At 33.6% G+C, this 72,089-nt stretch overlaps 11 protein-coding genes across 11 annotated transcripts; 7 read left to right on the top strand and 4 right to left on the bottom strand.

Annotated features, from left to right (window-relative positions):
* Positions 1 to 22,302: 22,302 nt before the first annotated feature.
* Positions 22,303 to 23,383, top strand: CLUP02_08033 (uncharacterized protein; the record flags this gene model as incomplete). Its single annotated transcript, XM_049287025.1, has 4 exons — positions 22,303 to 22,515; positions 22,561 to 23,036; positions 23,086 to 23,213; positions 23,274 to 23,383. The coding sequence occupies 4 exons, from the start codon at positions 22,303 to 22,305 to the stop codon at positions 23,381 to 23,383; spliced, it is 927 nt and encodes a 308-aa protein (XP_049144168.1).
* A 295-nt stretch (positions 23,384 to 23,678) lies between these two features.
* On the bottom strand, positions 23,679 to 24,402 carry CLUP02_08032 (uncharacterized protein; the record flags this gene model as incomplete). Its single annotated transcript, XM_049287024.1, has 2 exons — positions 23,679 to 23,707; positions 24,201 to 24,402. The coding sequence occupies 2 exons, from the start codon at positions 24,400 to 24,402 to the stop codon at positions 23,679 to 23,681; spliced, it is 231 nt and encodes a 76-aa protein (XP_049144167.1).
* Positions 24,403 to 25,156: 754 nt separating this feature from the next.
* CLUP02_08031 (uncharacterized protein) lies at positions 25,157 to 25,854 on the top strand (the record flags this gene model as incomplete). The annotated part of the gene is made up of 3 exons (XM_049287023.1): positions 25,157 to 25,232; positions 25,279 to 25,316; positions 25,549 to 25,854. The coding sequence occupies 3 exons, from the start codon at positions 25,157 to 25,159 to the stop codon at positions 25,852 to 25,854; spliced, it is 420 nt and encodes a 139-aa protein (XP_049144166.1).
* Positions 25,855 to 26,284: 430 nt separating this feature from the next.
* Positions 26,285 to 29,223, bottom strand: CLUP02_08030 (uncharacterized protein; the record flags this gene model as incomplete). The annotated part of the gene is made up of 14 exons (XM_049287022.1): positions 26,285 to 26,396; positions 26,451 to 26,632; positions 26,702 to 26,876; positions 26,941 to 27,147; positions 27,215 to 27,269; positions 27,333 to 27,467; positions 27,522 to 27,588; positions 27,672 to 27,901; positions 27,994 to 28,116; positions 28,175 to 28,606; positions 28,660 to 28,698; positions 28,749 to 28,788; positions 28,863 to 28,937; positions 28,999 to 29,223. 14 exons carry the CDS (start codon positions 29,221 to 29,223, stop codon positions 26,285 to 26,287), a joined length of 2,097 nt encoding a protein of 698 aa, XP_049144165.1.
* A 163-nt stretch (positions 29,224 to 29,386) lies between these two features.
* On the top strand, positions 29,387 to 31,205 carry CLUP02_08029 (cytochrome P450; the record flags this gene model as incomplete). Its single annotated transcript, XM_049287021.1, has 4 exons — positions 29,387 to 29,412; positions 29,642 to 30,152; positions 30,206 to 30,552; positions 30,848 to 31,205. The coding sequence occupies 4 exons, from the start codon at positions 29,387 to 29,389 to the stop codon at positions 31,203 to 31,205; spliced, it is 1,242 nt and encodes a 413-aa protein (XP_049144164.1).
* Positions 31,206 to 31,235: 30 nt separating this feature from the next.
* On the top strand, positions 31,236 to 31,535 carry CLUP02_08028 (pisatin demethylase; the record flags this gene model as incomplete). Its single annotated transcript, XM_049287020.1, has 2 exons — positions 31,236 to 31,331; positions 31,401 to 31,535. 2 exons carry the CDS (start codon positions 31,236 to 31,238, stop codon positions 31,533 to 31,535), a joined length of 231 nt encoding a protein of 76 aa, XP_049144163.1.
* A 973-nt stretch (positions 31,536 to 32,508) lies between these two features.
* Positions 32,509 to 33,891, bottom strand: CLUP02_08027 (cyclopentanone 1,2-monooxygenase; the record flags this gene model as incomplete). Its single annotated transcript, XM_049287019.1, has 1 exon — positions 32,509 to 33,891. One exon carries the CDS (start codon positions 33,889 to 33,891, stop codon positions 32,509 to 32,511), a length of 1,383 nt encoding a protein of 460 aa, XP_049144162.1.
* Positions 33,892 to 51,501: 17,610 nt separating this feature from the next.
* CLUP02_08026 (necrosis inducing protein) lies at positions 51,502 to 52,492 on the bottom strand (the record flags this gene model as incomplete). The annotated part of the gene is made up of 2 exons (XM_049287018.1): positions 51,502 to 52,180; positions 52,239 to 52,492. The coding sequence occupies 2 exons, from the start codon at positions 52,490 to 52,492 to the stop codon at positions 51,502 to 51,504; spliced, it is 933 nt and encodes a 310-aa protein (XP_049144161.1).
* Positions 52,493 to 54,263: 1,771 nt separating this feature from the next.
* On the top strand, positions 54,264 to 56,078 carry CLUP02_08025 (uncharacterized protein; the record flags this gene model as incomplete). Its single annotated transcript, XM_049287017.1, has 3 exons — positions 54,264 to 54,857; positions 55,328 to 55,706; positions 55,762 to 56,078. The coding sequence occupies 3 exons, from the start codon at positions 54,264 to 54,266 to the stop codon at positions 56,076 to 56,078; spliced, it is 1,290 nt and encodes a 429-aa protein (XP_049144160.1).
* Positions 56,079 to 56,342: 264 nt separating this feature from the next.
* CLUP02_08024 (NUDIX domain-containing protein) lies at positions 56,343 to 57,443 on the top strand (the record flags this gene model as incomplete). Its single annotated transcript, XM_049287016.1, has 4 exons — positions 56,343 to 56,361; positions 56,431 to 56,493; positions 56,559 to 56,607; positions 56,771 to 57,443. 4 exons carry the CDS (start codon positions 56,343 to 56,345, stop codon positions 57,441 to 57,443), a joined length of 804 nt encoding a protein of 267 aa, XP_049144159.1.
* A 36-nt stretch (positions 57,444 to 57,479) lies between these two features.
* Positions 57,480 to 65,399, top strand: CLUP02_08023 (uncharacterized protein; the record flags this gene model as incomplete). Its single annotated transcript, XM_049287015.1, has 6 exons — positions 57,480 to 57,544; positions 57,625 to 57,661; positions 57,716 to 57,813; positions 57,851 to 57,921; positions 57,975 to 58,036; positions 65,388 to 65,399. 6 exons carry the CDS (start codon positions 57,480 to 57,482, stop codon positions 65,397 to 65,399), a joined length of 345 nt encoding a protein of 114 aa, XP_049144158.1.
* Between the last annotated feature and the right edge of the window lie 6,690 nt (positions 65,400 to 72,089).

Raw genomic sequence — 72,089 nt, 5'->3', positions numbered from 1 at the left:
CTAACTAGTAGTACTAATACTAATTAAATATAAAACGACTAACCCTCTAAAAAATAAGCTATAGCCTATCTCGGCTAACGATTTAGAGCCCCTTAACGTTATCTCTATATAAGTCCTATTTATATTTCTATTTATAAAAAAAAAGTCTCTAAATAACGTCGAGAATAACGCCTAGTTATATAATAAATATCTCTTATTAAAAACTAAGTTAAATATCCGCTACTAAATAGTTTATAGAGGAGTAATACGGGAGTAATAGCTAGTAATATATAAAATTTAGCGTAGGTAATACGTTATTAAATATTATAGAACTATTTAGAACCTATCTTAGTAAACCTAGCTTAGTGCTTTCGTAACTACTCCCTAATACTATACTTACGTATTATTTACTCTTTATTACTATATTTTAATATAAAAAGCTTATAACTCGTACTAAGATACTTAGTTTTTTTTATTTATTTAAAAAGGGAAGCTGCGCTAAATTAACCTCTTGAAGTTTAGTTAAACTAATTTATATATATATTTTATTATTTAGCTAGAGACCTATTTATAAAAAGTTAAAAAATAAGAGCGCGTCCTTTAACTATTGCGTTATATTAGAACTAAGTCGATTTATAACCCATTATAAAAAGGGTATTACTATTTTATAAAATAACGCTAAGGCCGTCCCCGAAATAATATAAAGTATTAAGATCGTTACGAAGTTAGGTACTTAATAATTAGTTAAACTAAGAATAGATCAAATACTATTTAAGTAAGTCTACTTACCGGCTTTAATAATACTAAAAATAGAAATATAAATACTACGGATACCGAGTTACTTAAAAAGCGATTAGAAATATTTGATATTAGAGAGGACCTATAAAACTAAGTATTACTACTTTAACTAACTAATAAGTAAAACTACGTATTTAAAAAAGAATAATAGTAATCTCTCGCTCGCTAATAAAATCTAGTTCGAAAACGTTTAAGTTTATAACCTCGTATATAATATACGTCCTATTACTTAGGAAAAGGCTAAAAAGCTATATTATATTCGGGTAGGTCGATTTAGCTAAGGTTTTAAACTACGTAATAATAAGGTCCGGCGCTTTTTAAACCGTAATAAATTAAGGCCTTACGGCGCCCTCGAGTTAGTAAAAAACTATTCCGATCTAGTTATTTATAATATTTCTAATTTATTAATATTTATTGACTAGGTACGTTCCGATATCAACTATTAAGAAGGCTATTATATATATAATATCCTCGTTACGGTGCGTAATAAGCTATTATAACGATATCGGGGGTATTAGGTAATGAGTAGTAGCTTATAGGATTCTCGTAATAGTTATTAATTATATAGAGCTAGAAGCGGGAGTAATTATAATATCTATTTATATAACGTGTTTTATAGGGGTAGGTTCGGGACCCGGAAGAAAATAAGGCGTATTATTTGAGTATAAAACCGGCTCTATTATAATAGCCGTATAGAAGATATTATTAAAAGGAGACGGTAAGTAGAATATTATTTTCATTATTATATAAAAGCGGTTTTTTAAGACGCGATTCTTTATTTTATTACCCTAAGTTAAATAAAATAAAACTATTAACTAAGTTCTATATAAGCTGATTAATTTAAAAATATAATAAACGATTGCTTAGTTATTATACTCTATCCGAGGCTAATTATATTAGTGTTAATAGCCCGTTAGCCGCGTTTATTATATTTCTAAAAGCCTCTTTTTTAAAGTAGTTCGGGGTAGATAGAAGACTTTTATATATAAACTATTTATATAATAAATAGACCGTTAGTATTATATATATTCTAATTATTAACGTTAAGCTACGGCTTTATAAACGCCGGGGGTTAAGCTACCGCGGCCGTTTAAATAATAACTTTATAAAAACGTTTAATAATATCTAAAGCCCGATCGATCCTAAGGGTAGTATTAATAGTTATTAGGATTATTAAAATAACCTAAGTAGACCTTTCTTTTATCTTACTATTCTAAGCCGTATTTTATATAATAAAAATTATAAAATCCTCTTACGCTATTAAGTACGGGTTATTATTAGCTCTATATTAAATCGAGGGTTCTTAATAAACGACTACTACGATAAGATATTTAGGTTACTAAGTTAGTAACGTAGAATACTAGAATTAAGGAGCTATTAACTATTTAAATTACGTTAATAATTAGTATACGAAAGGCTATTCTCGTCTTACGCTATTAAATCCTCTGCTTTTTAGAACTCGTACGAAGCCTTATTAAAACTAGCCGAATCGTATACTATTTATATTAAAAATAAAAATAAGTTATTTATTTACTTATTATAGCGTACCGTAGCTAATTACTAATATTACTTACGTAGTTAAGCCGCTACTATATTTTAATACGAATATAAATCCGGCTACCGGTTCTAGGGCTAGCTGGAATTATTATAATACGAGCCTAGGCCGCGCGGTTAAGGTCTATATATAATTAAAAATAGGTAAGTAACGTTTACGAAGTTAAGTAAAAAACGAAGTAAAAGGCTTTATTAGTTTTTATATTATTTAAGTCTCTTATTCGAAATTACGAGTTTAGGCCGGGTAGCTTTTTATAGCCGTAATACCGGAATATATTTTAACGCCCTTTTAAGTATTAAGAGAGGTAGAACCGTTAGAAGCTTACTAATTAAGTATCGTATTAATAGTTTAGAACCGATATTACCTCTTATGTTAAAAAAGAAATAATATCTAAAACTTATATTAACGGCTATTAGTTTAAAATTGCTTATCTTAGCTTTATTTATTATAATTATATTATAATATATATCTAACTAGGGATACGGTACTCTTATAATAAGACTTATTATAGTTATTATAAAAAAGATATTTATTTATTTCTTATAGTAATAAATACTCGTCGTTACTAAGGATAAAGAAATCTACGCCCTAAGGGCCTAATTTAATAGTATTTAAAGTACGAACGAGTAGTAGAGCTAAATACTTAATTATTAAACGGTTTATATACAAGGCTTAGAATACGATTTAATATAGTCCTACGTAGTACTATAACCGTTTTTAATAATTAGTTTTAATTCGTACTTATTACTAGCCTCGGACCCGCTCGGCTTTATCAATAAGCATCGCTCGTTTTTATTAAGGTAAATATTTAAATAGGGGTCTTATAATTATATTTTTTAATATTTTAAAAGAGCGATAATTATATTATATTTATTAAAAAGTCTTAAGCTAATCCCGTTCGAGGGCCTTATTCTGCTCTTAGTACTAATAGAGACCGTAATAAGTAGTATAATTAGTAATTTAATAGTAGTAAGGATTAGTACGGCGCTAGAAAGTACTAAAGCTATTTAAAAATAGAAAGTAATTAACGTTACTGGGGTTGTTAAAAAAGCGTAGTTATTATAATAATTATAATAGGATATAGTTAATAAGTTCTAACGTAGGGGTTATATACGTAGCGTAGTACGTAGTATAAATTAAAAATTAAAAATAATAACTAACTGCGACGTTTATTATTAGTATGTATATTATAATATTCTTTAGGAATGCTCGTTTAGTTTTTTTTTAGAAGGATGTCCCGGCCGGTAATTATTAGTAAGCCGAAATTAGTCCTTATTAAATAGGTAGAGAGCCCTAAATAATAAATTTAGGATATTTAGGGTCCGTAATATCTTTTTTTTATATATCGTACTAAGCGTAGTTTACTATTTATAAACTATATAAAAGCCTTTTTAAAAACGGTAAGTTAAATAGAAAATTAGTATTAAGGGGTAGGGGATTAGGATTTTTTATAACTAACCCCCGCCTCCCCTAAATAAAAAGCCGACCCGTAGCTATAGGGTATATTAAATAGAAAGGCTATAGTACTTATAAAACCTATTAAAATAATAGTTAATTTATTCGGGCTTATATATAAGGGTCGGTTCGTAGGTAAATAGTATTAATAAAGCCGCCTCGGGCTCCTAGTAATTAAGCGTAAAGACGTTCTGCTATTAAGAGCTAGGGGCGGCTTCTAAGCTATTTAAAAAGATTAATTTTAAGTATTATAAGCTAGGTATATAATTATAATAAGGAACTTAATAGAGTATTCTAAATTTAATACTCCGATATACTATGCTTAATATTTATTTCTAGCTATGCTTTATTATAATAAAGACTATAATAGTTTTTTCCTTTTTTAATAGTAAGTATAATTAAAATAAAAAGGCTAAAGCTAAGGTTTGAAAGAGCGGTCGTAGTACTATTAATAAAATACTTAAACTAAGATACGAGGTAAGAGTATTTACGGCTATTATATATTATAACTTAACTTATTAATAGCTTAATAGAGTAATTTACGTTTTAAAAGGCTAGAGCATTCCTGACGTTAACCGATTTATAAACTAACTAAGTAATAAACTTAATAATATTTAAAACCTAAGACGTAGATTAGTTACTAAATTTATACTATAGCTAATATTATATCGACCGTTAACGTCGTAGTTAGGCTATTTAGTCCGTTACTAATCCTTAGAAAGGGGAGACTATACCGATTATAAACGGAGTTATTATTAAAATAAGCGAGAGCGAGAGCTAGGAGTTATTATTAAGTACTATTATTATAGGGCTTATAGAGTACGGGGCGAACGTAGGGAAAGACGACGCTACGGATTTATTATTAGCCTTAAGGGGATATTAATATAAAGCGCGCCGCCTTAGCTATTTTAGAACTAAATTTATTATTATAAATACTATAAGCTTATAAAGAGGCTTCGAAAATACTACTTTTAACCTAGCTAACCGCGTCGATACCTTTAATAATTAAAATACTAATTTCGATATTTATAGCGAACTAATAAACTATAAAACGGATAGGTTTAATTTAACTAGGAATTAACTTCGAGATAAAAGGTTATATATTATAAGTAGTAAAATTAATTTAGGCTAGCTCGAGCTCTTACTTAAAATAATTAAAAACGGGCCGTCGTTATTTAATTAGTTAGAAATAAGTCTAGTTTAAACTTTAAATAGCGGGGGGCTAAGCGAAGAGATATAAAATATAATAAAAGGTATTAAATAATATTAATTTTTTAAACTAATATTAAGTTATATTTAATACGCAGAGTAAGGTTACTTAGGGGCCGAGATTATAATAAAATCCTACTTAGCTAATCCTAACGGTGCGTATAAGAAGTTAAGGAATAGCTATACTAAAGGCTTACGATAGACCCTAAGTATATATAGTATTATAGGGTAAGTAGCTAGCTTAAATACTATAAAGCTATTAATAATAGTTAGATCCAGCGTCAGCCTTTTAATATAGTAATAGGTCCGATTTTTTTATATTATTATCTTACTATTCTATTATTAATTTAGAGCTAGGACTACCCTAGATTAACTAAGTATTAAAGGGACGGTAAGTAGCGCGGCGTTTAAGTTATTAATTATAGACCTGTTTCCTAACTATACTAAATTCCGAACGTAATCTTTTATTACGAAAAACGGCGAGTAGTAATAGGCTTATAAAATAGGTTAAGTAACTTTAATTAACTTATTTAGAACGAAAAAAAAACAGTAGTCTCTAAGCTAAATAAATATAAGATCTATATAAAATAGTATATAAAATAGTACGTAATAAAGTGCTCGACGAGTACTAATACTATTTATATTTCGTAATATTATTACTTATTTTACGCAATCGGCTAGTAGTTTAAGATAGATAGTAAAATAATTAAATAGCCTAGCTTAGTAAAACTATCTAAGCTAAATAGGTATATTCCGTAACGCGCATATTATAATTAATAACTTATATTAGCTACGGCGGGATATAACTAAAGTAAAAATAAAAACTTAGAAGTATAAGTAGAAAGTAGTACCTAAGGGCTTTAGTAAGGATTAGTAATTACTAAAAAAGGCTACGATAGATTAGAAGCCTTAGCGAACTCCGGAAGTATCCCTAGGTCGTAAGTCTTTAGTTAGGATTATAATAATACTTAGTAACTTAGAGGCTAGAGGCTAAAGATAAATTTATTAACGAGTACTTAAAAAAGTTATATATAGAGCTATTTAATACGTTCGCTTTATAATAATATAAAAAGCGGGTTTTATTTTTTAGTTACTAAAATAGAGAGCCCCTAATTACTTACTAAGACTTTATAATTGCGTACGGTATAAGTATAATATAGTTATAAGTCGACCGGCCCTAGTTAAAAAGAATATTAGCCTCTTAGGGCGGTTGAAAGTATTCTCTATTATTACTAAAAAGTATATTAGTTAATAAGCTTTCTAAAGATTACTATAAGGAGCTTTATATAAACTGCGTAATATCCTATACTTTCTTATTAAATAACTAATAAAAACGAGTACCGGATATAGCTTCCCCCTATTTCTACTTAATATATATAGTTTTTAAAGGTATATAGCTATATATAAAAAGTATATCCTATTAGATTAAACTCTTTTAATTTTTAAGTATATAGACGCCTTTTTATAGTATAAGTCCTAATTACCTCGTATATAGTATTAATAAGGGATCTAGATTAATTACTTTAAAAATAGCTTATACTAAGAACGGATAAATACCGTAGTATTTCTGTTAACTTATTATTATTATAATAGCTAGAATTAATATTCTTAACTTACTATTATTAGACTTAGTAAAGGTTAGTAAAGTTAGTAACGGGCTTTGTTATTATAGCGCCTTATTTTACTTATTCTTTACGTAATCTTTTTTAAAATATTCTTTATAATAAGTTATTAAGTAAGATAACCGCTATTAATAATAATATAGCCGATTTAGTTAGTTATTATTTACGGACGGTATACTAAATCCGCTTAAAACTGCGCACGTTTAGAACTATAAAAACTCTAATAAATAGTCCTAGCTATCTTAAGTCGATTATACTTTTTATATTAAGCGCCTTGCGTAGTAACCTCGTTATTAACTTATATTTAACTTTAAATTAGTTACTTTTTTTTTAAAAATACTACGAAGCTAACGTATTACGCTTTATTATTAATAAGACTTTAAAAAAAAGATAAATAGTTTTAGAAAGCTCTATAGAATATTACTTAAGAGCGTAATTTAGACCTACGAGATAAATATATTAGATCTCGTAATACTAATTCAAGTAGTTAGTATTTATAAACGAGTTTAGTATAAATAAAAGTATTAGTATATGCCGTCGAGGCTAGGCTCTTTAAGGAAAGCGGCTACGTTAAATTAAGTAATTTTATTACGGTTAGAGGTACTAAATCTTACCGGTATATACTTAGGATAAGGTAATATATTTTTAAGTATATAAAAGACCGACGGATATAAAAGTCTTTAAGAGTTTTATTAAAATACTCTTATTATACTATAATTACTAGCCCGAGCCTCGGTCTATTTTAATTATAAATAATATTTCTTCTTATTATTTAGACTATATATAAGAGATATATATAGTAATAAGAGTAGTATTACTTTACTTAGTACCCTATTTATTAAATATTATTCTTATTAAGTATTATTTCAGTAAGTTAAAAAACTTTATTTAATAGGTTTAGAACGAATATTAAGGATTTATATAGGCTAACTTTTAATCGTTTTTAAAAGAATATATAACGATCGTTAGTTAGTAAAAAAAAAGTACTAAGGGCTATTTTTATAACTATTCGATCTTTATTAACGAGCTATTAAACTAAAGTAATTAATTAGATAAGAATATTATACTATTACTATACTATATTTATACTCGAAATAGACTTTAATATCCCGTACTTATTAGCGAGCTATACTTTTCAGTACGCCTCATTTAATAAAAAGCTAAGTATTATTATCCTTATAAACTAGCTCGAGATCTAGCCCCCTCTTAAGTATTAGGTTATATATAAGCTCGAAGTATCGTTTCTAAATAAAGCTTTTTATTTTAAAATAATATTATTTATAATATATTTCGATAGCGTCGTTCCTTAGCCTAGTTACGTAAAGGGGAAGTAAATAAAAAGGCGGGCTAACTAAGTTACTAAGATTTAATAACGCTCTATTTAATATTATTATATAATTTAAAATATAGTTATAGATAATTACGGGGATATAGCTAGTAGAGTCCGATCCCGAGTCCTATTACTTATATTTATAACCTTATTATTCTTAAGTATATAGTTACGCCCTAATTTCCTCTAGAATATTATTATAAGTATTTAAGTTATAGCCTTATTATACTTATTAAATAAGATCTTTTATATAATAACTAAGTAGTTTATAGTATATTTTTTAAGTACGATCTTATTAGTATTATTATTCGTTATTATACGGGGTACCTAGGTATTTTATAAGCTAATAGACCCGCTTCTACGCGTTAACTTTATTAATAACCTCTTACTCAGTATTTATTTATATACTCCGCTCTATAAGGCCTATTATAATAGTGCCTCGTTTAGCGGGCCGGCCCGTAGATAAACTCTTTATATAGTCTAGCTATATATAAACTTTTAAATACTTATTAGCGCGGAGAAGCTAGCTTTATTTTTATAATTACCTCTTTACGACGGGCTAATTAATCTATTACCCTTAAAAATACTTTATAATCTTATTTTTAGGTTAATTATTAGTAACTAATATAATAATTATCGTCGCGCTAGTCTCGTAAAATTTCTTTTTCGAGGTAATAATCCCGTCGACTTTAAATAAGAGTACCTCTTTTTAAAAGTCGCTCGGGGCTATAACGAGGTTCTACTCGGTTTATTTTACTACCTTCTTACTATTTAAAATTAACTTTTATTATATTATATAAAGTAACTAACGCGGGGGCTATTTATTATAAAACTAGCCTAAGGCCTATTTATAGTAATTTAAAAATAGTAACGCCCTAAGAACGGGTAGAAGCTAACTTTGTGGGGAAGTATTATAATCTAATTACCTATTAAAGTCGGAAATATCTAAGCCTCCCTAATAATTATTATGATTATCGCTACTAATCTTATATAACTAGTTATTACCGGTTATAATCGTAGTTATTAGCTCGGGGGCAAGGTATAGAAGGGAAATATAATATAGTAAGCGCCCGGTAGCGGGCTATAGCTATTTTAAATAAAAATAGCTAGTTATTATGTTCTTTAGGTATAATATGGGGTTTAGAGTACTAATAAAAGTTTCTAAATAGTTCTTTTATTCTATCCCGTAAGGTATAAGACTATCCGAAATAAGCCCACTTCTTAGAGCTAGCTAAATAAGTAAAAAAGGGGTTACTAAGGGCGAACTATAGCCTAGTATAACCCGGCCGACCGGGTCCTTATTAATACGAGACTAAAACTTATAATTTATTTACTATATTATTACTCTTCCGTAGCTAATTAAAATACTTTATCGTCGCTATATCTAGTTAATTTTTATTTTTATATAATTTATTAAAAATGCCCTTTAAAAAGAGAAGAAGTTATATAGTTACCTCCTCTAGTTCCCGTCGTGCTTTACTTATTTCTCTCCTTTTTTACTTAGTAAGTAGGGCTAAAATATAACTAATATTCGTTATAAATTAAAGTTATAGGAGATATATCTAGCGGCGTGTTGCTATATAAGGTGTTAAAATTAAGTTATATATCTAGAGCTTAATTTTATATATATAAGAGGGGGTAGAATAGCTTATTTTAATATCTCGCTTTCTAACTTATTACGTATTTATTAGAACTAACTTTTATCTTTATTAAAATTTATATTAGTATCCTTTTTTTTATAATTATTAATACGCTAATAATAGATGGAGCTTTACTCTCGTTTATATATTAATTAACCGTTATAATAGACGCTACGAAGTATATAGTTAGCTAGATATGCGCGCTTTTTACTAAATTCGATATAGTATAGGCCTTTTTTAATAATAAAGACAAAGAACAGCCCCCGGTTATATAAAATAATAATAATAACTATACTCTAGGTCGAGTTAGTAATTATAACGTAATAATTATTATATTACCTAATAGAGAATACGGTATAAGTACGGCTATAGCTATAGTACGTAATATACTATATAGCTTTTTTAATATACGTATTAAACTTATAATTAGTATTAGCGGCGGCGCGCCTAGTCCGAAGTATAATATCCGGCTCGGAGATATTATTATTAGTAATTAGAATAGGGGAAAAGGTAGCGTCCTTTAGTACGATTTCGAAAAGACTATTTAGAACTAAGATATTTGTTTTTAGTAAACCGGCTTTTTAAACTAACTACTAACTATATTACGAACGGCCATTAGTATACTTAAGAGTTACTATAAAAAAAAGGATATTAACTAAATACTACTATTAAAAAAGTATTAGAACGATAGCCTAGACTAAGGCGGGAGTACTCTAGGCCCCCTATAAAGAGTAATAGGCTCTATTAGTCTAATATTATTTACCTAGACTCGTTAAAAAGATGCGGTAGTATTTATAATTCTAACTTAACGTATTTTATAAATCGATTAAAGCGAGGTAAATACGACGACGACCCCGGCGTTTATTATAAATTAATTACGAGCGCGAACTAGCTTATAAAAAATACGGATATTTAGGATAAATTATTTAAAAAATATAGTATTCTCTATTTCGAGATAGAGGCGGCTAGTTTAATAAACTATTTTCTATACTTAGTAATTTATAAGATTTATAATTACGCTAATTCGTATAAAAATAAAAAATAGTTAGGGTTCGTAGCGATAACGGCGGCCGTTTACGTAACGGACCTCTTATACCTTATTTTATTAAATAAGGTCGAGGCCGAGATACTAATTAGGGCAGTATTAGGCTAAAGTTAGTATAGTAATCCGAGTTTAATAAGTATTATTTAATTTAACGTAGTTTAAAAAGATCTTAGCTCTATATACGAAGATATAATTAGAACGAGGACCGCTATAATAACTTTTAGAAACGACTAATATATTAAAAAGCTTTATTATTAGCTTTTATTTATAAATTTATTAACTAACGTAACGAGAGCTAAAAAACGCTAGTACGCTAGTATTAAAAGTTAGTTATTAAAAAGTGCTATATTTTATAAATAAGAGATTAGGGAATATTAGAACTTATAGCTCTTTAGTCTTATAGGATATAATAAGATAGTTTTAAGTATTATAATTCTTAACTACCTTAAGGAATTAAGCGCGCACCTTATACTAAGATTTTTTTTTAATTTTAATAATATAAGGAAGTAAACGCTAGAGGACTTATTATACTTATTAGCGTTTTAGTTATATTGCTTAGAAATAGAGGCTACGAAACTATTTAATAAACTATTTACCTCTAACGATAATAGCCGCTAATAGCCAGATCTTAGCGCTCTTTTGGCCTATATTAAGTTAATATTATAAAGTTCCTAAAGTATTACTATTCTTATAAACGCGCTAGATAAATATATGACGAGAGAAAAGCTTTTTTTTTAAGTTAGGCAACTTTTTAATAGCCTAAATATAAAGTATACTAAGCTCGTTATAATAAGTAGGCCTAAAGTAGAATTTCGATATAAGATTCCTCGGCTTTTTAGTAAAGATAATTATAAGCTACTTAGTAAGGAGGCTATTAATGCTAATATACGCTCCTATATCGACTACGAGCTATATTAGCGGCCTAACTTTAAAGAGAAGATAATACCCTACGACTTTCTAAATTAAATAAGTAGCTAAATTAAAGACGGAGCGGATAGTATATAAGTATAGAATAAGATTATAATATACTTCTAGGCTCTGTTATTTAGTTTAGGTTTCGATAAGTAGCGTATTAAGTAAATAGCCTTACTAAATACCTCTATCCTTAAGCTATTAAAATAGCTCTACGTAACTTATTTTGAGATTTTAATAAAATATATTAGCGCATATTTTAGAGTATACTATTAGAACTTAAAGACGATATATTCCGTTTATTATAGTTTCTTATTTATATTAAACGACTTTTAATAATATTAGAAGTTATAGACGTGATTATTATATTAATAAAAAAAGGCTAATGGGGGTTTAATACCGAACGTAGACTACTTCGGGATAACGATATATTATATTACTATTTTAGTTTAATTTCGATTACCGAGGTTATATAAAATAGAGCGATTATAAGAGAAGTATAGCTTACCTACTTTTTAGTTAAGGAATACTTAGTAAAACGAAGCTAGTTTAACTTTAAAATTACTAATAGCGTAATAGTAAGGACTTACTTTACTTATATTAAAAGCATTAATTATATATCTAAGATTATAAGAACGACCTTCCTTCTAGTACGGTATGCTACGGAAGTTATATTAGTATATACCTAATTAGTAAAATCGTACTATAAGGCTTTTAACGATATAGTAACCTTTTTTCAAAAAGAGACCGCTTTTTAAAAATAGCGCTATTTCTATTAATATAGCGGACCTTAGAACAATAAGTTTATATTTTTTAATATAGCATATTTATATTATACTTATCTCAGTAGACTATTAAGGATATTTAAGTTTTTTATTAATAAAGGCGTAGACGTTAACGCATAGGGCGGCTATTATAATAACGCTCCTTACGCTACCTATTTAAAAAGTTATTAAGAAATTATATAATTTCTCTTTTATAAAAGTATAAAAATAAATTCATAGGGCGGTAGGCGTAGTAACGCTCTCCGCTTTGCCTCTTTATAAAGCTATTAAAATACTATATAACTTCTTTTTAATAATAGCGTAGACGTTAACGTATAGGGCAGCTATTACGATAACGCTCTTTATAATACCTCTTATAAAAGCTATTAAAAAATCGTATAGCTTCTTATTAAAAAAGGCGTAAATATTAACGTATAAAGTAGTTATTATAATAACGCTCTCTAAGCTACTTTTTATAAAAACTATTAAGAAATTATATAGTTTCTTATTAAAAAAAGCGTAAATATTAACGCGCAGGGCGGCTATTATAGTAACGCTCTCTAGGCTACTTTTTATAAAAGCTATTAAGAAATTATACGGCTTTTTTTTAATAATAGTATAAACGTTAACGTATAGAGTAGCTACTACGGTAACGCTCTCTAGGCTACTTCTTACAAAAGCTATTAAAAAATCGTACGGCTTTTTATTAAAAAAGGTATAGACGTTAATATATAGAGCGGCTACTATAATAACGCTCTTTATACTATTTCTAAAAGAGGTTATAAAAATATTATATAGCTTCTCTTTAATAATAGCGTAGATATTAATATATAGGGCGGTTATTATAGTAATACTCTCTAGGCTACTTTTTATAAAAGCTATTAAAAAATCGTACGGCTTTTTTTTAATAATAACGTAAATATTAATACGTCGGGCGGCTATTATAATAATACTCTTTAAGCTACTTCTTTAAGAGGTTACTAAGAAATCGTATAGCTTCTCTTTAATAATAGTATAAACGTTAATACATAGGGCGGTTATTATAATAACGCTCTCTAGGCTACTTTATATAGAGGTCGTTAAGAGATTATATAGCTTTTACTTAAGAAAAGCGTAAGTAAATAAGATAACTTTTATTAAAAATTAGATCCTAAGGGAGGCGCTATTATTTTAAAAGATAGTAATTATAAATATACTCTAAAACTAGCTTAGTAAGGAACTTAAGCTTACTACGCGGCCTTAAAAATATTATTTTTATTACTAATTCTTATTTAACGCGGTATATAAATATAATCCCCCGTACTTTTTAAACTACTTCGATAATTAAATATAGCGTAATTAGAATTTATAACGGAACGTACGGACTTAAGTATAAATATAGAAGTTAAAAACAGAACTAAGGTTCCTTAAATATTTTTCGGATAGAGAGCTATAAAAAATACTATAGTTAAATAGCTAATAAGTACCGGATGCCTATTTAAAAATAAGTAGAAGTATACCTTATCGAGGGCCGTACTATAAAAATGCCCTACTTAATTATTACTAGGCCTACTACTTAGCGAGACTTATATTAACGTATTGTTATTATATTATTAACTAGAATTTGCGCAAAGCTACGGATAGTTCTAGCTTATACTTATATATAAAAGTTCTTTTAAGTACCCCTGGCCTGTGTACCCAAACTATAATAAATATAAAGAGGATATTAAAAGTGTACATAGCTATATATATAATATTTACGAAGATGTACTATATCGTCCTTATTTAAATACGATACTATCCTCGTCCGTAAGGCGGCCTGTTTTACTAAATACTAAAAAAGGCTAATAACTACGATATAGGCTCCGGCTCTCGGTTTAATATATCGCTATACCGACCTAGGAGCTAGTATGCCCCTATGTCTTACGCAGACGAGCCGAGTATAATAGTTTTTTTTAAAGACCTCGAACTTAAGAAATAAAGGCGCTACGTTAAAAAGGGAGATAAGATTATTTTAAAACTTATTGTATAGGCTTAACGCTAAAAGATACTATCGCTAATAACAAGGAGCTTCGGCTAGCTAGCCTAGGAGAACTGTTTTTTAGAGGATTATAGAGTACTCGAGATATAAAAAGGAAGTCCTAAAGTAGCCTCGAATTCGCTATAGAAAGACACCGGGTTTTTAGAAAACGGCTAGTAAAAACAAACTATAGTTTTAGTGTTACTACTATTATATTACGTAATAAGGATAGTAATTATACCTTACGAAGTACCCGTTACGTACTAAATCACGTATCTATTTTAGATATTATATATATAAACCTTTTCTTTTTATCTATTTCTATTTTGATAGTTAAGCTATTTTTACTATACTCCGTATACCTATTACTACGTACTATAACTTATAATAGTTATAAACCTAGCCCTTAGTTAAGACCCTATACTACGATAACGTACTTATTAATACGATTTTTATAATCTCTTTAAAATAACCGACTTACTCGTACTTACTTTAGCCTAAGCTAAATTAACTAGTTATAATAGTTAAATTAAATAGTTTAATATACTTCGTACTATAAGTAAGGGCGTCGGGGTCTAAAAGTACGTTAACCTAAATGCTCTAGATTCCGACGCATTCCTCGACCCCTTTATAAAGCTTACTTCGCCTTTTAAATTTAAATAATTAGTTATAACCCATAATAAAAAAGAACTACGAGCCTATTAAGCCCGTTATAAGGCGTTTAAGAACGATTAAAAAAACTAAGAAATCCTCTATTAGTAACTTTTAAATATAACTCCTAATACGAACTTTTTAACTTCCTTAAGCACGAGTAACCTATAGGACTAAGCCGGGTTTCTTTTTATAAAGCTAGTTATACTACCTACTTTATATAAATAAATTTATCCTTATACCGTGCTTATAAAGAGGATCTATATACTTAAGAGTATTTAAAAATAATAAGACCTCGATACTAAATATAAGTAATTTATAGCTTATAAACGTAATATTATTAATATATATATTAAAGTCCTCGCTTAGTAGTTAGTAAAATTAGTTAATATTATACTATATAAATACGTATTTTAAAAAGCTACTAAGAACGGCGCTAAGTTTAGTATATAATAAATCGTTAGATATTTAAAATAGGAATTTACGCCCCCCGAACTAGTAATAAGGAATACGGTTCAAAAAGAATACTAATAAGCCCTTAATAAAGCGAGGATTAAAATTAACTTCTAACGCTAATATAAAAAGTAGTAGTTTACTTATTTCTAAGTTAAAATATATAATATTTTAAAAATTAATAAAAAGATCGCCGTACTTAACTTCTTAATTATAGTTAAGTCTAGATTTAACCTTATATAAAGCTAACGTATATATAAGACTTTTAATAAATCGATAGCTTTTAGAATATATACGAGGACCCTCGAAGAGATTATATATATATTTAGCTTAGTAACTTAGGACGTATATACTAAACGACTTTTAGGTTAAAGAGGGGCTTATTTTACTTTTACTAAACGCTCTAACTTAGTTAATAATATAAATAATAAGGGTAACGTTATATACTCTTATAATTACGTATACCTATAGTACCCTACGGCATACCGAAAATTAAAATAAGTACTTATAAGCCGAAACGCTAGTAAGTTATTAATACGAATACTAAAGAGCTATATAGAAGAAGTCCTCGCTATTATTAAATTAAATAAGTAAAAATTACTTTATAATAAGCTTTAAAAAAGTTAGTTAGCTAAGGAATAATAGAACCCCTAAGAAACTTAGGTTTTTAAAAAAATCCTCTAACTAACCTATAGTAAGCTTATTAATAAACTAGGACGAGGGCTACGTAGTTACTATATTTATAAAAAGTTAGGACTTAGAGGTAAACGTAATCTTTAGTACCCCTATAAGTAGCGCTTACCCCCTTTCTTAAAGTATAATAATAAATAATTATAAAGTAATATATTTAGTTAATAATAAGAGCCTACTTAAACCCGAGAGTTATGTACTATTAGGTAATAAAGATTATATTAAATTAAGAACTATTATATTGCTTATTACTATACGCGGTACTTATATTATAAAGGGCGTTTTAAATAGACCTAAGGGAAAGGGAACTTATAATCTAAAGCTTTAGAACGTCGCTTATATCGAGGGATTTTATATTAATCTAGTTTTAAAGACTTTACTAAATAGAAGCGTACTTTAGTACTATAGTTTAAATTATACTTTACGATAGGGAACGCTTTATAAAGGTATTATTAAAAAGTAGCTTATTTAAAAAAAAATTTAGTCTTCTTCGAATATAAGCTCCTCTAATCCTATCCTTTTTTTATAAACCTTAAGTATATTTTATAGAGCTTAGCTAGTATTATATTATTAATTAGCTATAGAAAATTCCGTTACCTATATTAACGCACCTATAAGAGGTCTAATAGCGCGCTCTTTTAATACTTTAAAATAGGTTATTTTAAACTTAATACTCTTTGTTAATTACTATATAAGACTCGAGGTATATATATTAAACCTCTATTATAAGTTAAGTATAAAGTATATATATTATTTAAAGCTAAGATAGTAGTCTTAAGAGGACTACCCTCGAAAAGAGCTTTATGGCTATAGTATTATATATACTAAGATCTCTTTTATTTCGAACTATTTCTTAATAAACGATAATATATATTTATAATTTTTAATAAATATAATAAGTAGCTTAGGGGGTTCCTTGTAAGGACTAAAATAGAGGAGGAAGTGCTTTTCGTATTATAAAGCCTCGAGGTAGCGATTCGTTATTAAAAAGGGACTCTAATTTATTTTTTTAAAAGTAATAATAAAACCGCCCTCTTAATTATAAACGTTAAACGCGTATATAAGATATAGTATAGCGAGCTAGGAATCGAAATAGAACTTCTACTTTTATATATAAAGGAACCTGTGGGTAACGCTAAAAGAGTAAGTTAATTCGTAATTACTAAAGCTCGTAGAATACGCCTTTTTACGAACCTCCCTACGAATCTATAGGACGAAATAGTACTAATAGTAATCTTTATTTATAATATTACCCTACGGGAGGCTAATAAAAGAGATTTGCTTATTATAATAAAAATTAATTAGTAAAAGTAGTATTAATACTAGTAGTAGACGGGTTACTAAGTATAGGATTCTAAACTAGTTACCCCGTATCTTAGTAGTTTCTATATATATAGCTACTAAGTATACCCTTTTTATAAGGATCGTAAAAGGGGTATATATTAAAAAGAGTTTAAAGTACTTCCCTATGGGTATATAGGATACTTAGTTAGATATATATTAAAAACGCATAACTTATATAAGGTCTAAGTACCCGTACTCGAGTAGGTATTTATTATAAAACATATTAAGTTTAATAAAAAAGTCTTTTATAATCCCGTATACGAGGAGTAAGCTATTATAAATAAGTAAGTAAATTTAATAATCTAAGAGATATAAGAACTCTTTAATACTAATAATAAGTTAGTTTAAGTACTTAGGGAAGTAGATCTAAACTTCGGAAATACTAATACTTAAAATAACTCTATAGTTAAGGATAGTATTATTATTAAATTTTTAATTATTTAAAATACTAAGTAACTAATAAATATATTTTAGGGTACGGTTAATAAAGCTAAAGAGGCTAATATAATCTTATTATTATTATTAACCCTTAAGATAACCCCTTTATATAAGCTTAGGGGTAGGGGTAAAAAAGGGGATATAATAACTAAGTTATAAATAGCTCTGCGTAGTTTATAGTCCTCCCTACGAGCGCTTATATATGCTATAGAGGTTCTTAAGCTTTTAATTCTTAACGACTCTTAATAAAATACTAAAGTACGTAATAAACGAGGTACTAATCGCGAGGAAGTAATTCCTAATACTAAAGTTAACGTTAGTAAAGAACCCTTATAATAAACCTCTATTATTATATAAAAACAGAGCTTATAAAAACCGCCTTATTAAGTACTAAATAAAGCTCCGTTAGGTCCTAGACGTTTAAACCGGGCCCGTAAACCTCTATAACGCTTTAATAATAGCATCTTCATAATACTTTTATATTTAAATATAAGAAACGGTAATTACTATAACTATCTTTAGGACTACGTTTTCTCTACTTTTATACCTAATTAGTAAAAAGCTATAAAAAAAAGTAGTATAGGATATATAATACTCTATTAAATAATAAAAAGAATAGTTTATAAGACCTACTTAGAGCGCTCTAAAGGAGTTTAAAAACTACGACTTACTAAAGTTAACTTCTAGAGCTTACTAAAAAAGTTTAGTAATATTAAATATTTCTTATTATAACTATAGAAGCTACTTAGGGATATTATAAACGTAGAAATAAAAAAGCTAAGGGATATTAATATATAAGAAGAGGTTAATTATAATCCTAAATAAGGGATCTTACTTTTATTAAAATAGGTATATATTTATAAGCACGACGTTAATAACGAGGTTAGTAAGGTAAAGGTACGTATATATATAAGGGGGGATATATAACTACTTAACCTTTTATAAAATACGTACGCTTCGACGCTCGCTATAAAGGCCTTTAAGCTTATAATAATAATAACTACTTAATTTAACCTTAAAATAAACTAATATAATACTATTAACGTATTCCTTAATACGCCTCTTAAAAGTAAAAAGCTAGTAATTATTAAACTCTTAAAGAGATATAAGGTTATTAATAAAGTAAATAAACTCTAACGCGCTCTATATAGCTTCTAAGACTTATTAATTCTCTAGTTCTAAACTTTTATTTTTATACTCCGTAGTATAAATATAATATATAATTACGAGGAGATCTATATTTACTAAACTATAAATAGGAAGGTAATATTAGTATTTTACGTTAATAATTTTATTATTTTATATTATCGAGACGACTAAAAGGCGGCTTAGGGGATCGTTAATAGTATAAAAGAATATATTAACCTTAAAGAGAATAGACTAATTAATTACTTCTTTAAAGTACGGATTTTATAAAACCGTACTACTTATAAAGTTTACTTTATTTATAAGGTATATATTAAGCGAGTTACTAAGCGCTTTAACTTTATAAATTTATTATATCTAACTACCCCTCTTCTTTAGGAAGAGTTTAAACTAAACGAGGGGTAAGTAATAAAAAAGAAAATAAAGAGCTATTAAGAGAAGGTCGGGAGTGTGCTTTATATAGTTATTATAATTAGACTAGACGTTGCCTTTACTTATTTATAATTATTATAGTTCCTAACTAACCTAAGCGCAACCTATATTAAAGTAATTAACTACTATATTCGATATCTTTATATAACGAAATATCTTATACTCTATTATAGTAGTATACTAAGTATATAATTATTACTTTTAGCTAGGGATATTAGCTTCGTAAATAACGAGATAATACGATAATTATCTTAAGGATATATAATATTCTTTTTTAGTAGCCTAATTTAATAGAAATTAGTACGCTAAGTAACGGTTACGACGTTAATTACTAAAGCTAAGCTTTTTTATGTTAAAAAAACTATAAAAGAGATTATAGTTCTAAAGCGCCTTTTTAAAAATATTGCCCTTAACTTAGGAGAAGTATAGTTAGTTAACTACGATAATTAGTAAACAATTCGACTCGTTATAAGGGAAAGAGAAAGAATAGCTACTTAACTTCGCTATATTAATATATAAAATATATAGCTAAAATAAGAGTACGCTAAAGGTAGCTTCGAGGTTACTTATATATTAATAAAAAATATACTAATAAATAAACTTATTAAAAACCTTTTACGAACTAAGTTCGAATATTTCTATATACTTCTTAACTTTTATAATACGCAAAAAGCTATTATAAATAGCTAAAATAATTAAAAATAATTAATTTAGGCCACGCTTAGAAAAACTTAATACCTAAAAATAGATAATAAACGGAACTTAGAGTGCGGCCTAGAGGCTTAAAATAAATAAAATAAAAACCTCTTATAGCCCGAAGGCCTAAACTCCTAAAATAACCTTACTTTATAGGGTATATATATATAAAAATAAGACCCGGGCTTATACTTATTATTTAAACTCTTAATTTACGAAGTACGTAATTACTAAGAGTATAGCGTTATTAACGAAGAAAGTAAGTATGCGCATTAAGAACCGCGCTTTATATATTTTAAAATTTATAAAGCTAAACGTAATAGGGGTAGCGGGGGGTATGGGAGGTAAAATAATTATTAAATTAATAACTTAGGGCACGGGAGCGGGCGGCGCAATAAGAAGTTAGTTATAAATAATTATAATAAGCGTAACTAATAATATAAACGTACTTAGGGGAGGGGGCCGGGGGTACTCGGGGAGAAAGCTATTTACTTAGAAGCGGATATAATCCTTATATATTTTAATATTATCGTCTATTTAGTAAACGATACCGCGGAGCTTAGTAATATCTTACTAAGACTATAGTTAGGAGTGCGCTTCTTAATAATAAAAAAGGATAATATATTTATAAAAGAGGGAGCGCTATTTATAATAGCCTCGATAAGGGCCTAGGCTATTAACTATAAGACGATTAATATATTAATATATTACGTAGCCGAACGGCTATTAAAGTAGTATATATACTAGCTATTACTTTTTATAAAATAACGATTACTAGTTTTATAATTAGTATATTAAAGGGTTACCCGAAGATAGGGTATATACTAAATATCCCGTTCCTCGGGAGCCTCTCCCTTAAGCTTCTTAAGGACTAAGTATACGTTAAATAAGTATAAAATAGTAAAAAGAACTATATTTACTATAGGGGGTACTTTTATTTCTTAGCGTTCTTTTTTATTTCTTACCGCCTTTTTAAAAAAAACTGGCCTTACGTTTTTTAAACCTTAAAATAATATTAAATATAAATTCCTAAAATAATAAATATATAATATACCCTTCTTAGAGGGCTCGTTATTTAAACTAATCTTATCCTTACTCTTAGGCTCTAAGGGGGGGATAGGTAAAAGCTCGTTAGAGCTCTTATTATTACTATTTACCTTATTATTACCCTTATTATAATTACTAAAAAGAGCCTCGAACTTAATAAAGTTCTTAGTGTCTTAATTAATAGCCTCGATATCCTCTTAGCTAAGGAGGGAGAGCTCGGTAGCCGGGCCTTAGTAAGTAAATAGGAGGTTACGGGGGGGGGTAATAACCTAAAGGGGCTCGTTAGTATTATTACCTATCTAAACTCTTAATAAACTATATAATACGTATATAAAAAGTATTATAAAAATTGCGCAAAACTTATTATTATTTCTAAATATATTAAATACTTATATTTAAAATAAAATTAATCAATAATTTAATAGCGTAGGCGCGCGCGCGTAATAAATAGGGGTATTTATAATAATTATAAGAGGTTAAAAAGAAAAAGAAAAATAATAGTTAGGTAATACTATAAGAATTTAGATATATATAAGGCGGCTAAGTAGCCTTACCCTTAGTAATTTATATATTAAAAATAATAAAATACGTACTATTCCGGGTTAGGATTCTATTTATTTTAAATAAAGGGATATATTTATAATAAACGTAATTTAAAAGACGCGTATCCCTTATGCTTATTTTTCTTTTATTTATATTTAACTAAATTAGGCCTTTATAAGGGCATTTAGAGATTTTATTTTAAGTATAATAACTCCCTAATAATAGTAATTAGGGGGTATATTACGTAATAGGGATAGTAATTATACCTTACGAAGTGCCCGTTACGTACTAAATTACGTATCTATCTTAGACATCGTATATATAGACCTTTTCTTTTTATCTATTTCTATTTTAATAGTTAAGCCACTTTTACTACACTCCGTATGCCCATTGCTGCGTGCCATAACTCGTGACATATTATTTATATATTAATAATGTGAACTTTGAGACTATTTTGAAATCGGGCGGAACCCTTTTTAGTTAGTGGCCGGCTGAACGAATCGAGCCTTAAGAACTAGTACTATTGCTGGATTGAACTCGTTAGCGAAATCAACATGTTTGGTGGTCCTGTTCTCTACTTCGAGATACGATATAACTCGTGCCGATACCACGATTCGCTGGAAGCTTCGCTGGGTTGGCTCACAGCAAGCCAGATCTGGCTTCCGGCAAACGATCTCAACACGGTATGCTGCCTGTGGTACCAACCAGTATCGAGACTTCATAGGCACAGCAAATTCATTGCTATCTGGGCTCAATCGTGCGAAGTTGTGCAGTGTGCAGTGCCGACAGCAAGTACATCTCTGCACTGCTAGCCCCCCACGACGACAAGCCCTGCCGACGACACGGCCCTCCGTGTAAGACAATTACTATATGTCGGGGACTGGAGCCAGATATGGAGGCTTACAGTCGACGATAAAGCTTCCGTCCGCCTTTCTCTACAACTCGTCCTGTCGATTATCGGTTTACTTTCACTTACATCGCGACACTCAGACTATAGAATGACTATGTTTCCCACTGCCGAACCTTTGTATCGCCTGCTTTTTCCTGCTGCTTTACTCTGTCTTCTAACAGGACGTCTGGGGAGGGCATCGACTGACGTTAGCGGTGGAAGCACTCAAATTGGGGCGAACGGCTTCTTGTCATCATGTGTTGAATGGGGTGCATTGAAGAACGTAAAGTATGAGGTGGCAGCGTACTGCCCGTCGCTCACTGGTCGATATCGCTGGTCCGTCACCGACTTGAACTCCTGTCTCGTCAACATCCAAGGCAAACTTGTCGCGCAGGACGAGTGAGTTCGACGCCCTGACTGTTGCCTGAACAAATCTGACATATCCAAGCGGGCTCTTCTTTCGCACCTGTGGGCCATGCTGGGAAGACAACTCGACCTCATCTTGGGCAAACTATGCCTGCAGCTGCGAGATAGTGGCGGGGCAGGGGCGCCACACTGCGGACGGAATTAACCTCAGTAAAGTATTCCGCTCACCTACGTGCGAAGCCGTCTAATCCTTCACAAACGACCTGCTAGGAAACGACGACGGTGTTCTCTTCTGCGGCAGCAAGAGAACTCATGGACAAGTAGTAGACGACAGCAGAGTGACTAGATCAGGCTCGGATCTCTATTTGAACGATTCCTAGGCGACTACGTACGACTCGATGGACTTTCATGTATTTTGTTGAACAGACGCAATCTCGTTGAGGCCGGACCATATCGAGATGACAACGAATTGAGAGAGCCGCCCTTGTATCCCAATGAAAGAACCATATAGCTGCGCTGATGAACCCCTTGCCAACTTGAATGATTCGACTGGTGCTGCAAGTCCGCAGCTGTCATCGAGATCTTGGTAAGCCCGTGCGGCCTGGGAGAGTCGTCAATAAACGCTATCGAGTAGTTTGCCAATCTAGGACTACTCAGATTTCAGCGGAAGGTTTGCTACAGGTCTTCCTCGTTGTATATGAGATCTGGCGATTAAGATGAGAGTCAGCTACCGCGGCCGTCAGATAGTGTGCAATACTCTCGGAGAGCAATATGATACCCGTTGCCTAATCAACGGCTGTGCCAGTGTGGCGATGTACTTCCAATTAATCGTCTGATTGCAGACTCGAAAACAATGATTACTAGATCCACGACATCACCATACTCTACTCGAGCTATCCCGTATCTTCTTGCAATGTGCACCCATCCTGATCTAGCTTTTCCAACGTTTCTGTGTTTCTGAACTGTTCTGATCACTTTCGTATTGTATGAAGGAAGTTTTGAAGGAACGATACATAATCCTGTCCCCCAATGGCCGCTACCTGAACGACCGGCGGCAATGGTTCACTAGGCAGACGTCGGTCAACAACGTTCATGGTAAGATCAGATTATGTTTGCAACCGAGGATTGTGCGCTTAACTGCTGCCTTTTGGCCATGACTCGTCAGACTTCTTCACTGTACATTGGCGGATTACTCACCACTTTCAGACGTGACAGACCATGCCGCACTTTGGGTGCTACTAGCATCACGGCTGGACTCGTGGTCTCTCGCCGATTGTTCAAGCTCCTCTTCCCCGTAAAAGGATATCTCGAACACAGCCGCAGCGAGCTTCTCGTCAGGGAAGCCGGTCTTTCTAGCTGGCTCTCTGTGTGCGTTTGATGTCTCAGAGGTAGGAGCCATTTTGGTGAGCCAACAAGAAGTCAATGAGAAGAATGGAAGGTAGTGAGGAAGAGATAGACGGCTCTGTCAGAACTGAGACAGCGGAGCTTATATGCTCTGGGACTACAAGTGCCGCCTACGTGAAGAACCAACCCGACACAGACGGATCACTCGTGGAGATCCCAGGCCAGAGCCATTCAGCATATGGCGTAGATCCTTCAAGTCCGGAAAGAAAGTACGAGCCGTACGGCTGGCTTAGAGCTTATCTTCAAATTATTGGTGTTGCTTTCGATTTCACCCGCAAGAAAACTTTTCGGATGTCGCCGCAAGTATCCACCTGGATGTAGCAGTCAACCGTGATCAACCTTTGGACCGTAAGAATCGACATTTACCATCACAGGGCCGTAGAAGTTCATCCGGCAGAATAATCGCTGGAGGACTAAGCTTAGGGTTCGCCAAACCGATCCTACAGTCACAGAACAAAAACAGATCTCCAGCATCATCAAATCATCTTTTTGGCGTCTGATAAGCTCGAGTTACTTAAGAGATTGACAAAGAGGTATGATACGTCGTAGCCTAGACATGGCGCGTTGGCGTCACTTAGGTCAATGACCAAAGCCAAAATGCGCCTCTCGCAACAGCCTATTCTGGCTTTCGATAAAGTACACATGCGCTCGGAGTCTCGGCTCGAGAAGCAACTTGACTTCAAACTCTACGCAAAAAGTTGATCACTGTTTAGATACGAGCATCACTTCGATGCCAGAAAGACAAAGACATGCCTCCGAAGGCCAGCAACATTGAACGCCAAGCGTGGAACAGTAAATGCAGGAGCCTACTCGCCAAACACATTTGTGAGACTTTCTGTAACCCTGAGACTTCCTCTGGACTAACGATTAGTTGACGAGCGTCTTGGTGTTGTTGTGGAGGACTCCAAAGTACGCCTCAAGACGACAGAAGATGATCTGTATGCGTGGGATTGTCGGCCCTTCATTGCCCCGCTCTTCGAAAAAAACCTCAGCACGCATTCAGTCGGCGGGTATAAGAGATCTGCGCGGGAATCGGCACGTTATTCTGGGCGATCCCTGCTGTCGTAGACGACGCGGAAGACGAGAGCCAAGTCATACGAGTTTACTAGCTTCCTCTTTAGCTTTTTCTAACATGAACCAGTTAGAAGCAGAGAATCAGTGTTTGCGTACGCAGGTACAAGAAATTCTCGGGGAGAGAGACCAGTTGAGATGCAGTCTTCAGGAGATGGAAGACTCGGCAAGGAGAGAGAAGCAAGCCGAAGCAGACACAGCAGTCAAGCTCGAGGCCGCCAACGTTGAGTGTGAAGTTCTCCGAAATCAGCTCCAACAAACAAAAAAGCAACTGGAGCTGCTCGAAGCTATGGTCTCTCGGCACCGCTCGGCATTTGCCCAGATTCTGGATGTCACAGGAGGAATCGTCAACAAGTCTCCTGCATTCACTAGCTAAAGTACACGTGAATACGAAACTCATCTGTCATGCTCCGAGATGCGTCGACGAACGGTGCACACCACAAGTAGAGGTGAATGGTTAGCCACTGTTCAGATCGCGGTATTCAGGGAGTTGCCGTGATGTCGAATAACAAGGCGTCTGCCACCGCTTGAGAAATGCTCCACCGACCAGAATCAACGTGAGATGATCCCCTTCCCCATTTACAACATGGTGTCTGCACATCTGGAGACTATCGCTTTGATCTTTGTTGGCCGCCTGGTCCCTTCGTTCACGACCAAGGATTTCTAGCAGATTCCCTGTTTCCAGCGAAGTGAAGGGCAGTCGCGCTAGGTATCACCGTAGCAAACGAAGATTCGGACTATAAGTCAGTTGTCCACGAAATTACGATCGGGTGCATCGGCGCGGACACGCTCAAACCCGCCTTGTTTCAGTTTCGTCGTTTGGCAATTCTGGGGATACCCATCCACTTTTGCCACTCAATATACATATTGTGGCAGTCGAGAGCTACTTGTCTTGCACGAAGTCTCTCCCCAGGCTTCCTGACCGGACGAAACCAGCAAGGTGGTAAATATACTCTTTGCAGGCTGTGACACTGCTGAAAGAACTTTAAAGCGTTGGCACGTGGCTTCTCATTCAGCGGAGGATTCTCGATCTGTGACATGATGTCGTCAAGATCGTGCGGCTCCAAGCGGCGTGGTGGCAACGGAACAATTTGATCGGTGTCAATGGCAAGCTTCTGAAGCCTGGGAAGCAGTCTGATGGCTGGGATAAGCTCCTGTGTTCGATCAGTATCCGACAGTTATTCTACCGACATTGGAAGCGGGGTTCGTACCGAAACTCTCACCCCATCTAGTCCACCCTTCAGTAGCAGGTGCTGGACATTGGGAAAAAGAGCCACCACCACTTGTACGTCCCTTAGAGGCCAGTCGTGTTTCTGGAGCTCCAGGACATTCAGATGAGGGTGCAGAGAAAGATCCCAAAGAACGGACGCCGATTTTGCTATGTTGTAGACGACAAGACTGGATCGACGGGCGTTGGGAAACGAGTTCCGAGCTGCTATCGGGGTTTTTCGCTGCCCGATACCAAAATTTCTTTACCGAAGGCAAGGTCCTTCCATGTAAGCTGGCGTGGAATACATCGGCAAACAGCGATTCGCCTTTGACTAGATCAAGCATTAATTCTTTCAGGCCGTTCATACGGCAAAAGACTTCAGCAAAAAGCACGAGTGCTTCATTATCGAAGGGCTCATTCATTGCTTCCGGAAACCATTTTATGCGGATGGTAGAAGGCCTTGGGGAGATGTCAGTTCCTCAGGTGTCCTCTCGTGCAACAGAAGCTTTTGCGGTTACCTGACTACCGGAAGGACTTTTTCGTTCCCTCTGATATCTCGTAAGAAGCGATAGATTTCGGTTCTATTCATTTAGAAGTCGATTGATCTGAAGATATATGGGATGGATATCCATTGTAGAAGTTACTCGATAGGGGAATGTTCAGTGCGCTCTCAAAATCATCAGATTTCCAGAGGTCGAAAATGACGAAGACGATGTCCAGTGGTAGTTCAAGGAGCGGGAGTAGCTTCGAGGGAGTAGGAGTAACGGAAGTCGGAGTCGCTGCATGTGGTGAGGGTGCGGAAGACGTGGTCTGGCTTTGAAAAGTAATCCTACTACCACCGATACGCGCAAACGGCTTCATGCTGAATCTCAGAGCTGGAAGTCGAAATGGAGGGTCAGGCTGTAACAAAGAGTGTTGACATGAGTTGGATGGAGTTGATAATGTTGCATGGCCTCGAGAGGACATGAGTAGTCTCTATCTACCCGCTCGAGAGGTTCCCTGATACCCGTGGTAAAATATGCTGGCATTCGAGATGATGTCGTTTGCCCGGGAAAGGCCCATCCAGATATCGCCAGAGGAGATATCTTTTGATACTGCTCGGTCACCCAAAGAGATGAATCACTGTTACGATCACCATCACATAAGATTTGATTCGAGCCGGATGGATTCGGGGGTATTGTCGAAGGTCCGATGAGACTGTGTATTGATTCTCCTTAGTAGGACAAGAGAGTGAACTGCGGGTTTACTTGCGGTCGAACTGTCTAACCCGACGATCACAGAACCACAAAAAACACACCGACGAACCAACCCGCATGAATGTGCTGCGCGATGGAAAGACCTTGGACTTTTTATCATTATGAGGCTGCAGTTGGGAATTACGCGGTGACTGCCCAGCGCCCATCAAAGCATCAGACTGAAGGTGGATGTCTAACTGAAAGCCCGCATCGTCAGCCTTCCGGTTCTGTCTCCTCTCGCGTTCGCAAACAACCGTGCAAGCTTGCTGATAACGTGACCCAAACAGCTACAGCTGCCGCGATCATGAAGAGTGATCCCGATAGCAAGCCAAGAACGGCGGCATACTGCCAGGCATGTTCGGCTGTGAACCAAAAGACTAGACCCATGACAAGCTCGAACACCATGAGGTCAAAGAAGAAGATAGGTACCCAAGCCATCGCCTCGCGTACCCTGGTAGTCTCTTGCACGCGCTGGAGCTCAAACGAAAGCATAATCGTGATCATTCCTGTAAAAGCCGCCGTGATAATCGACCCAACCAGGAGGCATGTTGACATGTCGCTCAGGACCGACGTGGTTGTCGATGATCGATTGGCCAACATGAGTGCAGCAGTGATGCCAGAAACCGCCGTTGCGACATTCAGCGTTGGGTATGAGCGCCTCAGACGCGCAACCTCTGCAATCTCTACGTGGTTTTAGCAGTAAGCTCGGCCGGATGTCGGAGGACAGAGCACTTACTGTGCGACGAGTCCGGCATATCGTTCTTTGTGAGAGAGACTAGGGGACTCATCAGTGAAATGATGAGATTTCCTTTTCCGAGAACATACACCACATCACCTTTGGAACGAGAGATTTTTGTTGACGATACTACGCGAGACGTGGATGGCTGGCTGATCGCGAAGTATTATATAATGGATGCCCCGCGTTTGTATGCTCTTTACAGCTGGGGGGTTGGTAAAAACTGTGTGTCGCTCCTGGCCGGAATCGGTGCTGTTACCGTGGACCGAAATCACATTCTATAAATAAGGAACGGCAGCTCCTGCTTCATTGGCGCGACGTCAGACATGGCTGTTGCACCGACTCGACAGGAGCAATTGGCGCTGTTCTCAGACACGTGAAGGCGATTTTGGTCACTAGAATCCCGACTTTAGACCGAGAAGAGCCTGATCGGCGGCGTCTCGATTGCTCCTTGTCAAGTTCGCGACATGACGTCTCATTTTGCGTCCCAGGGTCGGCCTCTGTCAGAGCTCGCTCCAGCACGTGAAATCCAGCCTGAAGAATGTTCAAACCCCATCGAAGCATCATTGCTTACGGGATGCAAGAGGTTTACGGCTATCTGATAAAGGAGGCTTTTTGCGTAATCTAAATTGGCCTAGGTTGCTGAGGAACATGAGAGATGGATCAGCTGCCAAAAGCCAATCCAGCCCATTTAGATCACTCCATTCAACACCCCAGACTGTCAAATATGTTTGTGAAGACACAATATGTACTGTAAATCGCCAAATTGTGAAGTAGGCCAGTGGCAATCGGCCCCAAGGCCGGATATCAAAAAGCCAGAATCGACTAACGCTCAGCATTAGCTGTCTCTCTTGCCCGCTCGCGCCCAGAGAGAACCGTACCTCTACTCCGAAATCCGCTCATCATCTCGCTTGCTCTGACACGGCATATAACATGACTCCATCCATCTTCTGCCTTTTCTTTAATCCCATCAACAACGGAGATGGTCTGCAGATCCCACTGAAACCACCGATATAGCCCACTGGTGCCAAGCAGACCTCATCATGCGCGACTATGAGGTGTACACGAGCGCAGCAGTCTCGATCATCGTTCTCTATAGCATCGCCTCTATCGCACGTCAATACGCACGGCTGAAGCACATCAGGGGCCCCTCAAGCGCAGTATTTACCAAATGGTGGCTTGTGCGCGCCCTACGTAGTGGCAGGGTGCATCTTGAATTCTACGAGGCCTACCAGAAATATGGTAAGTTTGGGACCCATGCCGCTTCTGAAGGACAGCAAACGTCCAACATTGCAGGATCTCTTGTACGTGTCGGGCCGAGGGATCTGATCACGAGCGACCCAGACCTCATGAAGCATATGCTCGGCGTGCGTACCAAATACAGGCGGTCGGATTGGTACGATGCCATGAGGCTCGATCCCGGCAGGGATAATGTATTGTCCATGAGGGACGAGGCGTTACACGCCCAGCTTCGATCCCGGATGGCTGCTGGAGTAAGTCGCGCACTGGCCCAGTTGCCTCTGGGAAACCTAACCGGCTTTCTCAGTGCTCCGGCAAAGAAGTTGAGAACCTCGAAGGAAAAGTGGACGAGAACATTCTTCGTCTTATCGATCTAGTCGATCGCTATGTTTCCGAGAACAAGGCTTTCGACTTCGGTCTGAAAGCGCAATATTTCACCCTCGACGTCATCTCGGACCTTACTTTTGGTGAGCCGTTTGGCGATGTGGCTTCCGACTCGGACGTCCATGAGTACATCCGCACATCGGAGCAGAACATGCCAAACGTCGTGCTGGCAGCAGTCCTGCCTTGGCTCCTGGCCCTGCTCTCTTCGCCCTTGCTTCGGTGTCTATTACCTTCTGACAAGGATGCCATAGGGTTCGGAAAGACGATCGGGTACGTGTCTCGTGAGGGAATGACTGCCGGATTCGTGTCATGAGCACTCACTTTGAGCCCCCTCTCGGGACATCTTTGACACTGTCTACAGTGCTGATAATCGTGCGTTGCACTGGCAGGATCGCCCAAAAAGTCGCCGCGGCACGTTTCGGTCCAAACAAGAAGATCAGGAAAGATATGCTCGGCTCCTTCGTAGCTCACGGTCTGACCCAGCAGGAAGCGTCATCGGACATCCTTATGCAGATGAACGAACCCCCGAGCCTCTGTGGTGCTGGCTGACGTTCTTGAACACTAGTCTAGCTGGATCCGATACAACGGCGACCGCCATTCGCGCGATGCTCCTTCACATCATCACGAGCCCCCGAGTATCCACCGCTCTTCGTGAGGAGATCGAGTTGGCTAAGCCGTCGTGGCCCGTGATCACAGAAGCAGAAGCGCGTAGCATGCCGTACCTGCAAGCTGTGATCAAGGAAGGGCTTCGGATCTTCCCACCTCTCGTGGGCCAGATGTCTAAGGAAGTCCCCAAAGGCGGAGACACGTTCAAGGGGTCCCACTTGCCGGAGGGAACCCGGATCGGATACGGCGCATGGGCCATCTTCCATCGTACCGATCTGTGGGGGCCAGATACGCACGAGTTCCGGCCAGAGCGGTAGCTAGAAACGGGGACAGAAGACTTGAAGCGGATGGAAGGGATGCTGGAACTCGTCTTTGGGCACGGAAAATGGAAGTGTCTGGGACGAAATGTGGCCATGATGGAGCTGCAAAAAGTTTTTGTCGAGGTTAGTCGAGGCCACTGTTCGGTGCAGGAGCAGCATCGTGCGGGCACGCTTTACTGATTGTCTGACCAGCTTATGAGGAGATATGAGCTCGTTGTCGTTGACCCAACGAAGCCATGGAAATCCCTCAACTACGGCATCTTCCTGCAGTCTTCTTTTTGGGTTCGGGGATACAAGCTGGACGCACGGGGCCGCTCGTCACGGTGAACACACCGCTACATGGCAAAGCACAAACCGGCCCTTCGAGATGTTAACCAACCGCCGAGGTGTTAAGGGTCCGTACACGGATAGTGAAAATAGAGACGTTGCAATGAACTCAATATCCGACGCAATGCAGAGCTTGTACCTTCCGAGAGTTCCATCAGCAGGCCTTGAGTCCACTCAGGCCCGACCTTCCACCTCCCACGTCTGGATAAGGTCGGCCAACAATAACCAGCAAAAGCCTTGGGAATGATGTCTTGTTGCTCTTTGCTCTGTACTGCTACGTGGAGTGTTACCCAGAGACGCCGTAGGACGACAAGCTGTACCGGTTGTCGCGCAACTCAAGAACAGTCATGCTGCACCCATAAATGGCTGTTGTGATGCAACGGGAGGCGCATTCGATGATCCAGTCCTGATGCTTGGATTAGTTGCGTGGAGTCAAATGGATGCCTAGGTTGGTTGCGTGAAGCAAATTGTCACCCTTCAATATGTTGGAGACGCCGTTCGCTCCATGTAGGCTGTAGCATCGAGGGCGGGACGAGGCCAATCAAAGAAATTAACGGAAAGGTACCACAGGTGTAGAACCTGCGGTTTGACTTAACTGAATACGGGGGAACGTACTCAAAACCGCCCATCAGGAATACATTCAAGGCTACTTAGTCGCTGTTCTATGAACCCGTGAAGACGGACTATAATACCATTAGATTAATACGTCCTACGTTTTAGTAATATAGAAGCTAGACTAGTCCTCTAACGCGCGTTAATACTCCTCCCGCTATACCTAAACCCTACTAAAAAAAACGAGAGGCTCGACTCTCTTCTTAATAATATTTATATTAGTCTACTACGCGGTACTTTTTTAAAAAAGGCCTATGTTAAAGGCGTTAGTTACCTCCTCCTTCTATAACTAGCAAGACTCTTTGGCTAGTTCGACCGAGCTAACGTCGTCTTTGCGCATTTTTCTTAGAAGAGACGCTATCTAATCTACTTGCAGTTCGATGAAAGAGGGCGCGTTGGTGTGCGTTGTCGGCGCCTGCGGCCCGTACAGGAGAAATGCGTTGGGCATCCCCGGCACCAGCATACCGAAATAGGTGTCGATCCCAGCCTCCCAAGTCTTCTGAAGCTTCACGTCATGCTTGTCGTGTATGTTCATCTCGAACAAGCCGCCCGTGGCGGAGTCGTAGCCGGTGGCTGCAATTATGACGTCCAGTCGATGGTGTTGCAAAGACTCTCGCCCTTCGATCACGATGCCTTGATCATAGCAGGATGTAATCGGCGTTTTCTTGAGGTCAACGATCTTGACATTTGGACGATCCAGCATTTCGTAATAGTCCATCTCAAGATTGACTCGTTTGTCGCCAAACCACTGGAACTGTTCCAGGGGTGCAACGATATCCCTTTTCTCTGGATCGGTCATCCGAGCCCTGGTCTTTCGAGCCCAAAAGTCGTAGACGCTCGAGTTGGCCGCTTTGTCGAACATGACATCGCGATAGTTCGACAACGTCAGACCGAAACCTCCCCTGTTCCAGAGGCGCTCGAAGAGAACAATGCTGTCTTCATTGCTCGTGCCGTGAAAGTAGTCCGTGTTTTGATTGTACGCGATGGCTGATGATGAGCCGAACTTTGCCTTGTAGAATATGCCGTCGTAGTAGTTCTTCAACTCCTCCGATTCTCGGTACGGGAGACTTCTCTGGCGCATGGGAACCGCGAGGCAGGGGTTCCGTACGAAGATAGTCAACTGGCAGTCCTCTTTTGCGAGTTCCTGAACCAATTGTAGACCGGATGCGCCTTGGCCTATGATCCCGATGTTTTTGCCCTTCAGTTGAAGGCGTTCAGGCCAAGCGGATGGATGGATGATATCCCCGCGGAACGTGTCCAGGTTCGGAAAAGGAGGGAGATAAGGCTTGCTGAAACTTCCGCAGGCGAAGATGGCGAATCTTGACGAGATGCGAAGACCTCGTTCTGTATGGAAGTTCCATCGCGCGCTGCTCGCGTTGTACTTCACGTTGTCAACTCGGGCATCGAAGATGGTATCCACTCGCAGATCGAGGGTGGCGTCAACGTGAGAGAAGTATCGTCGAATCTCCTCGTGCCCGGGAAATCTCTCTTTGAAATTGAAGGTTTCCCACACCTTTGGTAAGCTGAACTGATATGACGGTGTGTCCGAGTCAACCCGGGCTCCGGGATATCTGCTGTAGTGCCAGACGCCGCCGAAGTCACTTCCGGCCTCGAGGATTTTGGCGGAGTACCCGAGCTGTCTCAACTTATAGAGAGCGTAACAGCCGCTGAAGCCGGCGCCCACAATGACGACATCGGGAGCAAGCGTTCCTGTGGGCTCTCCTCCGGTGTCGTGGTCGGCCATGGCGGTGTGGGAAGGAGCACGGCTTCGAGAAATTTTGTCGCTGTCCGAAGCAATGAGGGTTGAAGGTTATGGAAGCGTGCTGGTAGATTTGTAGACTGATCAAATCAGAGATCTCGAGAGGTTTTTTTTTTTTTTTCAAGTAAGTCGACCTCTTTTCTACCTTCCCTCGCCTTGCCTTTGTACCCGCCTTTCTTTGGTCTGGTCGCAAGAAGAAGACATGGTCGCATCGCCAAAAGCCTGTGAGATTCATTTGTAGCTCCGCTTCCTAAGCCCCCATGCACTCACTAGGTGGGACTGTTGTGCAGACGCCCTCATTACCGCAATTTCTTGATCACTCGAAAGCGATTTCCGTCGAATGGACCAAGGGGTTTTCTATCATCTCGGACCGTCTTTACAGTATCTTGAATAGTCATACTAAGCCACCAGTGACATGCAGTGGGGAGAGCCGGTATCAACTGATCAGCAAAGCGCAAACCTGCCATGACAGATCACTTCTTTTTACAGCCACCCAATAAGGACACAACACTAAGTTCAACACTCATGCAATACAGTACCCCCGTTGCCATTTGCTACCGCGTACGCCGAGACTGGTTTCGACTTCGCATCTCTCCTGCGTTATGAAACGGCAGTGTTTATAGGCACCTCGGCTCATATTACACTCGCCGTCCGTGATATTAAGCAGGGCGAGTTTATAAGACGACTTATATTACTACAAACTATTAGCCATTGCAGCTTCCCATAGCTACTTAATATAAGCTCAAGTGATAGAGACATTAGTTGCTACGAGGCTAAAAGGGTGCAAATGCTTCGGGCAGCAGCTAGATAATATTTAAAACTATAGGATCTCCTCGTAGGATTAGAAACTTAGATTTTCCAACCTTCCCTCTAAGTCTATAAGTCTAAGATTATATCTATTAAGGCCCTTTAGTTCGCTCTCTCTATATTAAAAAATACTTACTAGCCTTATATTAGTTACGTAATTAGGAATTTAGTAAGTAGTCCTCTATTTAATTTAATTAACCTAGCCTATCTTAACCTTCTTATTAGTCTTCAAGAATTTTAATAGCGCACTAAGTAAAATGTCATTCGCTTCTACGCTATATATGTTATAATACTTACCTTTAGTCTCGTTATAAATTATTAGTACGTGGCTACTATTACGATATTTCTCTATAGACTAGGCATTTCTTTAACTAGTCTTAGGTACGCAGATGCTTTTTTAAATATTAGAGTTTACTAAAATAGAAGCCTAAACTATATATATGATTTAATACGTAGTATATAGGTTTCATTAAGCTTATAGTTACTACGAAGTATAATATTAATTATATTATAATTCGCAATAATATATATAATACACGCCGCGTTACTAAATATAAAGACAAGACTATTAGTAAAGTAGTTTTTATAAACTTAATTATGGGTTTAATAACGTAAACGGCGAACGTTTTGAATAATCTATATCGTAGCCTAAAGTAGCGCCGTTATTAAGTAATTAGACGGGGGAAGGAATATAATAAAAGCCGCGCTCTAAAAAACTTATAATAGGATTTCTAACTTATAAAGAGGGCTTAATAAATACCTAATATAAAAGACATAGCTCTTTTACTTATACGGGGCTCTCTAATGGATCTGCCGTAGCTAGCTTAGAGGATACCTAGTTTCTTTTACTTATTTTTATATAGTAAGGACGGCGAGGTAAATATAACTATATTATTACGCTTATTCTTATTATTACTTTTTCCTCTAGATCCGCGGTAATATATTACGGATTTTTTTATTTTATACTAAAGCTTTTGCGGCCTTTTACTTACTTAGTCTAGGTATTTAATAAATTAAGCTAGACTTACGCTACTTCTATTTACTTATTATAAATTCCCTTACCCTTACGTTTTTATTATTACTTAGTATTTTATAAGCAGTAGCCTAGGTTAGTTTAGAGTCTTTATAGTATTTATATAATTTTATAATTTCCGAAGTGTTTTCTAATTCGATAGTACTAATCGCTTTTTAATTCTTTTTTTTAGCGAGCTTTATGTATATATATAATTATTAGCGTTATAATAATACTAAGACTTAACCCTCCCTAACTTAGCTAAACTAACTATTTAAGTATCCCTAACCCTACCGAATCCTAAGTATATAAGTAAAGTAAATCCCCTAATAGATATAATCTAGTACTATTCCGTAGGATTATTACTATATCTTAACTTTTTTTTAAAATAATAGAGATATCTTCGGGGTCGAGGCCCTTATTTTTAATAGTTATAAATAAGCTAAATAAATAGTAACTAAGTTTTTTATCTTTGACCTCTATTATATAAAGAATAAAATTAGTAACTCTACCCGAGATAAGATCTCTTTTTTTAATTACTTTAATAAAACTACTAATAATAAGCTTATTTAAACTAATTAATAAGACTACGGATCCGATCTAGGCTTTAATAACGACTAATACTCGACTAAGTTAATAACTAACGACGTTTTAAATTACTAATATTTAAATAATAGAACTTATTATAATAAAAAGTTTCGTTCTACTTATTAATATGCGTAACTAGGCGACCTAAGTAATTAAAAACTAATAATTTTATTTAGGGCCTTAAATAACGAACTATAGAGTAAGGTAATGGGTTTTTAGTTAGGATAATTAGAACGTATAACTTAGAGTAGTATAATAGTTAACTATTTTTCGTTAGCTACTCCCTATTTTACAAAGCTTTTAATAAAAAGCTCTTTTTTACTAAGCTTTTAGAAAACGCTTAGGTATCGTTACTCCGAATTAAGCTATATGGTAAGTATACTTATTATTTTATAAACGATTTTAAATATTAAGACTAGGATAGGCGCATAGGCTATATATAGCTATTTATTAAAAACGTTAAGAAAGTAATATTAACGTTCGTACCTTAGTAAAGTTAGCGAAGCTTATTTATATACCTTCGTAATTATAATAAACTTATTACCGATTTAGCCCTAATATATTCTACTAAACGTAGAGTTATTAGTCTAGCTTACTCTTCGTTATTAATAATTAAAATTTATAAGGGCTCCTCGTGTAATAATACTAACTCCTCTCTTAGCTAAATTAATAACTTTAACGAACCGTAAATATTTAAAAATAATTCGCTTAACTATATTAATATACGGTTTCTAATTAGATTTATTTATAATTAGAAATTTTTAGTAAGGGAAGCCTATTACTATTTAAAAAAAAATAGGATTTTAAAAAGTTTAAAGCTATTATTTCTTATTAAGAGCGACGACGGTACGGTAAATAAGAGAAGTACTTAGAATTAGTAATATAAAGTCTTTAAGAAATATAGGGCTTAAATTAAATAAACGTTCTTTATAATATAAAAGAGTATATAAAAATAGGCTTTAAAAAAGGCATATTTTAGTAATATTGAAGAATTCGATTATAAAATATAAATTATATTATTACTATCGGTACTTAAAAAGAAGTTTAATATTTGATTTTAAATACTAATTAGGAGTTAGCTAAGAGATAAAGAATATAAATAGCTTAGACGCTATATATAGTTAGTAATAAAAAAAGACGCTTTAAGGTTTTTTTTATAACCGTATACGTTAGCTAAGTAGGATATAAGATATATTAAAAATTACCTTACTATTTTAAAAATAAAAATAGGGTTAGGCTTAACGTACTTATAGTTTTTATTTAAGAAAGTTCGGGGGCGTAAGGTACTATTATTTTTAGTTATATAGTAATATAGGGTTAAAATAGCTAGTTTAAAGGTTTATTTAATACTATATCGTAGGTTATACGATATATATATTAAAAACGCTATATACTATATAGGTGCCCTTTTTAGATTGAGATCGTTTTTATACGTCGTAAACTATTTAACTAAATAACTATTATACTAGTTGCTAGGAGCTAATATTAGCAAAAGTCTTAAATAGAGTTTAACTACCTTAAGGGAATAGTACGGTAATATGTTATATATTAGGGCCTATAGAGGTTTTTTGTAAAAAGAAAAAAAAAAAAAAAGAAGAAAAAAAGAGAATAAAAAAAAGAGAAAAAATAGCTTTATTAGCGAAGAATCGGAGGAACTAAGTATTAGCTAAAATAAGAAAAAGGCTTATAAAATACGCTCTACGGGGGTACGACTTAGTTAGTTTATGAGGGTTAAGTAATAGGGATCTAGTAAGTAAAAAAATAATTATAAAGGTAACGAACTTATTATAACGTAATATAATAATTAAGTATTAGTAAGTAGGCTTTAAATAATCTAAATAGATATATATATAATAAAGTTCGGCTTAATATAAAAAACTCCAAATTAGTACCGCGTTTTATTAATTTATAATTTATAATATTTATATTATAACGATTTGGGAAGCCTTTTTATATAATTAAACCGTCCTTATTAATTAACTTTTTATTTTATAATAAGCGAATATATATTATAATATATATTAAAGTCGATTATTGTATTAAGCCCCTAAATTTATAAGCTTAATTACTATATTCCTTACTATTTAATATACCTCTAGGACGTAAGAGCGGGTACCCCTTAGATTAGTTAAGGTTTATTATATAGTTTAGTAGCTAAGAATAAACCTAGTTAAGGTAATTATAAAATAAACGATCCGTAATAAATAAACGTAATAAAAAAACTTCTTTTTAATATAATATTCTTAACTAACGGGAGATATTAGTATTCTCGCTATATAGCCCCGAGAACGGTAGTTAATATATAGTATTTAGAATATTAAAATAGCTATTATTAAGCTCTATAATAAGTAATACGTCCTTCGATACTATATATTATAAATAAATAATATATATTTTATACGGAGCTAAGCGAGCGCATAGAGGTCGTTATTCCCTTTTTAAATAAGTAATACTATTTAACTTAATAATTTATTCTTTATTAATCTTTTTAAAAAGGATTATTTATATATTCGTTACTACGGGTATCTTAATAAAAACTAGGCTTAATCGACCCGTATATATAACTAGGTCTACGATCTTCTTTCTTAAGAATCTATATAAGGACCCGGATCGGATTATATAAGAATTTTTTTAATAATACTTTCGGCTCTAGCTAATATAACGAGGATAAATTAAGATATATTTAGATACGATACGACTTAGTATTTTAAAAGTAACGTATAAAAAGAGCTAAATAGCCTTAGTCCTAGTCCTTTAACGTTTATAAAGGGTATAGTAAATAATAAGATATAGAGTCTCTATAGTAAATAGCATAAAAAGAGGTATTTATACTAGCTATAATAGCGTTAAACTACTTAGCGCTTATTATTAGCGTATACGACTTTTTATAAATTACTAAGGTATTAAAAAAGGAAGGCGGTAGTAAAGTAATATTAATCGATATTAATAACGGTAGTAGTTATAAATTTAGTTTATTTATGAGAATACTAACTTACTACTTATACGTTATATATTTTAAAATAAAGAGATTATTATCTCAAAGGTTAAGAATCGGGGACTTTACTAAGATTAATACTTATAATAATTAACGTATATAAAGAAATATCTTAAGTACTTTAAATATAAGAATAAATAATAATAATATAAAGTAATTAACGTTACTTACTTAAGAGTTTTATAACTTAAATTATTAAGTACTTTTACCCTAAGCTTACTTACTTAGTTTTAAGTCTTAAATACGATTATTATAACTCTAGTTAATAGTTATACGAATTTTCTTTTTAATAGGTCAATAAGTCTTAGTAAACTAAGAATTATATAAGCTACCCTATGTATATAGCGGCCCTACGCTTTATAGGGGTTAGCGAAAAGGGATTTATCTTATATTTAATATACTTTTCTTTTTTTATACGGACGTTTAAGATTTTAGTACTAATATAGTCTAGCTTAGTACGGGAGTACTTAGCTTAGAAAAACCTAAAGTTAATAGGGGTACTCTATCTATAGTCTAGAATAAATATTAGCTTCGGTATTATTACTAATAGGGATTCTAAGTAGATTAGAAAGCTAGTTCTAAATTACCTAACCTTTATTATTAGAGATAGAGAGCGTGCCTAAGTATATAGGTCGGTCGTTGAATAATACGTATTATATTTAGTAAGTATATCTATAAGCTAGGGTTTAATATATACTATATAAGTATTAAAAACGGCTTAGGTATTTATATAAAAAGAGATTAAAAAGTTAAAAAAGGTAAAGGCCTTTTCGCAGACTCTTATAACCTCTATATAACGCCGTCGCGCTAAAATCTTTTTAAACAGCTTTAATACCTCGCCTTATTTATTAAATATATCCCGTATTTAGTTCCCCTCTATATTTTATAAACCGGATCCGCTAAAAAACTTAGTAAAAGAACTAATAGATCTTAAAAGAACTCTTATTAAGTCGGTAAGTACGTATGATAGTAATTATTCGTATTTATAGAACTTTTAGCTAGTAGTTTAAAACTACTATTTTAACTACTACTATACCCTCTTTTTATACTTTACCTAATAACTCTACTTTTAACCTATTCTAACTAAGAATAATATTACTTAACTATTTTTTTAATATATTTAGCTCGCTATTATTAAATAATATAAATATAAATATATAAGCTTCTATTTTAAAAATATTGCGTAAGTCTATTTTAAATAGTTTAAAAAAAAAACTTTCTTTAGCTACGCTAATCGTACTTATAATATTAATATTACTTATAAAAGAATCCTTTATTATACCCTCGCTATTATAGTTAAGTAGTACTAAATCCGTCCGTTATTTATATTTTACTAAGTTATTAGGGGTTTTATTTATATTAGCGTCGTCTTACCGGATGCCTAATATAGTATTATTAAAAATAGTAGCGCCGTTATTATTAGCCTCGATTTTATATAGAGTATTTATATTCCTATTTATAACTTCTTTTATTATTACGTTTTTATATTTTATAGTATTAAGCGTTCCTTATATACTATTTTTAACTACCCTTACTTTAATTATATTACTAATCTCTACCGTATTTTAATTAAGTTTAGACGTTAATTTCTTTTATTAATAATATATAACTTATTATTAGTACTTAGTACTATATATCCCCTTAATAAGTTCTATTAGTTAGTTCGGATATACGTTAGTTTAAGCCGTTTATATAAATAGTAAAAGGCTTTTATACTAAGACTTACGAAATAATTTATGTTAAAAATACTTTAGCTATTTAGGACGTAAATAGCTCTATTTAATTAATTATAAGTTAGATTAAAATAGATAACGGCCGAGAATACCTATACTCCTTTACTTAGCTATACGGCCTTTTATTTTATACTTACCCTATATTTCTAAACCTTCTCTTTAGCCTTTTTATTATATATAAAAACGACCTTATTTAATAATATAAGAGCTATAGTATTACGAGTTAAGTAATTTATAATCCGAATATAATTTAATATAGCTTACTACTTAAGAATAGTTATTAAAATAGAATTCTATTACCTTTAAGTATAATAATACGGAATAGAGGCTATTATAGACTTTATATTAAGTTTCGAAATAAGCTAATTTAATATTTTATAGTTCGTAAACCGTAGCTATTTATTAATCCTAACTAACGTTTACTCTTTTTTAAATAGTTCGAATAGCTAAAAAGCAATATATTTTATTTACCCCTATAAAATAATAAATTATTCTTAATTATTCAATTTTAATTAGCTAGCTTATATATAGACTTTAATTAAGAAAGTATTTAAGAGATATAACATACTCTTAAAAATTTATATTAGTAACTATAAGATCTAAAACTTACTACCGAGTAGAGAAATATTTTAGACATTTTAAAAGTACTCCGACCGATAAAAATAACGATTTAATACTTTAACTTCGCTTAATAATACGTAATAACTAAATTATACTATATTAAAAAAGGCTAAACGCTAATAAGCCCGTAATTATACTATATAGCCGCATCCGACCTTAGAATCCGGTTATAATAAATAAAAGAACTATTATAATAGTTAATTTCTAATCTTTTTATTAATCTTCTCTAGTAGAGTTATAAGCGGCTATATATAAACTTTAAAACTACTATATTTAATAATATTTAGGGCGTTTAATAAGGATAATAAACTAGCTATACCTAGATTTATTTAATATATAGAGCTAAAATTAATTTTTAAAAGTTTAAATTTAATAGTTAATTAATTTCGGATACTTTAGGATATTTACGTAGTTATTAATAAGCAACGTAGTATAATATAAAATCTCTATATATCGTCTCTTTATTAATTTATTCTTAGTATGTACACTGTACCCTAATAACTAGTATATATACGAAATATATATATCTAACCCTATACTTTTAGAAGCTAATATACCCTATTTATTAGTAAACCTTACGGATAATAAAACAGTAAAAAAGAAAAGAAAACATCTTCTAACTAACTTTATAATATATACGGGACTAAAGATTAGCTAATAGCTCTTAGTATAATTAATTTTATAACTAAGATAATTTAGAAACATTTACTTAATTCGGGAAGGAAGAGGTAAGTTAAGCTTAAGGCGGGTTAAGCTTAAGGTAAGTATAATAAGTACCGTTCGTAAAGGTTTACTAGCTACGTTATTTAAAATAGCTAAAGGCTACTAAGTTTATAATAAAACGAGAATATAGAATGCTCTAACTAGAGAATAATACTATAAAATAGATCTTTTTATATTATCCTAAAATACTAACGACGTATATATATAAATTAGACTTCGAATAAGTCTATATAAATAATTTAAAATTAGATCGTAATTAGTTTTATTATATATAAAACCTCGAGTATTAATAGCTATCGTAATATTAAGTAATTATATCCGCTTATTAATATAATATATTAATACGAAGTACGGTTATTATAGCCTTATATTACCCGGCTTAATATTACTAAATTTAATAAAAAAGGCTCTTAGGTCGGGGCGAAAAATAGCTTATTAAACTCTTAGGATATAAGATCGAGCTACGTATTAACTAGTTATAAAAGGGAGTAAACCTTAATAGTTAACGCTCGCTATATTACCTCTAAGATAAGAGTTCTTAAAAACTAAGATCGATATATTAAATAAATAAGGTTATTACGAGATTAGCGCTAGCTATGATCGTTTAGATATAGATTAGTAAAATATCTCGATAAGAGGAGTGGATATCCGTTAGCCGTAATATCTATCCCTTCGATAGTTTCGTTTTCCTTACTTTTTTCTTTTCTTTTTCTACTTCTATCTTTTATCGTTTTGCGGGCAAGGTCCTCTATCTCGTGCTACGCTAGTTAAATTATAGTTACTTTAAAGCTTATGCATGCGCCACCTTATCGCGAGGAGTTTCCCCCTTATCCGAGTAGCATTAGAGAGCCTATGACCTGATGGTAAAAGTAATAGCTAATGGGTAACGCATTATATTTTAAAGAGATGATCTTTTTTCTTATTTCTTAGAAGCCTCTTTAAAAGTGCAATAGCTGTACCGAAGCGAGATTAATCCTTTTACCCCTTAGAAGTCCTAAGGCGTGCTCCAATGTAGCTCCTCGCAGCTACTTTTAAAAAAGCATTTACTTAATCCTTAGCCTAGGTTTGCTCAATCCAACGCATCCGGCCAATGATCCCGGGACATCTTACAGGGTCTTTCTCGGCTTGACAATCTGGGCAGTAGATACCCTCTCTTAGCCTAAAATGGCCGCGGGCGATCCTAGTATAGTGCCACATATTATAATCTCCATCGCCTCATTTAGCTTCAAGCCACAAGGGTCGCCATGATGCCAAGAGAATCTCCCAGAGGTCTGGGACCTAGTGTCTAAAGATATCGTTCGGGTAGCGAAACGTTTTGATAGGAACCTTGCTGCGAAGTAGGCCGTGACGGCCAGTGTTACTCCTAGCCTATCACGGTTATGGCCCGCCCATAAATGCATTACCTCCCGAGTCCAGAATCAACGGATTCGCACCTAGGCTATCTATTTATAGCGGGGTCTCTAAGCTACATCTCTGTTAGCGGGTGAGCTAATGCTACTTTTGCCCGCATGGACGGGCTAGCCGTACACAGCCTCGCTAGAAGAACCCCTATTATTTTCGTTCTTAGCCGCATCTAGACATAGAAGAGGAAGAAGATAACGATTAGCCCGGCATTTCCAAACGTTTAGCTAAATACGGATAGAGCGATTAGTAATACAAACGGCACCTTCCCACCTTCCTTAGGAAACGCCAACCTCATTTCGCCCTAATAAGCCCGGCATGTCACTACCCGGTTATCTTTAACACGCCACGCGGTTATATTCTAATATTACCAGTCTCTAAGACCCGGGAGCTCCAGTTCTAAACTGCACTCCATTGGCTTTTAAGTCCTTAAACCAAGAGCCATAGGAACCTCGTGCAACCTCTCTGCTTATTCGTGCCACGTTGCCCAAATCTAATTACTAAGAGCCTAGGTCTACGCTTATCTCTATCGGTTACAAAATCATCCCGGTGTGCTATAAAAGGAATTAAAGAATCAACTTATCATTACCTTCCTTGCATCATTAGGGCTATTAGCTATTGCATAGCATCAAATACTTGTGCTAGCTGTCGGTTATTTAAATAGGTACTACGTTAGTATACTAGCGCGATACGAATAGCCATAGTGCAATATGGGAACCCTAGTGTAGGGTAGTCATCCTGCCGTTCTTCGGTATTAATACTACTAGAGTAATCTAATTATATAGAGACCCATTGGGCATACCGAGTGACGTAAGAATAAAAAGATCTCGTCTAACACGAACGCTTAACACCTTATGGCGAGATAATGAACACTAGACCCCGGCTTTCAGCCTATTTAATAGATTTTAAGAAATAGAAAAGATCATCAGGTAAAGCCCGGGAAATTCTTGGGCAGGCAAAACACACATTAGTATTCCTATGCCGGCTTTTAGTAATCTTAAGCATAACGGCAATGTCTTAAACTCATTCTTAAGCTCATTCGGATTATCAGTATATATCGGTTTCCGTGAGTAGAGTAAAGGAAGTATCGAGCGGGTGTTCTAAAAACAATACCGCCTCGCCCTTTAATAAAAGCGTATGCGCATGCATGCAGACTGGTATATAAATACTCACCGTCTTACTGCCATAGCTCATTTCGCCCTTACCGTCGGCTTTAGGCGCCCTTCGCGTTTATAGAGGTCGCTAAGCTTCTTATTAGCGAGGTGAGCGGTCTACCCGTTTATACCTACTAAACACTAGATAGTTTCGATGCTTTGAGTGAGATATAATAAGTATCGAGCATCATTTAGATAGGCAGGGGCCATTGCGTGTATATTAATAAGTATAACGAATGAGTAGTTAGGGGAAGAAACCCCATATCTCTAATAAGTATACGATCCCTTAAAAAAGGATACCCTTATTAGCCTAACTCATACCTCTAGCTGAGTATAAGCCAGGTCGCTTAGGGTAAAACAACTACCATAACGAATGTCCTAGGGCAGTTTAGTAGCTTCGACTCTATTATTACGGAATAAAATATAATACTATCTCCAATAGCAAACGGCTTCTGCCATACACTTTCACGGCTATATTATTAATTATACTTAGAACTAGTAAGTATTTATTAGTCCTATAGGCTCGATAACGTCCTCACTTATTAAAACGCAATCCTCGTATCTAGCGCTATATACAAAGACCTAAGCCGCACATTTTACCCTATATTTAAACTTATTAACGTAATAGTATCGATCTATTTCAAAATAAATCTAGTATAAAAAGCGAAACGGGTCCTAATACGCTACTAAGTTTAACTTCCCTCTTACTTAATTTTTCTTAGTATTTATTATTAATAAATAAATAAGCCTATTACTAAATTACTAATAGCCGAAAACTTTTTACCTCTCTTTACTAAAGCCCGTATCCGTAATAGCCTTATAGCTATTACTAAGCACTAGATTAATATTAACTAATATAGCTAACCCCGAACTAGGCTCTAAGATATTTCTAAAGCCGAACCTTATTATAAAAGCTAAATAACGCTATAATACTAAGGCTTAGCTAACTTAGCCTAGCTTAATAAGAAACTAGCTTAATATTATTAACGACGCCCCTTTTTTAGTAAAAGGGCTTATAATTTTTATAATAACTACTCCGATTAGGTTCGTTATAAGGTTCGTCTTAGTAGCCTTAGTAAAAAAAGCTAAATAATACGAGGTATAAAAAGACGTCTTTTTAACTATTATATAGTTTATTAATAGCGTTATTATTAGTTTTAATAGTTTTAAAAAGTAAATTACGAAAGAAGTTATTACTTATATTATCTAAGCCCTTAAAAAACTAATTAATTATAAAATAACCTTAGTAGCGGCTCGGAGTTAGGTAGCTATTACTATATTAATAATAGGTAATATTATTACGACGACCCGGAGCGGCTAAAGCTCTACCTATTTAAAGGCCCTATTCCTCGCCCCGGATTAGCTATAGGTATAGCTAGAAGAGGATCTTTATATTTTTATTTATATCTTAAAAAAAGGCTTAGTTACTACTTAGAAAATCGTATTATTTATTATATACTAGATTATTTATAAAGCTTTTAGCCTAGGGCTAGCGGACCTTCCCTATACTTACTATATTAATATATAATACTTTTTAAAGTTACTAAATAAGTAAATATAAAAAAAACTATTTATAAATAAAAAAAAGCTAGTAAAATACCTCGGCGTTTATTAAGTCGAGATACTTATTAAGTAGTATACTTACGTTATATTCCCTTCTTAATTAAAAAGAGCGGGCTCGTATCTAGAAAGCTAATTAAAAAGTATTAAATACTTTATATAATACTACTTAATTTAATAATAGCTCTAAAGTAATAAGCGTCCCTATTTTTATTAATTAGAACTAGTAACCCGGTACTAAGCCCGCGTATATAAAAACGCCCTCTATAAGCTTAATTATTTATTTTAATAATAGAAGTACTAATAGTAATAGTATAAATAAAGACGAGGTAGACGAAGCTAAAGACTCCCCCGATAATACTTATATCGACTATCCCATACTACTTATACTAAGTAGGAGCTAATAGGTAGTATAGAAGCTAAGTTATAATATTATAAATACTTATACTTACCTCGAACTCGACTTAGAAATATAAGCCAAGAGCGGCGGCTTTATAAATACTACGTATTATATAAAATAATATTAAAAAAATTTCTTTAGTATATACGGCTTTCTTATAGTTTTATTAAGAGGCTTAAATAGATATAGTCCTTATTTAAGAACCCTAAATAGGTTAAAAGGACGGTGACGTATAACTTAATATATATCTAGGTTTTAACTCCTTTATCCTAGTTAACTTTTAAAATAGTAAAAGTACTAGATTAAGAGTATTAACCTATATATATAAAAAAATAAAGATAAAAGTAGAGTAATAGAGGCCTATTTATATAAGAGACGTATTATAGTTAATAATTAATAAAACGACGACTATTATTAATATTTATAAATAACTTAATAATCTCTATAGCTACGTAATAAAAATATTACTAAAGTTTAAACCTCTAGAACGAACCTTAATTATAAGTAACTTTAATACGTACTACTATTTCTAAGAGCCTAGGACGAGGAATAGGAATTGGGGAGATAATATCGTAAACTAAGTAAACGGTTATAACCTCTTTTTAATTAGTAAAGTTAGGGTAGTAACCTAGGTCTGCGAATATATCCTCGACTTAGCTTTTTTTAATATCCCTTTTATATATACGTAGGTTAGCCTATACTTATACCTAGGGGCTAATTACGAGGCTATTATTATTATTATATTACTACTTAGACGTTTATAATTATAGAGCGAGGACCGTCCGTAAATACGGCTATTATTAGTACTAAACTCGGCGCTACCCTAGCTAAGAGACCTAATTAAAAGGGGGTAAGCTACGATACCTAATCTAAATAATTATCCTATTTTAATAAACCTAAATAAATAAGTAAGTTATATCGTTAAGCTCTTCTCCCGAGCTATTAAAGTAGTTAGTAGGATATAAAAAAGAGATAGGGAAAGCGTAGCTTAGTAAATAAAAGAATATATAAAGGCTTATAAAACGTACCGTACTACTTATAACTAATAAGCCTAGGAAATAAAATAGTACGTATACCTTTTTTTAAAAAAAGAGTAGAAGGTATTTTTAAGTACTATAAAAAAAGCTAAGCGGGCGTACTAATTTAAAAAGATTAATAAAGTTGTTTTAAACCGGGACCTTTATTAAACTATAAATTAGCGGAAAGCGAGCCCGCTAATTAGAGTACCCTTACTAGTTATAAATAACTAAATAATAAAGGATATTAATAAAAAGGCTTAAGCGCTTCGGGAAGCCCTACTTAATAAATTTAGTATAAAAAATAACGTATTAAGTAATCCGTTTAACGTATTTATTATCCTAAAGCGAGCGATTATATAATAAAATAATATTAATAAAGAGGAAGTAAAGGCGGCTACCCTTATAAAAATAACTACCCTTAGTATAAATAGTATTATAATATACCTCTTTTAAGCTTATTAAAATATTATTTTAGAGCTAGTTAGGCTACTATTCTAGTCCTATATACGGGTAAGCTACTTTTCTCTACTTTTCTATAGAGCCGAGGTAGTTATAATTTAAAAAGTAAAGAGGGATATTTCTAAGCCCAGGTTCTAGCGGCCGATTGCGCTCTTATTATACTTAAGTAAGGGACCTAAATAATTAATAGTTAAAAAAAAAGCGTCTTTAGTAATTATTAAGTATATTATTAATTTATAATAAATCGGGGCGCTATAGGGTAGGTTAGTTATTAATTTAATAACTTACTTTATTTATAATATTAAAATAGCCCTTTTAAAAAGGCTTATAATAACGCTCTTAACTATAGATATAAAGGGAGCTTTTAACTCCGTTTTTTAAAACTGGCTCGTTATTAAACTACGTTAATAAGGATAGCTATACGGCTTAATTAGACTTATTTTTAGCTTTTATTATAACCGCGCCGCTAAAGTCCGATTAAAAAAAAGTATAATAAATTACTTCCCTTTATAATATAAGTTACCTTAGGAGTCGCTACTATTTCTTATTATCTTTTTATTTTATATTACGGAAATACTTAAAAACGATATAAATACGTAATTTAAATATATAAATAATATTATTACTCTAATTATAAGCCCCTCCCTAAAAAGTAATATTATAATACTTAACTAAAGCGTAGCTAGTATTTTTAAATAAGGTTTAAAAAATAAGGTCTCTTTTAACTTAAATAAGTACGAAGTTATTTATTTTATTAAAAAGCACGGCTAGCTAGCGGAGCTATTAAAAGTTAGGGCGGGAGATTCAGTAATTAAGGCCTTAATAAAACCTATATATTAGCTAAGTATTTAGTTCGATAAGAAACTATTTTTTTAGTACTACGTTAATATAAAAGTAGCTATAATAAAAAAAGTAGCTTATTATTTTAAGTACTTTATAAATATAAAAAGAGGACTATTAGCGGCCGCTATATAAAAAGCTATTATCTCTTATATATTACTAACTACGCTCTTTAGTATTAAAATATAATACATAAATATTATAAAACCGGCTTTAAAATACTAAATAAAAATAAATATAAATTCGCCTTTCTAAAAAAGACCTGTTAATATAAGCTAAAAGGGGCTCGTATAAAATATCGATAGTATTATTATAGTAGTAGTAAGGGCCGTTTTACTTATTTAGAAAATAACGCTAACTAATAGCCTTTTCTAAAACGCCGGCTTATTTTTAGCTTAAGTAGCCCTAGAGGGCGTCCGCTTATAAATTATAGTCCGCTTTTAAAAAATTAATTACTAATATCCCTTAGTCTCGTAGCTCTCTTAATAAGTATAGTAATAAACGAGACTATAATAAACGGCTAAACTCTTATTAATATATAAAAAACTAGCGTTCCTTAATTATAATACTTACTAGGGTTATAGTATTAAATAGTAATATAAAATAAAGTAAAGGCTATAATATCTTTTAAGGCCTAGTTAAAAATAGTATTAAAAAGCTATATAATCGTTTTTTTAAATAGCTCCTAGGTAACGAACGGAGCCGTAGGATACGGTTTTATTATTTACTAAGACTCTAAATTTATAATATAAGGATATAGCTAACTCAGATTAATAAAAATATTCAATACCGAGGTTAAAAAAGTGCGAGCCGGCTTTAAAAAGGCTCTATTTATTAATTATAATTATTTAATTTATATATATATCGATAATACTAGTCTTATATAAGGTATTTATAATAAAGTACTAAACTTATTATAAAAGGCCTTTTTTAAAATCTAAGAAGTAGTTAGGATTTTTAATATATAAATATATTAATTTCCGAAATACTAAGGTATTAAAAAAAACAAGGCCGTAGACCGGCTAGTTAAAAAAAGAATAATACTATAAGTACGAATAAGTTAAATAGTAATACTAGCGGGTATTAAGCGGCTTATAAAAAAAAAAGCTATAGAGCTAATATAAGAAATAGTAATATAAAAAATAAAGGCCGTAGTACGCGGTCTTAAAGCTTAAAATAGCTCTATTTAGCCCTCTTAAACTAGCCTTATTACGGGCAATATTATACTACTTACTAATAACACGATTAGGTTATAAAGACTTTAAGTAATATTATCGACGTTTTAACTATAATAACGCTTTAATAACGTATTTTTATAAAGAGGTAAAAGATATAAAGTACTTAGTTTATTATTAACTAACGTTAATAAAAAAAAAATAATAGCTAACCCTCTATTTTTATAATACGCCCAAGCCTATAGGCCCTATAAGATCTCTCGAGGCCTATTTTAAAAAATTAATTACTAACTTACGAGGCTTCGAGACTTTTTTCTATATAACGGACTTTTTTTAAAAAATCTATTTATAATAATAGTACTTATATATATATAAATATAAGTACGGACTATAAAGAACCTCCCGATTCTAAAGGACGATTTAAAAAAAAAAAAATTTAGAGTATTAGTAGGAACTGGGGATAGATAAAACGTATAGTAGTTATAAAGTATAATTTAGAGGATAATATAAAAAGATAACGTACTATAGAGTAAGTAGCCTTAGCTCACGGCCCTCTACGCTATATACCCTTTAAGAGGTCTATAGTAAGGGCCTAGGTCCTTCTACCACGGCATTAAATATAACAATAATAATAATAATAAGGCCCTTAGTTATGCCCCCTTGTCTAGCACGCATACATTTAGTAAATAACGATACCACTATTCTCTTGAACTCTATACTTTTTCGTACTATAATTTTAAAGGAGCCGGGAAACTACTTATTTTATAAACCGTATAGAAATATAAATGAACTCTTAGCCCACTAGGCGATAGTAAGGATATCGCCCTACTTTAACCTAAGGTTGGCGAAATGAACCTCAGTGTTAGTAGCTTTGAGTTCTTTAAGCGTACTATTCTTATAGCGGCCAATTATAACGCAGGACGTTCTACCAACCCAAACTTATAGTATACGCAGACCCAAGCTCCTGGCAATCAAGAAGAACCAGGACGCACGCCTCAATAACATCTAGTCTCACGAGCGACGAGCGCTCCGTTTTCCAGCGGAAGGGCATTAGACTGCCGCTGAATCAAAGTGTCTAGGCCATCGTCTTTGAAACGCCCGTACAAGACTAGTTGCCATCGTCGGGCACAACGCCGTCAGGTACGTTGAAGTCAATGTCGAACAAGTCATGGCCGTCTTCGGGCGTGGGCGTGGGGGCTTCGGTTTCGGTCTTGCAGCCATTGGTAGGCTCAGCCGGAAGGTTGTGGTAGAAGTCGCCGTTGAAAGCAGCGTCCAAGGTGGCTTGAAAGTTGTTTTCGTTGAAAGGGCAGCGAGCATGCTCATATCGGATGCCATTGAACTGGTCGAGGGCTGGCTTGGATAGCTTGTTCCAGCTGACCATAGGGGGGCTAAGCGCCCACTGAGCGCTTTCGCTTGAGGGAAAGACGTTCATTTTGCCATCATAGCCAATAATGGGGTGGGTGTTCATAGCATTCTGGATGCCGCTGTCACCGGCAGTGAGCATGGTTTTAGAACTTGAGGCTTTGTCCCAGGTTGTTGTGCCAGTGGAATAAGAAACGCCGAGCATGAGATAGTCATCAACTTTTGCGTTACACTTATCAGTGTGAACCCAAACTACGATGCTCATGTAGTAATGCTTATGGCGCTCATCGTTCTGAATCTTGGGTAGGTACCACGAGAACAGAACGCCAGTGCGATCATTAGATTTACCGACTCTGGAGTAAACCTGAGCCCTGGAGCTATCACGACATTGACCGCCGCTCTTGCCAGTGGGCCTCAGTCCAGCACTAAGGGGCAGTTGAAGTCAGCTAGAGTCCGGCATAATCATGATTGACGTGTGCCTACCCATGGAAACCGTCTTTGTCAACCGCAGCGTACGGGAAACAGCCGCTTTTGTCATTAAGCCAAGGTTTGAACCGTAGCTCGAGCTCGCCATCGATGCCGTCTGCGGCCTGCTGCTGGAACGGCACGATCTGGTCGTGATTCTTAAACCCAGGGGCCACGGCAACATCACCTTCGCCCCTTGGAGACAAAGTTCGGCCGGTAGTGAGTGTAAGGAGGCCGAGGAAAAAGAGTGAAGCTGACGATCGAGATAACATTTTTGTTGTTGTGGTCAAACAGGTAAAAGGAGTGTAGGAAGCGGGGGAGAGCGATGCTAAATCCTCAGATGAAAGGTCTATACCATAATATACTCAGCCGGCCTGAAGAATTACGGAGACAGATCGCTGGTCAACCCGATCAGTATCACTTGCCTTCAAACGGTCATAGCATCATGTTGACTGCGACTCAAGGATACTACTGCAAAGATGCTCACCCAGTGACATTCTTGTCGTGTTCCGCAAAACAAATAGAGTACAATTAGACGTGCCCAGAACTGAGGAATCCACTTTGTTGAGTTTCTCAAACCCTAGCAAGTATTGCATTCATTACAAGAGCTAGGTGTGTTAGCCGGTGAAATGTGACAGAATTTCGCTGAATGAAAGGACAGGGAGGGGGGGCGGGCTTGATGTTTCCAGATCAGCTAGCGGAAGCCATTGGATTTATCCATCACAAAAAGAATGGCAAGCCAGAGCCGCCACTAACGGCCTTGAGGATAGGTTGGCAAGATACTATGGCGAGATTGGCTCAAGAGGGTGGACAGCTCTCACAAATAACTTGCTACACCTCAAGTACGAATGAGGCAAATCGATCTTTGGAAGGCGCGGCACCAGCGCTCACATTCATATTCAACGAGACCAGTCTTCACCGTTAGTTGAATTCAGGTTGGTCTGAGGCATGGGCAAACATTCCTCTTTCTTCGGGAACCGATTTGTATCCCGAGACCGAGAACTTAAAATCCACGCGTACACTTGAGCGGCTTAAAAATCGAACGTAAGGTTTGAAATCTGGGTATTACTTCACCCCTTCGATGAACAGACAATTCAGGTAAGGTTGATGTGCCTCCAGCTGGCGGCTTGACCTCCTTCTTTGCCTCCAGATCTGCTTCACACACATGTTCGTCAATATGTATAACCGAATGCCGACGCATCTTGCTTGTCACGTCTATGCTTACACATCATCATCATCATCAAAGATTGCTAGGATCTATGCATTTTACGTACTTGACGGATAGACCGATATTACTACCCAGACGGCAAGACTTTTTATTAAGCCACAGTACCGACGAGTTGCTTAATCCGGCTTGTATATCCTCAGTCTATGCCGACGGAATGCTACACTGTACCTATAGAGAACAAGCCTTTTTATCCAGCGTATGGATTTTGCGCTCCGGAGCGGCCGGCCCCTCTTCGTTAGATTGCTGTCATCGCTTACCGGAAATAATATGAAGTCCCCCAAGCCTGCTGATATTACAGCGAAGAAAGCTATTTCAAGTTTAGGTTTCCATATAATCAGATTAGTACTGAGTTGCATAAGGTTTAAGTTTCAGCTATATCTTCAGTTGGTCAGCCCCTGTCCAACTATAGTTGACATGTCAGATTTCGTTCTTGTTTCCCCTTTTTTACTTTTAGGTTTTTGAAAACTTTGGCAACATGAATCATTTGAGCAGCTGAATTTAGGAAGAAATGCGCGTAGTTAATGAGAGAAGAAGACGAGGGCGTATGTAAGGCATAATATCAGTCCCGGCGTTGCCGAGACACCGGTCGAGCCCCAACCCATCAAAGGTTTGCGTATAGGAAATTCTCCAAGCAACGTAAGATACATCGAGGGAGACTTTTCAATCCCAATTCAAGGTGATATCACAAAGAAGACATGAAGTTGTAAACTCTCTTGGAAAAAGTATTTAACTAGATTCGATTAATCTCGGGAACATGAGCCGTGTTACAGAACATCTTCACCTCTATCATCTTACACAATACAAGTGAGTGCATCATGAGACCCACTCACTTTCTTTGTATCCCCCTCGTCACGCCATTCTCGCGGCCTCAGCTGTCGGCGAGTTTGAGGGCCTTTAAGTCATACATTACTAGTCCGGACAACTTCGGCATCACCGCCTCCGCAGTGCGCCCCCTCGGCACTTTGCACCTTACTCTCGGAGTCATGAATCTCCCGGAAGCCAAAGATCTTGCCAGGGCAACTGAGGTGCTTCAGAGCATCAAACCTCTGCTTCCTACGAAGCCACTGAAAATTTCGCTGCATGGTCTGGGTACCTTTCCGGGCGCCGTTCAAAGCCATGTCGACATCCTCTTTGCGCACCCCACGTGCCTTGATCATGACTTCGATAGTCTTTGCCACAAGATCAGGCACGTCTTCGAGGACGCCGGTGTTGTAGACAAGACGGGTTTCGGGCTATCCCTCCACGCCACCATCATCAACGCCAGGAAGACCCCGACTGGGGGCATTGACGCTACCGAAATGATCAAGAAATACTGGGATTACATGTGGATGGAGAGCGTTCCTCTCGAGAAGATCGGGATCTGCCGCATGGGTGCCGAGAAGAAGGGTGATGATGAGGAATACCCACTCGTAACTTCGATTAATATCTGAAGTGTTGTGAGAAAGTGGCCGGACAAGATACATCCGCATGTAACTTCAAATGATGTTATCTAAATCTAATTGGGCTTGAAGCTCAGCCATAGTGACGTTGTTCTGCCACGTAAACCGAAGTGTTTTTACCAAGTATGAATACTTAAGTCTTCATTAGGCCCTTCTCATCTGTTCTCTTAATCTGGACGTCATCGCTCAGTCATTTCTTCTCAGCAAGAAGCTACTCTTAGTTTTAAGTCATTCTTTCAAGTCACTCGTTCAAGTTCACTATGCGGTGGCTTACTACCACTTTGATATGGCTATTTGCCACTTCGACGTTCGCGTTTCCCTTCGAGAAACACAGCAGTTGTGGACTCACCCTCGAGGTTGAGTGCAGCTCTGAGCCAGCCCTCAAGCGATACACCGATACCTATTACAGCGAAAAAACGGTAATCCCTTCTCTGAGAAAGCACTCTTTGATCACTCGAGCCATCGCAGATGGGCATTTCACAAGGGAAGAGTTGGATTGGCTTTCCCAGAAGTCGCTTACGGACGTTGGCACTGCCGGTCTCAAGGATACAACTGCTGCCCTCAAGGACCTCTTTGGCAAGAACGACATCCCTTGGGTCATCTCCGGTGGCTGGGCACTCATTCTTTATGGAGAGCCTGATCGTAATACGCCCGACATTGACATCGTAGTTCAAATCACAATGCCTGAGCTCAGGAAGCTCCTTGAGGCAGATGGAAGATTTGTCATTCCTGCGGATGATTGGTGGCCGGACGATGCGCACCTGCAGGTCTATTACCAATCCCAGGGCAAATATTTCGATGTGGATATGATCATAGCCGGTAAGTCTTACATTTCTAGGTTTTGCCGACTCAAGGGCTCTGACTCCGTGCCCAGGCCAGAAAAACTCGGTGAAGGAAGTAGGCAGCATCGCACAATTTGTTTCCACTACCCACGGTACAAAGGAACTTGCAATTCCCGTGATCCGAATTGGGCCAATTTTCATTTCCAAAGTTTACGGCTTAGCCTCACCCAAGAGGAAGAAGCACGAGCAGGATGTGAAAGATATCTCTTGGCTCATCGACAATCACTCAGACGACCTGGTCAACATGCCAAAAGATTTGCCTCTGGATAAGCGACAGGTTGTGGTGGACTACCTTACCCGGTTCAAATCAGCATCGCTTCCGAAAGCCAAAGAGCTGCTCGATCTCTAGTATCTAGTGACTGGAAATTTCCCTGGGGCCTTTGTACTCAATGGGCCACTTAGCTTACTCAAACATTCGTTGGTCGGTCCCATCGTTTCTAGGGCGGTGCATACCTCGTGTATCATGAGCGAGCCTTGTCACCTGCCAATTGTCCTGTAATTGCATCATCATGTAGATCTGCTCGCCAAAAGGACAACCCAAGATCGTAGGCAATTGGCATTCAGAGCCCTGGCACTGACTGGCTTCTAGATAGACCAAGCTGCATAAACCGTCATGGATGTCCTGATCCTCAGTGAGAAACTTGTAAGACCTTCTGAAATAGAACTAAAATAGCCTTGGCAAATGTGCTCATCGTCATGAGTAATGCTGAAAGAACATACCCTACAAGACAGGGGGACCATTCCACTTGATAACTCTATCGAAGGTTGACGATGTGCGAAAGCGTCCTAGAATATGGGTATGACTGTGAACATGGATGTGCATTTGTAGATGTAGATGTAGATGTGGGTCACGTCGGAGGATGCTTTAATTGGGAAAGGTTAGGGCGAGATGAAACCGCCTTATCCGACCCCCGTGCAGGGAAATGACGGATTTACTTGCTTTATTTAATGTTCTATGGTGTCGTTCACCTCAAAGCCGTTTTCCTCCACTTTCACACCACAAAGTAATACTATATAACTTCTTCTCTTGACTTTGTTCAGCAACGATCATCCGATAAGCATCAAGTGCCTTCCCCCGCCTGGGAGTCCAAGGGCAATCAGCATGGCATCTAGTTCAGAGCATCCTCAAACACCTACTTTTACAGACTTGAATCTTACCTATCCCCCGTCGCTAGAACATTATAACATCCCAGCCGCTACGTGGCTGATGAAGAATGCTAAATCATGGGACGGTCTCGCTACGAGCGCCCTCGTCTTTTCGCCTTCGACTACTTGTAGTAAGATTCTCCTCGTCCAGCGCACGGCGCATGATAGCATGCCACTTCTATGGGAGACGCCTGGGGGTGGGGTGGACCCAGACGACACAAGCCTACTGGTTGCCTGTGCGCGAGAGCTCTGGGAAGAGACAGGTCTTCAAGCTGTCGAATTTGTGAGGGTTGTAAGTGAGGGGGTGAATGAGGAACCTGGTAGCGTCTTTACAAATCGCACTGGAACGAAGGTGTTTTGTCGGTTTGCATTCGAGGTGAAGGTGCGAGGAGCGGTGGAGGGCGAGGATGTAGAAGGCCGGATAAGAACAGATCCGGGCGAGCACTGCGATTATGTGTGGGCATCTGAGGAGGAGGTCAGGGAGGGGCGCGCCGGACTGAAGGAGCTTCCTCTGGCGAATGGGCAGATGAAGAGATTAATCCTTGATGGGTTTCGCAGGAGGACATAGGAGAGAGTGTCAGGAGTGTAGGGTCATTGAATGGCAATGGCGAGTCATGAGCAACTGTTCGGACCTATTCTTTGCCTCTCGGAAGCTTCAATTTTCAGCCCGTGACTACGAAACCATCAAGATCGATGCGCAATTTGAGAATACTGACATTGGGATTGCCTCTAAACGCATGACGACCTAGATGTATAGATACAAGGTCGACAAACATTAACGACCACGTGGCCGCTACCTGAAGCAGATCAATCCCAGGAGAGCTGATCAAGCTGTAGCAGATCTCCAATAAAGGGAGTCCAAACGAGACCCAAGAATCGGAGGAAACGATTACGAGAGCTACAGAGAGCACATGCCTGAAGTGCATCATCATCTGCTCGTGAGGAGCGGTAGAAGCGCTAGACCCTGACAACCAGAGAACGGGCGACAACATGGCTATGGAGATTGTCGACGAAAGTGAATGAACACCAAAACCTGAGAGTAATTTGTGAGTAAAGTGGGAAATTAGAGACAGCTGGCCGATGTTTCTGCATTGGCGAGGTGGGGGCGCTGCGGACCAAGACTCGGGGGATGTCGACTATAAGCCAAACCCTGCTATCCAGGTGTGCTTACTAAGCGGCCGAATGAAGGCTTGTTGCCGAGGTAATAGCGACACGCTAAGATCATCCCGCTAAAGAAGCTAAATAAAAGTAATTATAATATAGTAAAGGCCTAGCGACTAATCTCGCTTTTATTAATATTTAAAAAAGTATTAAAGTCGGTCTTAGTAGAACGTATTTCGTACGTAGTTAAGACGTTTAACCTCTTTTTTATAAGCTATTTTAGCGCTCATAAATAGAAGTTAGTAAAGTAAGCGCTAGTACTATTATAGGAGTATATTTATAGAGCGTAAAAAAAAAAAAAGGTAGTTAGTTTAGTTAGTTTTAATATTAAAGGAGTTTATAATAAGTTATATAAGGAGAGACTATTTTAATAACTTAAGATACGTAGTATATTTAAAAAGCTTATAAAATAGGTTAATACTTTTTATTTTTATTATATAATAAGTATATTAATTAATAATTATAAGTCCGAGGAACGTTTATAATTATAAGCTAGTCTACTTTAAGGCTCGTTATTATTATTTATACTATTCCTTTTTTTTAATACTAACTTTATATAATACTATATTAATAAGACCGGGGGCGTACTAGCCTTCGTTAATAATTATATAATATAAATTACTAATTAATTACGAAAAGTAAACCGGAAAAGTATTTAGAATATTATTAATAAAGTACTTAAGTAGGAACGACGAAGCGGGACGATATTTAAAACGAATAAGACGGTTATTATTTATTTTATATATAATTAGAAGCTATTAATAAACTCGATTAGTTTCGTTATTAAAAGGGATATTATCTAACTAAAGGACTACGTTAAATTACTAAGGGTAATAATAAATACGAAGCTACGATTTAAAAAGTATATTATAAACGCGACGATAAAGGGCTAGAGGCCGTACTAGGGCTTAGGTATTTTAAAAGTTTATTTTTAATAATAATTAAATAGCTCTTTATAATAGCTATAGTACTAACGATAGACTACGTATTAAATATTTAGAAATATAAATATTAAATAACGTAAATAAGGGTAATTAACCGAATATAGAGAATTACTACTTAAATAATTATAAAAACTTTTAATATAGTAGCTACGGCGGTTATTAAAACGGAGGTAAGTATATAATTAGTATAAAAAAATAAGATAAAGAATTAATAATATTCTAAGTATAAATACGAAGCCTTCTTAAGACCTATTCGCTTTAATATCTATAAATAGTAATTTTTAAACAATTCTTATTACCTTTCTAACTAATAATAAAGGCCTATTATAACTAACTTCTTAATAAACTAGAGATTATTAAAAAGTATTCGATTACTCTATAAAAAGCCCGTATTAATATAATAATTAATAATAATACGGTTAAAACTACTAAAATAATTTAGTCTAGGTAAGTAGTAAGAATAGCGACGGAAAGTTTAATAAGAAACGGAGTTATAGGCTACGAAACGGCTATAATATTACTTATATTATTTAAAAAGGGTTATAATATTATTAAGGCCTTGTGCATAGTCGGCTTAAAAATAGAGCTAAACCCGTATATAATAAAACTAGCGGCGTTAATAAAAGTAATTAAGTCTTTTTTTTAAAAAGTCAAATACCGGGCTATTTACGTATTTATTTATAATAAAGCGGCTATACTGGCTATTTATAACCCGTAGTAATAATGAAGTTAATAAGAGGTCCGATAACTATATTTTAATATATAAGCTTTATAAAAACGAGGTAATAAGTTTATACTTTTTTAGCTCTTATTAATTATAGAGTTAGACCTAATATAAGTAGTTAAAATAGTAATAAAAAATAGTACGAGACTAAATAAAATACTAAAAAAACGACTAGCTTGAGCTTATTTAACGGTACTTAGAATTATTTTATAAAACGTATAATAAAAATACGGAGCTTTATTTAATAACGTAGGAGTATGTTTAAAAAAGATTAATATTATGTTATTAAAAAAGTATACGCGCGAGCTATATAATAAACTATTTTAAAAAAAAAACTAGTATCTTAGTATAATTACGTATTAGGATAGTAAGACTAAACTAATACTTATACTAAATCGGAGTAACTACTTTAGTATAATACGCCTATGGGTATATAATAAAATTAGTTAAGTATTTTCTTTTTTATTATATACGGTAAATAGTATAATAAACTTAAATACTTTAATAAATAGAAACGTAAAAAGGAAACTTATCGTACTTTTTTAAAAAAAAGAGCGCATCCGATTTTAATAATTAGTCGCTATATATAAACGTTATTAAAAAGACGATTAAGTTTATTATAAGTACGTAGAGGCTAGATATATAGGTTAACTAGTAGCGAGATTATATACTACTTATATTAATATATTAATTAACAATAACCCCTACGTACCCTTATGCTATTAATAATAAGACTAGCTTTAGTTATTAATAATAGGATGCCGAATACTTTAAGAGATAACCTTAAGATAGCTTATTATTAATATTACGAATAACCGTAGTATTAGTATATAAAACTAAAGATAATATATATAGAGATAGATAAGACTTATATAGGCTTCTAGGAGGTAAGGATATAAACGAAAGTAGAGAATATATAAATAATTATACGAGCCCTAAATAGCTTAGCCGGGGCGTAATAAACTATATATATATATATATATATATATATAAGTACGAATAATATAATATGTATAGCTAGAATTAACCTTAGCTAGCCGCCTTAATAAACCGAGTTATAATAGCTAAAGTGTTACTTTGTACTTTTTTAATTAAATAAGTTTCAGTACTTCGGCTACTTTCTAAGTCTGCCTAAATAGCGCTAAAACTAGCTACTCTAGACTTAGAGCGATTATTTAATCGCTTAGAATGTCCATAAGCGATTAGCCTTTAGTAATAAACTTATTTATCGAGGATTTAGTATCCGGTTTTTAGTTAATAAACGTAAATAAGCGGTGGTATATATTTAGCGTACGGGAAAGTAGGAGGAAGCTATTAGAATCCTCTAGGGATAATAGTATAAAAGATCGTTAGAACTAGTGCCTAGCTAGAGCGAGATATGGATCGCGTAGGTAAGGAAGATAAAAAGAAATCCTAAACTTAATCGTACTACTAAGAAGGCCTTATTAAATTTTTAAGAACGTTTCTAAGTAGACCGACTACCCGTTATTAAGCAATTTTTACTTACTCAGGTAAGCTTAATTTAGCGTAATTAGAACGGTAATTACGCTATAAAAAGAATTTACCCCATAAGCCGGAAACGTATCTAAGTATACGTCTATAAGTAGAGCGATTAGTAATAGTTAAGTATTTAAGACGTTTTTTATAATAAGTCGAGCCTAAGATATATATATAAAGCGGCTACTATTTATTAGTAATAAGCTACGGAGACTAAAGTCGCGCTATATTAATAACCTCTATTAAACTTACGCCCTTAGTAAGGCCCGCCTACTCTATTTATTTTCTACTAGAGATCCTTACTATAGTAATAATATATTACGATTATAAGATATTATAAACACTAGTTCTATATAATAAGCTATTTCGAATTATTTATACGCCGCTACTTTATTAGCGAGATTTATAATCGGTTATTTTATATTATATTACCTAGGCAATTTCTAAGTGCGAAGACGACTCCGTTTTATTATATATATTTCAAAGAGCCCAGTAGGTAGGGGCGGATTTCTAACGAAAACTACTATATAACTACTTCCTCGGCTATTATAATATTAATATTTCTAAACCCCGACGGAGTTACTTATTTCGAAGTATAGAACTATTATTAGCCTTTTAACTTACTCTTTTATTAAGACGCAATAAGCTCGTTACGTTTCTTTTATAAAACGGATTTTATAACTAGGACGTTATAATCGATCGCAGAGTTTAGTCTTTACTTCTATTTAGGGCAACTCCCGCTTCGCCTTAGGAACTAGATACCTTAATCGCCCCGCTCTCTATATCGGACGGGCGGTTCTAACTAGCCTTCTCGCTACTAACTTAGTACGACGAATTCGAGCTAACCTTAAAAAGAGATAAAACGCTTTTTTTTACGCCCTAGTTTTTAATAACGTAAGAGGAGATTTTATAGTATATTTATAAGTATAGAGTCTATAGCTTTACTATAAGTTAAGAATTCGAACTTAAACGTAGGAGAATGTTTATTATTAAAGCGAAACTATTTAGGCTAAAATATAGTTTATAGTAGGAAGTACGCTATTAAGAAGTTATAAACGTTCTCGGACCCGATTAATAATTACTTAGAAAGTACGAACGTTGCGCAAAATGATACGGTAGCCTTGTTTTTAATTTTAATTATTCTTTTTAAAATAGAGACTTAAAGTAATTTATTAATACGGTATTGCCACGCGGATTTATTACGCGCTTATTTTTATTTATTAAAAGACCGTCTTTAGTACCTATATCTCCCTAGGTTACTTATATAGCATAGTATAGAGTTTAATTAAGGGTTCTTATATTTAGTTACTTTGCAGTTCCGTCCCTAATAAAGAGGTAGTAATTACTATAACCCTTAAAAAATAGCCCGTTAACTCCGTTATTGCATACTTAGTTCTACGTCTTAACTATATATATTAGACCTTTAACTTCGATACCGATTTAAAAAACGAGGCTTATTAAGTCGTCTACCCTAATAATATAGCTATAAGATAGGGCATTAACTAGTTTAACCTTAGGACGAAGTAACCCTAGAATATACCAATTTCGGTAGTATTAATTAAATATTAGCTAAGCGGTAGTATTATTACCTCGAGACTTATAATAAAACGCACGACCCATGCCGCCGTATTAATTAGCCTCAAAGAAGATCCTCAACCTTTACCGGTCGATAAGTTTAGAAACACTATAGGAAGATAAAATATACCAATTATTATATAAATCGAGTAAATCGAGAACTATTATACTATACCTATTAATAGCTATTACAAACCTAATACTTTAGTTAGTTAATATCTAAATCGGATACGAGGGTAGATTATTATGCCTTAGTATAATAAGGACGCCGTTTATACTATATAGGCTATAATATTAAGGATAGTATAAGGCTAAATAAAGAAATTAACGGAAAGGCGCTATAGGTATAGAAACTACCGTTTAGGTTAGCTTAATATAGGGTAAAAAAGTACTTAAGTATGCCTTTAAGGAATTTATTTAAAGCTACTCTATTATTATTAAATAAAAATAGAAAACGGACTATAATACTAACGGCTTAATACGTCCTATGCTTTAGAAATACGGAATTTAAACTAGTTATTTAATATACATTGATACTCCTACTACTATACCTAAGCTCTATCGAAAATTATAAAAGGCTCGATCCTCTTTTTAATAATTTTTATATTAGTTTAATACGTATTATTTGCTTAGTAAAGCCCTATGTTAAAGGCCTTTACTACTTTTTTTTTTATATTTAATAAGACTCGTAGGCTAGTTCGGCTAAGTAGGTATAATTTTCTCGCATTTTTCTTAAAAGAGACGCTATTTAATATATTTATAGTTCGATGAAAAAGGCCCCTATAAGAGAGATGCGTCCGGTATAAGCGGTAATACTAGCAAACCGAGGTATATATTTATCCTATAATTCTAAGTTTATAAAGCTTTAAGTTATCCTTATCGTATATATTTATTTTTAATAAGGCGAGACTACTAGCGAAGCCGTCTTAATAAAATTAATAGTAAGTTTAATAACGTATTTAGATAATAAACGTTTTTACTAATTTACTTCGTAGTTTAAAGTAGTACCGTCTTTAGGTTATGGGACGAGTAAGGGAATTTAATAAAAGCTACGCTTTATATAACCTGCGATTTAATATTCGACTTATGGGAAAGGCTTAATAAATACTTAATAAGGATTATATAATTCTTTTACTTATAGGGGCCTTAAGTTTGGTAGATTTGCCGTAGCTAGTATACTCCTAGAAAGTACCTTATTTTTTTTGCTTATCCTCTTGTAATAAGAAAGATACGATTATACTATTATATTAAATCCGATTATAACCTTTTTTTTTTAGATCCATAGTATATTACGAATTTTCTATTTTATACTAAAGCTCCTGCGGCCGCTTACTCAGTCGGTTTAAGTATATAATAAATTAAGCTAGGCTTACGCTACTTCTATTTATTTATTATAACCTTTTTTACCCTTATATATACTTTTAATACTTAGCGTTTTATAAGTAGTAGCCGAGGTTAGTCCCGAGTCTATATAGTATCTTTATAAGTTTTTTAATTTCCGAAGCGTTTTTTAATCTAATAGTACTAATCCCGCTTTAACTTTTTTTCTTAACGAGCTTTATACGTACCCGTATTTATTAGTATTATAATAATACTAAGACTCGACCCTTTTTAATTTAACTAGGCTAACTATTTAAATAACTCTAACCTTATTAGATCCTAAGTATATAAATAGAATAAATTTCCGAATAAATATAATCTAGTACTATTCCTTAGTATCCTTATTATATGTAGATTTTTTAAAAGATAATAGAAATATCCTTAAAGTCGAGGTCCTTATTACCGTTAGTTATAAATAGGCTAGATAAATAGTAACTAGGTCTTTTATCTTCGACTTCCGTTATATAAGAAATAAAATCTATAACTCTACTTAAGGTAAGATATCTCTTATAACTACTCTAATAATAATACTAATAGTAAGCCTATTTAAATAGACTAGTAAAATAACGAATCCGATCCGGGCCTTAATAACGACTAGTACTTAACTAAGTTAATAACTAACGACGTTTTAAAATACGAATATTTATATAGTAGAACTATTTATAGTAATAGTTTTGTTTTTATTTATTAATACGCACAGCCGGGCGACTTAAATAACTAAAAGTTAATGATTTTATTTAGGGCCCTAAATAATAAAATATAGAGTAATATAATAGGTCTTTAGTTAGGATAGTTAAAACGTATAGCTTAGAGTAGTATAATAGCTAATTATTTATTATTAGCTACTCCCTATTTTATAAGGCTTTTAATAAAAAGCTCTTTTTTACCGAGCTTCTAAACAATACTTAAGTATCGTTACTCTAAATTAAGCTACTCAGTAAGTATACTTATTATTTTATAAAAAATCGTAAATATTAGGACTAGGATAGGTACGTAGGCTATATATAGCTATATATATTAAAAGTATTAAGGAAGTAATATTAACGTTTATACTTTGGTAAAGTTAATAAAGATTATTTATACGCCCTCGTAATTAAAATCGACCTATTACTAATTTAGCCTTAATATATTCTACTAAACGTAGAGTTATTAATATAGCCTACTCCTCAATATTATTAATAAGAATTTATAAAAGCTCCTTTTTATATAATAATACTAACTTCTCTTTTAGCTGAATCGATAATTTTAACGAACCGTAAATATTTAAAAATAATTCTCTTAACTATATTAATATACGATTCCTAACTAGATCCGTTTATAATTAGAAATCTTTAGTAAGTAAAGCTTATTATTATTTAAAAAAAGGGGGTGTTTTTAAAAGTTTAGAACTATCGTTTTTTATTAAGAGCGATAATAATTTAATAAATATAGGAAGTTCTTAGTATTAGTGATTAAAGGTCTTTAAATAATACGGAGCTTAGATTAGATAAACGTGTTTAATAATATAAGAGGGTATATAAAAACGGACTCTAAAAGAGGCATAATTTAGTAATATCCAAGAGCTTAATTATAAAATATAAATTATATTATTATTATTTGTACTTAAAAAAAAGTTTAATATTTAATTTTAGATATTGATCGGGAGTTAGTTAAGAGATAAAGAATATAGACGGCTTAAATATTATACGTAGTTAATAAAAAAAGAAGACGCCTTGGGGTTTTTTTTATAACTATATACGTTAGCTAGGTAGGATATAAAATATATTAAAAACTACTAGAATAGGGTAGGGCGATTAGTTCTAGCGGTCCTTTTTAAAGCTAATTAAGTCTAAGATCTATAAGAGAGCTAATCGGAGTAAGATATAAAAAAAAGGGCCCTAATTAAAAATAAGAGCTTAGTAGCGCGGACTTTTACTTTAATTATATATATACTTTTTAAAATCGAACTAGAGCTTTTTTAATAGTTTATTTTTAAATATAATAATATAAAACGATTAAAAAGTCTACTTTTTTAATCCGGTTAATACTATCCTCTTTCCCTTAGTTATAGCTCTATTAATTAAGACTATATTAACCTAATTAAAAGAGGTATCTTATATTATTTTTATAAATATTAGTAATTGTTTTAAAGTACCGCACCGCGAGAGTCCCTTATACCTTATACGTTTCTAATAATCTCCCCTTTTAAAAATCCCTTTTTTATTAAATAAGAAAATAAATAAGAGAAAGCCTAACTTGATTAGAGATATTTTAAATTATTAATTAGGGAAAACGGTATAACGATTAAAACGAATATAAGTAGTAAGACTCTAATTTAAAAAAAGACGATTAGATAATTAAGATATAAAAACAAAGACGTATAAAAAAGGCTTCTTATTTAATAAAACGGGGGATATAATAGACCCTAAGAGGCGAATAAGATAAATAAATAGAAAAAGACGTAAATACTTAGGACCGAATTAAGCCTAAGTATAAGATACTATAATAAAATAATAAAACCAATAACGAGTTAGGATTAGAACTAATAAAATACCTTAATAAGTATAACTAATTATTTAACTAAACTTCTTTTTACTAATTAATATAGCTTAAAAACTTAATAATAAACCTATTTAGAAGTGCGGATATATTAGGCTAAGGACGCTTATAAAACTAGCTTTTAACTAGACTTACTAATAATTTTAATTATTATTATTATAAGCCTAATACGACGTCTAATTAAAACTTTAGTTATATATATAATAAGGACTAAGAAGAACGGCCTAAATTACGTTAATTAGAATAACGGCTACGCTCTAATTATTAAGACGGCTCCTTTCCTCTCTTTCTAAACTCTATTTAAAATAAATAAACTAATATAAAACTATTAAAATTATAAATAGAATTAATAAACTATATTTTCAATAACTTTAAATCGTAAATATAAATAACTAATACGTTACTTTCGCTACTATTAGCGCCCCTTAGGACGTTTGATTATACGAACTTAACCCTTTTACTTTAAATAAACTATTTACTAAACTAACTTTTATAGTTTATTAAGACCTATAGGCTGCGGAGTTATTTAATATTGAAAAAGCTACCCTTTTTAATAAATTTACTTACTAATTTAATTAAAAAAAACTAATTATAACTTAGGTTAAAATAAATACCTTAATTAATACCTTTTTAAGCACTATCGCTACTTAAATCTAAACTATTATGCTTTAAATTAAGGTTCTTATAATTCCTTAGCCTAATTTAATAAAAAATATAAGTTTTTATAAAATACTATTCCCTAATTAAAAAAGGACTATAGTCTTTAAAAATAATAATATCGTAAACTTCTTAAAAACGTTCGAGGATTAGTATAAAATTAATAAAGTCCCGGACTAATTTAAAAATAAGCTTATTATATATATTATAAGAAGAGATTATTAAACTCTAATTAAAAACGTAATTAGAGGATTACCCTAAGCCTAAGCTAAGGATTTTGTTTATAAGAATATAAAAAATAAGATACTAATCGCTTTTTAAATAAGGAAAAATAAATTAAAAAGGTTACTAAGGGGCTACTTATTTTATTTTCTAATTTAAACTCTATTTAAGTACTATTTACTAAAATTAATAACGTTATTACTTTTATTAAGTAATAAGACCTTTATATTATAATTAATAAGAGCTTAATTAAAGCTATATATAAGCGGTTCTATATTGATATTATAAAAGAAATAATAAAAGAAGTCGGGGTTATTTTAAATAGCTTTATTAAATTGATAAAATATACGAGGTTTAAAATAAGACTTTTTAACGCGATTATATATAAAAAAGAATATAGCCTACTCTTTATAAACGATTAAAGTTAACCCGAACCCTTATTACGACCCCCTATTCCTTAAGTACGTAATAATATTTAGTATTAATATCTAAACCGCTAATGATATTATTAGTTAATAATAAAGGTCTAGGTTACTTAGGTAGCCGCTAATAATACTACTAATTCTAACCTAGTTAATAAGATAAATAAGTTAAAAATCTATTAAAATAGCGTTTATTTTTAAGACCCTACTTATATATTTAATATAAGTACTACGCGTCCTAATCGGCCCCTAATTATAAAACCTAGGGATCGCTATTAATATTACTAAAGTTGATATTATTAAATTATTAGGGATTACGGTTAGTATACTCTTGATAAGGATACCTATCTTATTATTTTAGCTTAAAGAGCTTAGTATTATAAAAAGCGTAACGGGTATAAGTTTATAAATAATATCCCTTTTACTATAATTAAAAATAAAAGAAAGTACGCAATTACTAATCGTATTACCCTCTTTTTTTACGTAGTAAATATATTAACTTAAAAAGATACTAAACTTTCAACTAAATAGATTTTAAATTATTAAATTAAACTACCTTAGTAAACTATACCTATATTCTTTTTTACTAATCTTATAAGTACGGTTAAATACGTTTATATAGTACGACCTTATTTAGGTTATTATAACTAAATAAACGTTTATACCGTTTATAAGGAAAGACTTCTTAAGAATCGTACCTTAGTAACTAAACTATATTTTAAAAAAACATATGATATTAATAGCCTAAACTAGCTTTTATAATTTAAAAAAAAGACGGTTTCTTTTTTTAATTAAAAAAGAAAATTATAAAAATCGATAATAATAACGAGGTTCTTAAAATAGTAAAAAACGTAACTCTTAGATCTACCTCTAGGCCCTAGCTTATTAAAGTTTTAATTAATACTTATAATACTAATACTTAAAGAACCTAAGAGCCTCTTTTTTATAAAACTTAAAAAGTAATAACTATAAATTAGCCCCGCAACCTTAACCTTAAGATTAAGGCTAAAAGGTTAATAAAAAAGAGGCTCGAGGTCCCGATCTCGTTTTTTATAAACCTTTTATAAAGAATTATATTAAAATATATTATAATAATAATAACTTTAATACGTAATTAAGGGTATTTTAATACTAATAAAATCTTATTAAAAGCTCCGAGATCCTTAGCTAATTTAATAAAAAATAAATAATAATAAAAGGATATTAAGGATTTCTTTAATAAGTATAATAAGAACCTCTTTTTAAAGCCGAGCTATATAGCTAAGATTGATGAAGTTAGAAGCGCTAATCCGATTTCTAAGCTTCTAATTTCTATAATTTTAAACGCCTACTTATAGTTAAAAATTTAAATATTTAGTGTAAATTAGAATAATAAGGGTTTAACGATCGTTATCATCCTAAATACTAGGGCATAAGTTAATATCCTCTTAAAATAATACGTTAAAAAAGCTAATATTTCCTATATAATAATAAAACTCTAAATATAGACGTTTAAGTACGATCTAGCTAACTAAATAACTTTCAATAGCTTCTACTTTATAGATATATAAATTAATAAATTTAAAATAACTACTTATTTCTTTATTAAAAACGAGCGAGAGACCTCTAATCCGTTATTACTAAGTGTTCTATTTATATAAAATACTAAGCTATTTTTCGGATATAATAAATTAATAATTACTATTCTAATTTATATTAAAAACGCGAGGCTAAGGATCCCCGTAAGGATAATTAAAATGAACGGTTTTTAAAATATAAAGGATATCTTATTCTATTTTAAATAATATATAGAGGAAGTCTTCGGATTGAAAAACTAAATACTAATAATATAACTAAGAATACTACTAATTTTAATAACCCCTACTTAGAATCCGAACTAAAAAAAGACGAGCGTATTATAGTAGTTTTAAACTAAAACTAAGCTAACTAGATTATAATTACGGTTGCGCTCTATATAATCTAGCTTTAAATTATATAAATTAAGAGAGTAATAGTAACTACTCGTAATAAAACTAAAAATAAGCTAAATTAAACGGCTAATTAAAACGATTTACGTTTCTTAACAAAAATACTTACTTCTTAATAAGAAGAGTTATATATCGAATAATAAATTAAAAAACTAAGAGGAGAAGCGTTAAAGTTATATAAAGTAATTAAAAAAGCTTTTTATAGAATTCCTTATACTATCAAAATTAATATAATATATAAAAAAAAAGATTAGAAAGTCTAGTTAGTTAATGACGCGCCTTTTAATAAATTAATACTTAATAATAATCCTTATTAAAAACTTAAAAAGGTTAAAAAGGTTAAGAATAAGCTATAAGACCGATCGGGCCCTTATAAAAATATTAAATATAAAACTAGGCTTTAAATTAACGAACGATCGACTCTAAGTTATTATTAAGAATTATAACTACCTCCTACTTCGTAAATAAGATCTCTTTAAATAAATACTTTTTAATTAAAAAAAGGTATTAGTATAAGACTTCTCTAAATACGGCCGCTTTAACTTTATAATCGCGCTATTATAATTAATTAAAACTATACCCTATAAGGCTTAATAAGTAAAAGGTATCCCTATCCTAAAGGCTCTATTATTAAAAGCCTTCGAAATAATATAAAAACGTATCGCCCGAGGTATTATTAAAAAAAGCTATACTACGTATTAAAACCCTTAGTTCTTAATAATAAAAACAGACAGTAGTCTTTAGCTAATTAACTTAATAATTAAGGTTAACGCTATTACTTTTTGAAACGCTTAGTAACTACTTAATACTAACGAGTTCTTAAAAGAATTTATTATAAATTAGCTTATCCTTTTTTTAAATTTCTTTTTTAATTACGATTAGATCTTTTTAAATAAAAAGAGCTGCGATTTAACGACCTTTTTAACTTTACTCAGGCTATATAAATATTATACCCTCTTATAAAAAGTAATATATTTAGTAGCCTAGTTCTATCGGATTATAATTTATATTCTCTATAACCTAATTCTAAAATACTATAGCGCTTTTATTAATAATATTATAATTAAAGGCCCGTAATCCTACTATAATAATAAATATCTAACTAACTATCCCGGGATTTAGTAATTTATTTACGAGTATTTTTAAAATATTAATTAGGTCTTAGTTAATATCGAGCTAGCTAGCTATACTATTTCTAGAGCGAAGTTATAATAATACTAGCTATTTATAATTATTATAAGCTACCTCTATAGTATAAAAAAGAAACGGCTTAATTAAGCTAAAGTCCTTAAAATCTTTAAATAAATAAAATACTTAAACGTCTTAGAAATTAGATCGTTTCTTAGTATTATTACCTTCTATTACTACTAAATTAAGTATTCTTTTTTTATAATAGTACTATTATACTCCCTATTTAATAAGAACTAATTTTTTAAATAAGGAGCGCTGTAGATCGAGGCTATAAAAACGCTTAAAAGGTAATTATTACTACCCCCGTTCTAGTTCTATTAAACTATAGTACCGAAGCTAGGTAAATTACTTTTATAATAAATATTAGTATTAAAAGATAGGGTAATACGCTTAGTTAGATTGTTAATAATAAGCATATTATTACTTAATATAAGAGTAGATTATAGCGCGGGCTAGAACTTAATTATAACTTTAATAAGCTTAAAATACGAGGCGTTTTAATAAGCCTAAAGCGTCTTTATAACTATTTATTTAAGATTAACTTCTTATTAAAACCTAACGCCTAGGTTCTAATTACTTAGATTAATAATATAGCGAATAACTTATTATTAATAATAATAACGCGATAGCTCTTTTAAATTAGACTTTTCGACTTTAAGATTAAGTATATTAATAAAAAGAAAAATATTATAGCGAATAGCTTTTTAAAAAAACCCCTTAGTTAATTTAACTTGATTAAAATAGAGCTTAATAAAGATATTAAGGACTTTATTAACGCAGGAGTTTTATAAGTACGCGTTATAAAGAACTTTTTTCTTATAGTATATAGCCGTAATAACGCTACTATTAATTAGGTATAAGAAATAAATATTCCGGCCGATATACTAGCGCTAGATAAATAATAAATAGATCTTTTAAAATAAATTACCTATTTCT

This window comes from Colletotrichum lupini, chromosome 4 (genome assembly GCF_023278565.1).
Source record: "Colletotrichum lupini chromosome 4, complete sequence".
Lineage (NCBI taxonomy): Eukaryota > Fungi > Ascomycota > Sordariomycetes > Glomerellales > Glomerellaceae > Colletotrichum > Colletotrichum lupini.
Note: the sequence above shows the minus strand (reverse complement) of the source record. Positions and strands in the feature narration are given on the sequence as shown.